General features: G+C 31.9%; 3 protein-coding genes and 1 long non-coding RNA gene across 4 annotated transcripts in view; 2 read left to right on the top strand and 2 right to left on the bottom strand.

Moving 5' to 3' along the window:
* Positions 1–9,870, bottom strand: part of LOC127714182 (uncharacterized) — a 10,329-nt gene extending 459 nt beyond the window's left edge. Inside the window, exons 1-3 of the long non-coding RNA XR_007987594.1 lie at positions 9,505–9,870; positions 726–831; positions 1–182 (exon numbers count right to left, since the gene is read on the bottom strand). The exon at positions 1–182 is cut by the window's left edge and continues 459 nt beyond it. This is a non-coding gene — a long non-coding RNA (uncharacterized LOC127714182). The remainder of the gene's footprint in view (positions 183–725; positions 832–9,504) is intronic.
* A 26,471-nt stretch (positions 9,871–36,341) lies between these two features.
* On the top strand, positions 36,342–47,792 carry LOC127714171 (uncharacterized). Its single transcript, XM_052220187.1, has 2 exons — positions 36,342–36,423; positions 43,551–47,792. The coding sequence occupies exon 2, from the start codon at positions 43,573–43,575 to the stop codon at positions 44,497–44,499; it is 927 nt and encodes a 308-aa protein (XP_052076147.1). The 5' UTR covers positions 36,342–36,423; positions 43,551–43,572; the 3' UTR covers positions 44,500–47,792.
* Positions 47,793–48,444: 652 nt separating this feature from the next.
* LOC127714169 (uncharacterized) lies at positions 48,445–57,479 on the top strand. The gene is made up of 6 exons (XM_052220185.1): positions 48,445–48,928; positions 49,553–49,692; positions 50,163–50,470; positions 51,141–51,263; positions 55,264–55,456; positions 55,985–57,479. Exons 1-6 carry the CDS (start codon positions 48,476–48,478, stop codon positions 56,508–56,510), a joined length of 1,743 nt encoding a protein of 580 aa, XP_052076145.1. The 5' UTR covers positions 48,445–48,475; the 3' UTR covers positions 56,511–57,479.
* Positions 57,480–58,276: 797 nt separating this feature from the next.
* On the bottom strand, positions 58,277–62,872 carry LOC127714179 (THAP domain-containing protein 5-like). Its single transcript, XM_052220197.1, has 3 exons — positions 62,511–62,872; positions 60,704–60,893; positions 58,277–59,191 (listed from the first exon to the last, which is right to left on the bottom strand). The coding sequence occupies exons 1-3, from the start codon at positions 62,820–62,822 to the stop codon at positions 59,007–59,009; spliced, it is 687 nt and encodes a 228-aa protein (XP_052076157.1). The 5' UTR covers positions 62,823–62,872; the 3' UTR covers positions 58,277–59,006.
* Positions 62,873–72,089: the final 9,217 nt, after the last annotated feature.

Here is a 72,089-nt window from a genome sequence, read left to right as displayed (position 1 = left end):
ATGATTGTACTCCATTTTGTTTACAGCCATTTTGTAGAAATTTCCTATTTTCTTTTTCCAGGTAAGCACACATTTCATTTCACATTAATCCAATTAGCACACAATGTAGAAAAGTATTAACCTTAAGTTTCCTCTTCTGTAATGATCTGTTGATGATCATGAAAACCAAGAAGTCTCTGCACCTATAAATACACAAAATATAAATTGAGAAATAAACAGCAATATGAAATAAGCTTATTTCATCATGTTTAATATGAACATTTTGAGAAACTTAAATTTGATATTCCTACTAATCATGATTATGAGGTCTGTTATTTCAGTGCTTTGTGTCCACGACTTAATATCAGTCGTTTTAGTGCCTTGCAGTGATAATGAGTTGAGCCACTTGCAACTGTTTTTACAGTTTGTTCATATGTTGTGCTATTTGAACCACTGTCCTAGATTATGGTTAGGTGGAGTGCTCACAGACATGATTTTTTTATTACTTGTTATTGGCTTTGAACTAATTTGGATTGTTTAAATCTTTTCATGTTGGGGTCTGTATTGGCTGACTTATAAGGTATGGTTTTTCTCATTATCGAAGGCCGTCATTGGTCTTTAATTGCTTGCATCCACTTCATTGAACTCTGGTGGATAGATAACTCATTTACCATACCACATCTTCTTATTTTTATAATAGTCATCATTCAAGGGCAATCACTTTTATTATATAGAAGTGGTCTTACCATTTAGGCCTTGTTGTCTTCTGTTTATCTTGTTTTGCCGATCATTTCTACTGTACAGTTGTAATTGTTTATATTTTTCTTTATCTTCTATATTTCTTGCCCTAAACTTAAAAAAGGTAAAAACTATAATTTAATGACAGTCACTATAACTATTATTATACATCAGTATGTGTTTTTCTATATACCATGATATAAAAAAGAATGAAATATTTGTGCTATTTCATTTCACAGACTATTTGCCAGTCAACAGTTTCAAAGACTTAACCACGGTCAATAGTTTAACAAACAAACATTCCCGTACTTTTTCATCGTGTTCATACTAATTTTTCAATGGACAACAATGACGTGATTAACTATTCTTCTATGATTTGTGTGCTTGACAACATTAAACTCTGAAATATTGTTAACAGTATAATCTGTATGTGTCTGTCGTCAAAATTTCAAATTAATATATTACTTACAGAAGCAATTAAAACAAGAGGCTCACAAAATGAATGTGGTCTAAGAACTTAAAAATTTCTAATTTACCTATTCAAACCGTATCATTATTATTTGCTTTTATATATAAATCAGAAATAACCAATTTAAAATAGAAAATTTTAAAGAAAACAAAAGGAAAAAAAGTAAAAAAAAAACCCACAAATTTTTTGAACCCCCTTATGATTCATCACCCCCAAACTCAATCCCAGCCTTCCCTATGTGGTACGGTACCTTGCAGTACAATTTCAGAGAGATCCATACACTTGAACACAAAGTTATTGTCTGGAAACAAGAAAATGCTTGTTTTTTGGCCCCTTTTTGGCCCCAAATTCCTAAACGTTTAGGTCAATTACTCCCAAACTCAATCCCAGCTTTGCCCCTGTGATATGGAACCTTGTAGTACAATTTCATAAAGATTCATACACTTACACATAAGTTATTGTCCTAAAACTAGCAAAATGCTTGTTTTTGCCCCTTTTTTGCCCCTAATTCCTAAAATTTTGAGGCAATTACCCCCAAAATCAATCCCAGCCTTCCCTTTGTAATATGGTACCTTGCAGTACAATTTCAGAGAGATCCATACACTTGAACACAAGTTATTGTCTGGAAACTAGAAAAATGCTTATTTTTGGCCCCTTATTCCTAAACATTTTGGGCAATTACCCCCAAAATCAATTCCAGCTTTCCCTTTGTGATATGGAACCTTGTAGTACAATTTCAGAAAGATCCATACACTTACACACAAGTTATTGTCATGACACTAGAAAAATACTTGTTTTTTACCCCTTTTTTTGGCCCCTAATTCCTAAAATTTTGAGGCAATTACCCCCAAAATCAATCCCAGCATTCCCTTTGTGATATGGAATCTTGTGGTACAATGTCAGAGAGATCCATACACTAACACACAAGTTATGTCCGGAAGTTACAAAAATGCTTATTTTTGGCCCCTAATTCCTTAACTGTTGGTACCATAACCCCCAAAATCAATCCCAACCTTCCTTTTGTGGTATTGAACCTTAAGGTAAAATTTTATCGAGATCCATTAACTTCAACTAAAGTTAGAGTGTGAAAACCAATGTGTCTTTGGACGACGATGACGCCGCCAACGTCATACCAATATTTTGACCACAAAATAAAAACTGCAGTTTCCTTAAAATTACCAATCTAGTGGCAGCAACCCAATAATTGATTGTTAGATTCATCTGAAAATTTAATGGCTGATAGAACTTGACATAATAAACAATTTTACCTCACATAAGATTTGCTCTAAATGCTTGTGTTTGAGATATAATCCAAAAACTGCATTTTACCCCTATGTTCTATTTTTAGACATGGCAGCCATGTTTATTGATGAAACAGAAAATAAAACACAAGCTTTATTCTAAATACCCTAAGGATCATTCAGCCTCAGTTTGGTTGGAATTGGTTCAGTAGTTTCAGAGGAGAAGATTTTTTAAAGTTAGAAAACATGATAAACAAATTGTGTAAAATTGTCGTTAAAGTGCAATAACTCCTTAAGAGGTCCATTGACAATTTTGGTTATAGAACCTTATCTGTAGATCTTACTTTGCTGAACATTTTTGCTGTTTACAGTTTATCTTTATCATTAATAATATTAAAGATAATAACCAAAAACTGCAAATATTTCTTGAAATTACCAATTAAGTGACAGCAACCCAACAATCATGACAATGGGTTATTACATTCATCAGAAAATTTCAGGGCTGATAGAACTTTGAATACCTAATGAACAATTAACTCTGTGTCAGATTTGCTCTAAATGCTTTGGGTTTTGAGATAAAAGCCAAAAACTGCATTTACCCCTATGTTCATATTTAGCCATGACAACCATGTAACAAAACACAAACTTTATTGTAAATACCCTAAAGATCATTCAGCTTAAGTTTGGTAGGAATTGGTTCAGTAGAGGAGAAGATGTATGAAATAGTTTACACCCGACGGACGCCAATGGTTGACGAAAAACAACGACAGACGACGATGGACGCCAAGTGATGGCAAAATCGCACTGTTCCTTCGGAACAATGAGCAAAAAGGCAAATTTAAAAAATTGTGCTGGCTCTATCCAAAAGAGATTTTAACAGTGTAGTGTACTACTTCGGGACAGGACATATTAACGTAATAGAAAAATCTATAAGCTATAACTCAAAATATGGACAATTTTATGTTTAAAGGGTTTTTAATTTAGTTTGACAACTTCACAGACATACTAATATTTGACCTTTTCAAACTATACCAAATCACTACTTAGGCCCCAAAAAATATATGTCTGTTTAAGGTTACATACTTTAAAAAAAAAAGGCTAGGTAGGTCAGTATTTCCATTTTATTTTATTTTTTCATTTTATTTTTTGCGACATGATTTTGAGTCATGCCGTTTCGTCTTTGTCGTGGTCTGAGTTGATCCTTGGCCAATTTTACCCGTTATTTTAATGATTGGATTATTTCCCTTGGTTATTGGTTGGGGAAAAAATGGCGGCAAAGTGTTTATTTCATCACATGAGTCACGAATTTCCTTATAACAGCTGTCATATTCACGATTGTGAACATTGGGATGTATCAGGCAATTGATTTATATTATTGGCAACACAAACTTCATTTTTGACACGAGTTCAGTTAATTTTTGCTTTTACGACGGAAATAAAATGACTTAGGGTCGGTGCTCAAAAGGACGGTCGGTCGGGTAACCGTAAACAGACATATATTTTTGTTTGGCCTTAAGGATGTTCGCTACTCCGTTTCAAAATAACAAGCTTTTTAAAAGAATATGAATAAAGGAACTAAAAAAACAGAAAAAATGAAGGGTCCGTGTGCTTGTTTTTAAGATATAAGCCATTAAAAATTTGGCAGGAAGTGATTCTCTCTAGATTTTTCATACACTTAACACTGGCACCTTTTTCTTTCAAAAGCTATGGAAAAATAACAAGGATTTTATAAGATTTTCAAATATGGCTTTTTAAACTATGTAATAAAAATATGAAAAGAAAAGTAGGGGTTTGCGGGCAAAATTTTTTAATGGCACTGCATGGATAAAACCAGAGGATTCCGAATATCTGGTAAAAATGTTATTCATCCGCAATAAATTTGGAAGGAGTATGAAAATAATTTGCAAGTTATACACTATATCCACACTAGAGACCTAATAGAGTAGAAATACTAATTTTAATCAAACTTGGCATGAACTTAAATATTAGAGAATTATAAGACAGTTTACCTAGTTTCATGGCAATAGCATATATACATTAAAGACTATAAGTTTGAACTTTGGGTGTTAATTTTTTGCTGTTTAAAGTTTAACGTTTAACTATCAAAATTTGGGCCTACATAATTTAAATATTGCAAAAAAATTGCTTTTTAAATGTCTTTATAACTATTTATATATAATTGTGTATGTCACATGTATGTACATAATGTATTTTAATGTAAAGCAGCTCAATACTCATTTGCTGTCTCAGATTTATTTCAATTCTTCAAAAGTCAAATTTATATGAGGCTATGCCTAAAATTAGAGATTTCAAAATTAAGGGGGGGGGAAGCGGCTAATATAAAAATTCTTCATGTATATTTAAAAAAATATTTGTATTTCAAAAGGAAAGAAAGTTACTTGTCTGCTTATAGCATACCACATGAGTAGAACAAGGTCCCATTAGGCCATGGAAGACTGAATAACATTTAAGGTCAATATAATTAGGCAGTAACACATTTTTACATGTATATGAAAAGGCATACACATAAGCTAGAGGAAATAAAAAAGTGTTTCTTTTTGGTAATTTGTAGGCTAAGGTGACATCATACAAGAAGTATGAGTGATTCTCAAACTAAAATAAAATAATTTCATCCCCCTACTTCATTGTACTTACTTTTTATGCATAAAAAAATATAAATAAATAAATTTTAAAGTAATACATGGTCCACACTAGGAAATCTTTTTGTAAAAAATGAAAATCAACGGATGATAACTGTGTACTTGGACTAACAATTAAGATTTCACATGCTGAAATGTCTCGTCAGCAGGTCAGTCCAATCTCAATCAGTGAAATAAACTATTGTTTGTTTTTTTTTAAAGTCATATGGAAGTAGTCCAAATAATTATGACGCATTGCAAGGCTTTTTTTTCTCTCTCTGACGCCGTAGGAAGGAGGAGTGAGTTGACATAACATGTACACTGTGTATCATCGCCACCGGAAATTGGGTACTAACGAAGCGGAGAGAAATGGAAAAAAACGTAAACAAGGTAAGAATTCATTCAATTTAAAGCATTTCTACTGATTTGACGAGGGTACCGCTTAAGAAATGATTTTCTGATATACAATTCTTTAAATTATAAGGCCGATAAGTACAAAATTAAGACAAGATTTTGTGTTATACTCAAGAACTTGCCACTTAGTACCTGACAATTTCGAGGTCGATCGTCCTCTGTCGCCCCATTGGCAAGATATTCAACTGTTTTTCATTATTTTTCCAGACACTTTTTTTAGATTATGATAGCGTGGCATCATATTTACTGAGATTTGTTGTCAAAATGAAAGTTTTTAAAGAATATAGACCATAAAGAATAAAGTCTAGGGTACGGCAACTTGCTCATGTTGACAAATTTACTGTATGGCAACTTGTTTTCAACTGTATGGCAACTTGCTAATTTCAAAATATTTATTTGCCGTCTTTTTAAAGAAAATAAAGTATTAGGTTCAAATATATCTAATTATGCATTTGATAAAAATACAATTCGCTTGACACCATTTAAGATGTATACACAATATAAGGCTTGAACACAGTCCTATTACATCTTTTACATACCTGATGTATACAATATGAATACGGCATATACAAAAGCTGGCAAATTTGTAACTTTCGGAAAGGCATGTCACTGTTTTACTGACCTGTTGTTCTGCCCTGACGTAGCGTTAAATGTTACCCATGTCCCTCCGACCCGTCTCTCCCGTCCGTCCAGAAAGTACCAATAATTGGTTTCCGTTCTATAACTTTAGTATGCCTTAACCAAATGTTTTAAAACTTACACGAAATGCTTATCACCACAAAACACAGATCAAGTTATAAATTGGGTAGCGTCACTGTTACCGTTCTTGAGTTATGCCCTTTTAAAAATGAAAAAAGCTAAAGCTGTCGTTTCTGTTCTCAAACTTTAGATTGCCTCAACCAAATGTTTTAACCATACAACATTAGTCAGCATTTGCATATAAGTGATGGACATTTCGGGGATGGGTTGTGGGTGGAGGGAAGGAAGGAGGTAATGGCAGGAGAATTTTTCCGCATTGAATATTTAGAACCATTAAGTGAATGAATTTTCTTTCAACTTTCAGATAAAATGAAATACAAATGAATTATCATTCTCTGCAAAAAATATGTATTGCTACACCACGGCACCATGTTAAGGGAGGTTTGAGTGCTCACAAACATGTTTAAGTCCGCCTCAATATATATGTGTCTGTGCCTGGTCAGGAACATGTAATATAGCGGCTGTCGTAAGTTGCTGCCTGACATATTTGTTTATGATTTTGTCATAAATCAGGCAATTTTGATACGGTATGGGTTTTGTTCACTGTGAAGTGTATATTAACCAATAGTTGGTCAAATCTATTTCATTTGGACTTTGTTTGAAAGTCCTCTCAGTGAAAACCATTCCACGTCTCCTTTTTCAATTAATGTTATTGTCTTATTTGTAAAAGGCAGATACAGCCAATATATTAGAATAAAGAACATTAATTCTCTAAAAAAAAAACTTCATCTCTATATAGTAAGAAATGAACAAGCTCGGTGGCTAACACTGTTTAAATTTAAAAAAATATTAACCTTACACTGTAAAAATGGTGTTTAGATCCTAAACACATTTCTAAGCACATCTTTAGTGCACTTTTTTTTTTACATGTTTAGATCTGAACGTGTCTCAGTACAATGTGTTTAGAATCGTGTTTAGCTTAGAAATAAGTGTTTAATTTCTAAACACTTTCATTTTTAAACACATTAAAAGTGTTTAAATTCAAGACATGTTTAAATATTATGTGCTTACTGAGAAATGTGTTTAGAAATTAAACACAATCCTAAACATGTAATACAAGTGTTTAATTTCTAAGCACGAATTTTACAGTGTAGATTAATCATTTTTGAAAAGAATGAAAGAAGAATCCGATACAAGGATACAAATCCGGCTGTGGCTACGGCATAAACTATTTATATAAACTTTCTACTTGAGAATAAAGATGACCTTGTATGAAGTTTTTTTTTTGTTTCCATGTTAATATTATATACTTATTAATACAATTCACAAAAGATAGCATCTTCGTCTTGTAAGTTTAAAGAATTATAATGAAATAACATCTAATAAGGACAGGTTGAAATATTTTTGAATCCTGATGGTGCATACTCATAAATTCTTTTGGAAAAATCCACGTAAAGTTAAATGTTGATTTGATAGCGTTCATTTATTTATTTGCCCTCGTAAACAGTTTTGTTAAAATACCGAAATCGGTAAATTCTTATCGTGAACGAATAAGTCGGGTACACCTTTTTACATTCAGGCGTGCTTAAGTTGCACTTTTTTCTTCTTATTAAGAAAAATGATTTTAATTTAAGCATCTATCTAAAGATTAGATTATTTACACACACACACAAATAGGGCTTACTGTTGATTTTGATACTATATGAATTCACATTTATATTCAACCAAACAGATAGGCCGAGATCCATACCTTTATAAGTTTCAAAACAGAGAAGGTGTGTTTGAAAACAAATAATCACGTACTGCTATATCTTTTAAGGCAAATGCAAGTCGGACGAATACACTCCTTTTCACTACCCCTCCATCTACTCATTTAAGTTTAGGCCAAACAGCCTTAGCAACAATCTTTTATTATTTTTTCCCTGTAAATAAAAAGATTGATTGAATTTACTTAAAACTAAAAAAGAAATACAATCTTATTTTCAATAAGATACAAGAAAATTAATTCGAAACACAATTCATGATTTATTTCTCCTAATTTTCAATGAAAACAAAGTATTTTCTTCACTCTTCTTTTAACAAATTATTCATTTCAGAAATTTAAGAAATAAACAATAAACAATGTTGAAGACCGTACCTTGACCTATAATGGTTTACTTTTATAAATTGTGACTTGGATGGAGAGTTGTCTCATTGGCACTCATACCACATCTTCCTATATCTATTTAACCCAGCACATTCTTTATGTGTCTGTCCGAAGCCACGAGCCTGTAGTTTGGTGGTTGTCGTTGGTTCATCTCTATCATATTTGTTATTTTTCGTAAATTGCTTTGTTATGAGTTAGGCCGTTAGTTTTCTTATTGAATCCTTCCACAATTTTCATGTCGGGGCTTTTTATAGCCGACTGTAAGGTACGATTTTTCGTTGTTGAAGGCCAAACGATAGCATATAAATGCTTACATACACTTTATTTGACCCTGGTGGATAGTTATCTGATTTGCAATCATACAACATCTCCACTGTTTATATTTAAACAAAAACAGCACCAACAAAAGCTGAATGGTCGTTTTTTTATTGAACTTACAAAATTTCACCCTGACAACAAATAAGACAACAATGGTTGAAAAAAACCTTTTTGTCTTTAAAAACACAAAGTCAAATAGAGGTACGCAACGACGACTTCTGAACGAAATTAACGGCATATATTTTATAATATTTGATAAGTAGTTTATTTTGTATATTTGTAAGCCGGTAAAGCCAAAATTTCGTCACTTGATATTATCTAAACAGTGAGTAATTTCATCTTTAAATTACAATATATTGCAAGACGCCGTACAGACAAAAGTTGTTATTTTGCAATTCGCCGTACAACGTTCTGCAATTCGCCGTACAATAAACAAACAATGTTTTGGTCCATATTCTTTAAAAACATCTTTATGACAACAGATTTCAATCAATATGATGTCACACTATCATAATCTAAAAACGTGTCTGGAAAAATAATGAAAAAAAAATGAATATCTTCCAATGGGGCGACAGAGGACAATCGACCTCGAAATTTCTAAGTGGCAAGCTTTGGAGTATAACACAAAATATTGTCTTAATTTTGTACTTATCGGCCTAATAATTTAAAGAATTATATATCAGAAAATCATTTCTTAAGCGGTACCCTCATCGAATCAGTAGAAATGCTTTAAATTGAATGAATTCTTACCTTGTTTACTTTTTTTTACCATTTCTCTCCGCTTCGTTAGTACCCAATTTCCGGTGGCGATGATACACAGTGATGTATGTTATCATGCAAAATCAACAGTAATGAGTATACCTTTGATTGTCATCGTCCCACTGCAAATTAATGGATCATTATTACTAGGGGGAATGGAACCAATAAATTGATCGGATCCGATATGAAGTTCCCAGTAACGGAGAACCTCTAACTTTGAGGTAATATTATTAGTGTCGGTGGTCTCACAAATGAATCAGGGTGAATTGCAGGTACATTAATTAGCAGAGAATAGACAATTATCAACTTGTTATTCATTATCTCGCAGTTATTTACGGTTAATTAGCTGTATATATCCCAAAACAGGTGCTCGGAGCTAGTACTAGTCTATGACTTTTAAGTAACAATTATATTTATATTCACAATCAGTGGCGGATCGAAGGGGGATGGGATCCGGGGGTTTGATTCCCCTTCTTGTGAACGATCATTGCATTTAATCAGAGACATATATTTCAGTGGCGGATCCAGAACTTTTTGTAAGGGGGGCGCTGACTGATCTAAGGGGGGCCCGCTCCAGTCATGCTTCAGTGATTCACTATATAATCAACCAAATTTTTCCCACCAAAGGGGGGGGGGCCCAGGCCCCCCCCTTGGATCTGCCTATGTATTAAGAGCCCCTTTATCCTGGCTAGAATCGCCCCTGATATTACATGTTAATCAAGTCCCGGGTTAATTACTGTTAGCATAATAGCATAACGGTAATCACAAAGAGTGTGGTAATTTTAAAAAAGGACGAGGCTTTATAAATACACAATTCTTGAAGAGGGGGAGAGTGCACTTCACGATGATCGAAAAAAAAGTGCCTTGCATGTTATATTTTCATCATCTTGTCTGAAACAGTCTGAATAATGAGCTTCAAGGCGAAGCGCGAAAATAAGTCATGTGAAATACTAACGTTGTACGGACAAACCCTTAAATCCCTCAATGTTATGTCAAATGAATTATAGCGAGGAAAAGTAAATTTAATTTAATATCAAAACTAAATATTTGTTATATTTCGCTCCTGATTTCTCAAGAAATCATAGAATCAATCAATGAATAAATTTCAATTATGCATGTCTGTGTGAGATTCATTTCATGAGACCAAGGATATCTATAAAATCCTTGATGGGACCCTTTATATATATATGTCTCTGATACAGTTTTCTATTTTCCCCGGAAAAAATTTAAAAAATATATAATCTTTTGGGAAATAATCCGATTTTGTTGAATTATTTCCTTTCATAATTATGATAAATCCTTTTAGTTCTTCAATTTTAAATTAAAATAAATATTTCATTTTGATCTAACGACAAACTTTTTAAATTGTAGTGGCATGGTCAGTCAACTGATTAGTTGCATGGCTGATTACCAGTTTACTGGTGACCCAGTAATTTTCCATATGACAGTGGCGTGTACCCTTGGGGTGTGTATAACTTATTTTGAATACCTTAATTTTCTGGGGAACATCCTGTCCACGTGTAATACTTAGTATATATTGCAACAGATGACATTAAACAAATTTTCTTTGTAGCATCGGTGTCCATTTCATGTTCAACCACTCAAAATTTTCACAAAAAAGATAATATAATAAAATCATTAAAAAAAAAGATTAAAAATACACTAGCAAATAAACTTCGCAATGAGTAAACGGGGATTTGTGTTTTAAAGGGCTTATTTCCAGTGAATATATTTTATACTAGATAACTAGACCTGAGATAACTTTTTTTTTTTGTAATATATATTTTATTATTTTCATATCATTCTCAAATCTCGATCATCTTAAATAAAGATGTATAAAAAATAATTTTGTTATAACTCATAAATATATGGTTAATCATAATTGTTACAAATTATAAAATGGTAAGTCAATGCCCGATGTGCCGCCGTCTGTTGCAAAACAACGATTTAATCTTTTAAATGAAAGACGTGCACTGCCTTCATCGGAATAGAGGAAAGTCCACCTAGTGTACATTAAAGAGTATCCGTTTGTTATGCTGAAAAAAAAGAGATCATCATAAACTTTTTAGCAGACCTTCTCGTGTAAAAAAAACAAACTTTTAACTGAATTAAACAAAAAATTATCAAACAAAACTCATTAGAAAACTCATAGTAACATTTTGTTTAGACCTGAGATAACTTATAGTAAGATTATTTATATAGAACAATAAAAAAAAATGTCCAATCTGATACACGTACCTATAATCTGGGACTATTATACTAACTATTTTTTTAGTATAATAGTCCCAGCTATAATGTACAAAATTTTGAACAGCTTCAAATATATGGCCTTATCCTTGGTAATATATCATATTTGTATCAGTTATTGCTGAACATGTAACCAAATCAAAATGAAGAAATAGGCTCGAAACCGCATTTTTTAAAGATATTTTTTTCAATCCCAAAATAGATAATAGATATGCAGATTAATTAAAGTCCCGATGAGAAGATTCACTTTCTTTTCTACCGAAGTAAATATATTAACAAAGATTTAGGATATCAATAAATTATTAAATTCATCAATTTATTAAATTTGAACATGTGAACCAAACAACGAAAAAAAATAAACGGGAAATTGGCTATACCTTTTTGGTATTAGCCATGAAGCCATGTATGTAGCAGCCATTTTAACTTATTGTTTTCTTAACCTTTAAAGAATACATTTTAAGATGAACTACTTTATTTATAGTAGTTCAAGAAAAATATATATATATATTAAAAAGTTTTAAATTTTGTCCATGCTGTGCATAAAATAGGAAAAAAAATAAGGCTGAAAATGCACCAAATATTTATATTCAATATGAATATTCACATTTTGTCTATTACAACAATTTTTGAACAACTTGTTGTTGTAATAGACAAAATGTGAATATTCACATTGAATATAAATATTTGGTGCATTTTCAGTCTTATTTTTGTTCCTATATATATTATATGGCCTTCCAAATACCGTTTCGATCTCTAAAATCACTGAAGAGACATTAAATGTCGAAATCCGGATATGGTGTACAAATTTTTGCACCTCATGTTTGCGGTATACCATCTTTTCCGTAAGTTTATTGTTTTCTGTTTGGTATTTAATTAATATGTAAGATCCATTTTTTACATCTGGTGATCAATTTATTTGGCAATAGCCAATGGCAGTCAGCAGGGTTTAAGAACATCAGTTTATTTGACAAATTAGTCAAATGCGTTTTGTTAAAATATACTTTTTCTCTTTTTGGTCTTTTGGAAAATGTTGTTTGTGCTGTATTTAGACCCCTCTACCAAGAAATTTGTTTTACATGCACACGTATAAAAATTGCGGTTTTTATCCAACGCAATCATAGGTTTGAACGTTGTTTTCAATTTAGACGTGTATATAATATATATATACATATATATTAGATAACTCTTTCCTTTATATTCAATGGAACAAGAAGCGAATTCGTTATTGAACTAGAGTAACTATAGAAATAGCGTCGTTACAGGTCTTCTTCTGACCGGCAATAAATCCTTAGCAGTAATGATAGTGGAACGTCCATTGGGTTGTCCTCAGACACGTCCGAATGGGGACGCTGAATCCTTGCAACAACTCTTCAAGTGGACTATAAGTAGCCTGGTATTAGGCCAATTTTCTGTCCATCCGTTTTCGTTGGCAGTCGAAATTTTCCGACCGTATCACGGGCGGTCTCAATTACAAGACCTACATGTACCTATCATATATTATTCGGTACGTCAGACACACCCGACATTAATCAACAAAAAACTCAATATTTTACAGTAGGGAATGAATATCTCCAGATGAAGATTACATTATGACGTATGGTTTTTTTTTAAAGACCAACAAATCGATTTTTATCACCAAATTTGTCTTTGCTGAGATTAACACTAAAAAAGTATAACAAAACGTAAGTTAAACGATTGAAAACTCACAGTTCAGTTTTTAAGATATTTTTTTCTTTGGAAACTAACAGACTAATTTTCAAAAAGTTTTTTTCTTGAACCATTATTTATGAAAACGAATTGTAAACAAAAGTTATTCTCAAATATTAATAATGATCAATAATTGTAAAGAAAAAAATCCATCATAGTAGTTTGTTAATTTACTGGCTCCATGCATGGTGTTAAACATGTCACCTTTCTTTTACAAATAACTGATTAAAAATATGAAGCCTTTACTGTAAAATAAATCATTCTAATAAAAATAAATTCATCCAGATTTTTCTCTCATAACCTTTCAACAGTTATTGTAAACTAATTTATTCGAACTATAATAGTCCTATGACTTGCTGTCCGTTTACAAATATTTATACTTTATAAAATGTTTTCATATTCATTGATCATTAATTTCATGTTTTGCGAATACTTATAAGGGGGTAATTATTATAGTCAGTAATAGCTAACAATTTATCTAAAGAAAACGAGATGCTATATTCAAATTCTGAGATATGAATCTAGTTCTTTAAAAAAAAATTCTCCACAACAAAAATTCTACACTTTCATTTATCTGGGTCTTTTTGTCTCCGCTTCGAAGCCGCCATCCCGTACCAGACATATTTATTCGTTTGGCAATATACAATCATGTAAGCAATATACAACAGGCAGTAGATCTGAATTTGTAGATTGTTATTTTGGATTTTACCTGATTAGGACGTGTCTCGTTGAATTTTCTAATAAACTTACACACACATAATCTGACTTTTAATCGTAATGTTATGAGATCTATAAGAACATAGAGCTACTGTATAGGCCTAGTTGCATGCAAGTCTTTACAAATTATATATTTTGGTATGCTATAGTTGTTTTTATAGACTATTTGTCATTTGGTCGTGTTTTTTTGTTGTTGTTTTTTTAGTTTTTGACATGGCGTTGACTCGAGTTTGATATATTATGCATCTTTTGTGCTGTATTTTAACAATTATTTACAAGCATGCTGCATGTTTACACATTCATCACTCACTATACCGCATCTAGATATAGCTTTATTGTAAAAAAAATAAGGAGATGTAGTATGATTGGTGATGAGACAACTATCAACCAGAATTTAAAATACCTTATATAAGCAATTGTGACTTAATTTCTTTACTCAGAGTGATCGTAAATTAATCAGATAAGCTGGAGGAGGGGTGGGGGCTTCATATAGACCCATATTAAATGAAAAGAAATTAGCAGATAAATATATAATAAACTCACAGTAACAGAAATAGCTCTTGAAAGCTCTGTCAGATCCCGGCACTTTTAACTGTTTTTTGACACGTGCTAAAAAATGCTAAAAACCTGGTTACATTAAGGGCTTATTTGACAAATTATCATCTTTCGTAATTTAAGCTATAAAATCTAAATTTTAAGTGATCTAAAATGTTCATGACTAACGAGTATTTTCACTTGTACGATTTTTCTGTGAAATGAGTCTAAGAGTATATACATGTATATCAGGATACTGACTGCATAGTAAAATATTTATGTACCATTAGTTGCGACTCATTTTGGTCTTTTAAGTAAGTTTCCTTCCCCTGCATTACTTGGTCGCTTTTGTAAAAAATAAACAGCACAACAACAACAGCACTCGACGTCAGTATTGTACCAAAAAATGAAAAAAATATTCAAAAAGAAGGCTCATAAAATTCAAATATTGGTAAGCACACACACTAACTTGTCACTACAGACATGATCTTTTTGTTAATGCGCCAAACTCGTTTCGTCCACAGGACGATGTCGATGGTGGGGAAAACCTAGTCCAAATAATTATGACGTCTTGCAAGGCTATTTAGGCGTCCCAGAAAAAAAAATAGCCTTGCCAGACGTCATAATTATTTGGACTAGGGAAAAACCAACAAATCATTAGTTCCCCAAATAAGTATCCTAGTTTAAAGGTTTTTTTTAATATATACATGATTTAGCTATTTCATATTGGAATGGCACATATTCATGAAAAATCAACAAATGATCTGAAAGTCGGAAAGATGAATATAGCCCTCTGACTTCACAAACTTGGAAACAGTTGTGATGTTGCTTCGCTGAGCTATAGATAACCGTACGACCATCAACAATGAGCAAAATTCACACCATATAGACATAGGTGCTTGAGGACAGGAGTCGAGATTCACGTTGATAGTAAACATGCATATTAAGATATTAAGAGTAAAAACAGGATCCTGTCCTCAAGCACCTATGCATATAGAAAGCTGTAAATATAATAAAAGGCCTCGAAATGACAAATGTAAAACAAATCAACAAGAAGCCTAACATTTATAATTGAATTTAAAATAGAATTGAAAATAGAAATGGGGAATGTGTCAGAGAGACAACAACCTGCCCAAAGAGCAGATAACAGTCGGTCACCAATGTGACTTCAATGCAGCGAGAAAATCCCACAGTCTGAGGCGTGCTTCAGCTGGCTCAACAAAAATGTATACTAGTTCAGTGATAATGGACGTCATTAACTAAACTCCGAAATATATAAAAAAAACTAAAATTAAAAATCATACAAAACTGACAAATGCCACATATAGGCTCCTGACTTGGGACAGGTGCAAAAATATGGTGGGGTTAAAAGCCTATATACTGTAAATTTCAGAAATTGTTGCATGCATTTATTAATATTGCCAATTAACATAATCATGATAATTTCCCTTTCAATTTAAAAAAAAAATTCTGATTTAAGTTTTTATTGTATATTGAGACTTTGGATAGTCTCAAGAATGCTTTCACCAATTTTTATGAAACTTTGGTGAATTGATTTTATATATTGACATAAACTCCCTTTACATTTTTATGACCCATAGTCATGTGATAGTGGGTCAACCCTTGACCGTCTGTCCGTCTGTCCCAAAGTCATTGGTTTTTGTTCTCTAATTTAGTTTGCCTCAACCAAATGTTATAAAACTTTTACAAAAGCTTATTACCACAATACTCAGATCAAGTGTGAATTTTGGTGGTGTCAGTGTTACCGTTCTAGAGTTATGCCCCTTTACAAATGGAAAAATTGCTGAATTTTTGGTTTCCGGCTCTCTATCTTTAACTTTAATTTGCCTCAACCAAATGTTATGAAACTTGCACACAATGCTTATTACCACAAAAAACAGTTTGAAATTTGGTGGTGTCACTTTTACTGACTCAGTCTGTTCTAGAGTTATGTCCTTTACAGATGGAAAAAATGATGAATTTTACGTTTCCGTCCTCTAAATTAAGTTTGCCTCAACCAAATTTTATTAAACTTTAACGCAATACTTTTTACCACAAAATCAGATCAAGTTATAATTTAAGTAGTATAAAATTTGCCGTTCTTCAGTTATCTTCCTTTATAACTTTATATGATATGCAAGCCGGAGTATCATCCCCTATTTATTTTTATATAAGATGCAGAGTTATGGAATTTTAGTTGTTGGAAAATTTTTTAAAATTGTCCATTTTCACACTTTGGAAGGTTTTAGAATTGTATTTGTTAAAAAATCACGGCCTTAAACTTACAAAATGTATATACACTTGCAATATCCCTTAAAATGGAGCCAAATTATTTTCATGTTTTGTTTCAATGAATACCACTCTGTGTGCATGTCCTTTTTTAGCTCATCTGGCTCGAAAGGCCAAGTGAGCTTTTCTCATCACTTGGCGTCCGTCGTCGTCCGTTGCCGTTGTTAACTTTTTACATTTTGAACTTCTAGAGAACCACTGAATTCCTTATGAGGTGCTGACCAAGAGTTGTTACTTTGTTGCCGATCTATCATCCAAGATGGCCGGCAGCGGGGGACTTAGTTTAAGATAGGACCCTATAGGAAATACATACAAATGTATTCTTTTAGAGAACCACTGAATGGAATGAAACCAAACATAGCATGAATGTTCCTTATGAGGTGTTGACCAAGTGTTGTTACTCTGTAGCTGATGCATCATCCAAGACGGCCGCCAGCGGAGTAGGACAATATTAAACCAAATATGGCCTCAATCATTATTAAAGTATCTGTTATGATTTTTATCTTTTTTATATGATTTCAAAAACCCAAATAGAGTCAGGTGAGCGACACAGGCTCTTTAGAGCCTGTAGTTTTGTTTTTTGTAGGTGGGGGGGGGGGGGGGGGGGGGGGAGTCTTAGTTGCGCAGTGCTCAGAGTTTTTCTATAATGTAGTTGATCATTAAAATTCATTTAAAGCATAAACCCAAGCTAAAAGGGCAACAAGCTTATCAAGCACTCATGGTACAGCTTTTTATTAAACACGTATTGATATATACATTAAACAGCAAAATAATTATTGATGCAAGATGTCATTAAATAATAATTTTTACTCTTTTTATATGTAGGACAAGAACTATAGAAGATGCAGAGAAATTATAAACAGCAGAAATGATAGACAATTTAAAATTTGCAGAAGTCAACAAAACCTAAATGGTAAGTAAACTCATCATAGATACCAGGATTAAATTTTGTATTTACGCCAGACGCGCGTTTCGTCTACAAAACACTCATCAGTGATGCTCGATAAGACTCATAAGGCCACTTTTATAAAAGTTATTGCCCTTGAAGATGATTATCATGATTATTATAAAAATAAAAAGATGTGGCATATTAAATATGAAAACTATTGATCATGGCTCTAAGAAAGCAATTATAGGCCAGTGACGGCCTTCAATGATGAGAAAGTCCATACCCTATTGTCAAAGTAGTCAGCTATAAAAGGCCCTCAGACGAAAAATTGAAATAATCCCAACTGTAGAACTAATTGCCTAGTTTATAACAAAACAAATTAAAAAAACATAAATATGACAGATATGAAACAACTACAACCACTAAATTTGAGTGTCAGAATAAACTACAGGCTCCGAACTTGGGACAGGCACAATCAGAATATGGCAAGGTTATATAAAAATAAGAAGATGTGGCATGATTGCCAATAAGACAACTCTTCACCAGACAACAAATGACATACTGGTAGATTTCCTGCAAAAAAATAAACAGTCCGGACTAAGCAGGAAATTTATACCTTTCTCTTAATCAAAAGACACAAAGATCTGTTAGTACTCACAGCTACTGACAGCTAGTTAAAAATCAATAAAAACTAATACATGTAATAAAAAAATCAGGTTTGTGAGCACTCAACCCTACCTTAACCTTGGACAGTGGTTTAACAGCTCAACATATAAAGAACAAACTGTAAAAATAACCATTGCAATTGCCTCAACTCGAAAGATTGATAAAATGCACAAAATCAACTACCGGGGTAATATAAAAACCCATAGACAAAAAGCACGGAATTAAGAGAACTCACAAGTCATGCAAGTAAGAAAGGAAATATTCTTAAAATGTTCATAAACATGACAAAATAAGCTTTTTTATTGCTGTTTCTCTCTCCATTTATAACATTTTATTTGTTTATTTTGTGTATTTATAGGTGATCAGACATTTTGGTTTTCATGATCAATAGGTCAATACTGAAGAGGAAACTGAAAGTTGATATCTATCTACATGGTGCGCTAATTGGATTAATGTGAAATAGAATGTGTGCTTTCCTGCAAAAAAGAAATAGGAAATTTCATCATAATCACATGATAATGGCTATAAACAAAATGGAGTTCTATCATAGATGCAGAAAAACACAATTGTATAAATGCAACAACATATTATATATATTTGTCGAAAGAAGGGAGAAATGAAGAAAAAAATAGTATTTTGTTGTTGAAAGGAACACCAGCTTTATCCACTCATTTACATCGCTCCCTCATATCAAATATACTGAAGAAGATCTTCGAAGAACAAATTGCAAAAATGTTTTCGATAAGAATTGAAGGAAATTGTTTAGTGAATGGAATAATTTATGTTATGAACTTTTACGTAGTGAATTGAATAACTGTACACAGCAGCTGAAACAGAGGAAAATTAAAATTTACAAGAAAAGTGTTTATTTTATTATTTAATTTGCAAATATGAACGCATTCTTAAGAACTCCACAAATGGTATGACATTCAAATTGGTTGCTTATTAATGTATACAATTGAAACAATAACAAAGAAAACAGAATACTTTGCTACAAAAAATATTTTAAAAATCAAAGTTAAAGTCATGTAAAGTATGTACAATACCTTGACCTAAACAGTCAGACTCACTATATTGTTTTTGTATGTCATGATAATTTTGAGTCAAAAATTTATTAAAGTTTAAATATTATTTGTATCATTTATTAAGTCTTGTAAACATTATGTTCATACTGTTTGTATAGTGAAGAAATTTACAATAAGTAAAAATAGGGGAAAGCATTTCCTACAGGGAAAGTTGATGTACAGAAATTTCCTTAGAGGAAATTTGGAGAACAATGTTTACCTTAGAGGAAATTTGCGGTATTGAATTTTCCCTCAAGGAAAAGTGTTTGTTAAATATTTCCTCAAAGGAAATTGAAGTTGACAAAATTTCCTCACAGGAAAAAGTATTTCCTCCAAGTAAAATTTGAAGCTGCAAATTTCCTCAGAGGAAAATTTGAAGCCTCAAATTTCCTCAGAGGAAATAAAATTTCCTCAAAGGAAAATTTGAAGCCACAAATTTCCTCAAAGGAAATATAAATGCAGCAAATTCCCTAAGGGAAATGTTTTTCCCTTGAGGAAAATACAATTTCCCTTAAGGAAAAATCTTTTTCCTTTAGGGAAATTTGATTTCCCTTGAGGAAAACTACTTTTCCTCTGAGGAAATTGTTGAAAAAAGGGGCATAACTTTTTCAACAGTGGTGCTAGAGCCAAAATTTTTTAGGACAAATATCAGGGAACCAATACCAACCAAGTTATCAACTTCATTTTGACTTTACTCCAAAAATTAAGGTGACAACTTTTGCACTCAGCGGAAGTGCAAACTTGTCCCGGAGACTGTTCTAGGCTTTTATTTCAGAAAATTATTTCAATTATTTTATTTCTTAATTTATTATAAAAAAAATGCGGGATAAAAAAAAACAATTATTAGATTGGATTGATTTATAGTTGGTTGCGTACTTGTATATCCCGAACAACCAAATGGATGCACCTCTTTGACATGGTTGTTCTTTACTGCCAGCCGGAAGAAGACCTGTAGTGACCATATTTCTATCCCCCTGTCACCCTTTGGACTATATTAGATTGGAAAGATTGGATTGATAACATTTCACTTGTTAATTAAATAATTAAAGCAAATAAGTTATCTTAATTATTATAATTTTTGTTTTATACTAATTGCGTAATTGTTTATGTCTTTTTGTAATTTTGAATCATTGTGTTAATAACATTTCAAATTCGATCATTATAAAATTTTAAAAAAAAACCTAAACAATACCCTTAGTTCAATGGAACGTGAACTATCTATTCTAAATAAAATGTATTCAGTCGCAAAAAAATAGTATTGGTTGTAAACGTTTTATCTTGATTGAGAAGCGTTTAGCAATGCAATAAACTTACTTTAAATGTACTATAACTTAATGTAGATAATTAGATTTCGAACTGTATACCATTTCTTACCGATAGAAAAAAAACTGTAACTAATATAATGACACTATGGAATACCCTGCTATATAAAACGAAGGGGAAACATTTCCTTCCATCACATTTTGACATGAGTAACACGAGACCAAATACCGCGAAAAATATTAGTCTCTCTCTCTCTCTCTCTCTCTTTCCTCTTTCTCCTCCTCCAAATATTTCTTTGATCCAAATATTTCCTTGACACAATATTATATATAATGTTCTATAAATGAGGCTTTATATGAGATACACGTTTTATATCTAAATGTATTAAAAAAGACAAGACATCCATGGTAGTATATGTTCCCCTCAATATCAGAGTCTGATTTAAACCGAAGATGGTCAGGGATTTATAAAAATTCTGCTGTCGGTGTTAAAACTGTTATTTTGACTGTAAAAAGTGCTTAAGTTCATGTATGAGTAAAATACAGAAGAAGAAAAAAAAAACTCTTCCTTTTTTTATTATTTCTTTATTTCAGAGGTAAGCTTCACAAATTTTCATGCATATCATCAAGATCGAATCACCTTAAATAACCAATCAAATGTATTTTAAAAGTTTTTGATTTGTTCTTTGTACGAACTTATGAAATATTTGTCACTGGACATTATGCATGCAATCAATGATCAAATACAAATCTACAGTACTTATAAGCATACTGCAATTGTATATATGAAAGAAACTATCAAAAATATTTTACACATATTTGAAGGATCAAAAGAATCAGTTCTACAAATGGTTGTTATTAATAAACTAATTAAATTTTACAAAAAATACATGCATCTGTAAAATTTCATATCGACGCACCAGACTATTTTCTTTTATCGTGCATAGCTCATTTTCCGATACACTTCAGGTTTTTGACGATCTTCTTACTTGTTCGTTACTTTCTAAGATTAAAATCCTACACAAATTGCCAAAACTTTTAATCCCATGCTAGACAGCGTAAAAGATAAATACACGTTTGTTAGTGTACAAACGGTGTTTTAAAGGCCGATATCCATTTGCACAGAAAAAGAATCAATTTTCGCCACAACTTAATTACGCCAATTATTCTTTTGCGTCACTATATTTTGAAAACTGCAGCATTCATTTGAGTCAATAAAACAAGTATACAATTGCGCAAATGTTATAGACTTATATACTTTTACTTTGATATTTACTGAAAAACTGGATTTCCTCCTCCTTTTTACGGGCTAGTTTCTGAGTGCTTAATTCATCTAAAACTATATGATCTTATTCACCATTCAAAATGATTGTGTACGAGTCATCGGTAAATAGCCTTGAAAAGCATGATTAAACAGCGTGCATTATATTTCCATTTATAATTTCTCCATTTTTTCCTATAAAAGCCTGGCGGAATTAATAATCTTCACAACCACGACAGCTTTCAGGCCCTATATCAGACTCTTATCTTTAAAAAAAAAAAAATCAGTCATCCTTTCAAGTGAGTATTATAATGTTACATGTGGTACAGGGACACAGTTATCGTCCTTTGGTTTTCATTGTCTACGAATATAGTCCCTAGTGTGAACAGTGTATCAGAGGCGGATTTAGGGGGAGGGCCCAGGGGGCCGGGCCCCCCTTTTCTGGGAAAAATTTGGTTGATTATATAGGGAATAACTGAAGCATGACCCTCTTAGGCAGTCAGTAGGCCCCCACTTATGAAAATTTCTGGATCCGCCACTGTGTATAACTTGTATTTTTATTTGATGCACTTTCCCAATTTATTTCTTGATATTTAATGCATGAAATATTAAGTAGGGGGATGAAATTACATGTTAAAAAAATTTAGGTGCTGAATCTTTATGTTAACTAGTGATTTGGTCCAGTTAAAAAAAGGTCAAATTTTATTATGTCTGAGGCTGTCAAACTGAACTTAAGACCCCCTTAACACAGAATTGTCAATATTTTGAGTTAGAGCTGGTAGAAGTTTCTATAATTTTTATATTATTTGTCCCACTAGTAGTACACTACACTGTAAAAATCTTTTTGATATAGAGCAGGTGCGATTTTTTAATTTGAATTTATTGTCTAAAAGAAATGCACTACGAAATAATTGTGTTCTCGGGCCATGTAGGTTAATCGTTTGGAGATAAATATGACACAATTAAGTTCCATTTATTGGTGCAACCCCCCCCCCCCCCCCCCCCGCTTGAAAATCTTAAATTAATTTTTGTATTTACCATTTCTTGTTTTAATGTTATCTTTACTATAAATTGAATATCCAGCACTGAATAGGGTGACACGTTGTCGCTACACTCTTTTAAATATACACATGTCATAATTACATTGGCTTGAGGGTAACTTGATAATTAGAGGATCAAAGGATTTAATTAAGACAATCAAAGGCAGCTATCCCTATATTTTATTACTTTGTATTTTCATGATTAAAACGACGTTTTTTGTTAGCTTGATTTGAAGAAAAATACTTTTTCACCCTATCATATACATAAGATTCTTTTTAGAAAATGACACCTGCTGAATCTAAGGACATTGCAAACTTTATTTCCACATCTGTACCTAGTGCTTAAATGTATAGCATTCTAAATTAAAATTGGAATCCACCTAGTTCTTTTCCTTTTCATAAACGTGAAATGTACGGATTAAAAAGATGCTTCTAATATGCGTGGCTGCACTATTTCCCATGCATTGTCTATTCAACTTCACAGGACGGAATTTATTGCAAATTTTGCGTTTTGTTCGCTACTGACGACAACCCCGGACAGTTTGTTAAAAAAACACGTTCAGAATTGGGAAAAGCAAATGGTGAATATTAATCTCACAAACAAACAAAAAAATACCACTAAACAGCCTTATTAAGATCACAAAACTTTATCAACACACATGATAAGACGCGGCTAGTGGAATAGATGCAAGGGGTGATACGGCAATTGCAAAACGGGTAGATACGATCTGTAATTAAATAATTAAACTAATCTAAAGAGTTTATTTAGAGTAACCATATGCCGGATGAACAAAAAGTGTGCCAATTATTGAAAAACATATTGTTTGGTATAACAAGAAAACTTCTCTAGTGTTCAAAAACATTTCTCACAACCCCCCCCCCCCCCCCCCCCCCCCCGCTTCAAGCTCTGGATCCGCGCCTGTATAAGAAAGGAAGAGATGGGCGCGATTAAAACATTTTCAATATGGTAGTTGGAACAAATAACACCTAACCGTTCTGACAAAGCGGTAATTTCTTCGCCCGGGTATATGAATTTGACATTAATTTTCCTTCAGTAACTTTACAATACCCAGCCGTGTCATTTCTGTATATTGTACATGTAGATAGTACGTGTGATACATGTATATGTTACAGGGAATTTGTGAAATCAGGGATTTTGTAAAATCACTGAAATTTCAGGGAATTTGTAAAATCACTGAACTGATTAGTAATTTTCTAAAATCCCTGATTTTAACTAGTGATTTTACAAAATCCCTGAAATAATTAAGATTTTTTTTACAGATTCACTGAATTAACTTCAGGGAATTGGTAAAATAAATTCATTCATTTTTATTAATACAATAGTAACACTCAATAAGTTTGAGGTTAACCTAGCCTTTATTTTAATACTAAGTGAGCAGTTTGCATGCACTATACAACTGACATACTGTAGAAAAAGGCTCAGGTACAGATGTCTTTAAATCAAGAGCAAAAATACAAACAAAAATTACTTCAAATAATTGAGGTAAAATAAAAGTGCAACATATGGAACCGGGGAAAATATGATGAAATTTTGGAAAATGTTGTCAATGAGCCACAGAAAGAAGACAAAACAAGCTCTTATCACTACCTTGTTTGAAAGAAAGTTACTGTTTATTATATTTTTTCTGTAATTACTGTTAAAAATAAAACCAATTATACCAAATTTTAAAAAATCAAATATAAAAACGGATCATTAGGTTGATTGCTGTCAAAAAAGAAGAAAAACACATATGTTAGGTATAAGAAATTGAGTGGGTTAGGGTATGTGATCCAGTGGCAAATATTACATGCATTTTCAGAGCAAGAGCATCTTATTGCTGCATGGAAATTGATATATAAAACGCAAATAAGTGTTGTATTATTAATTTGCTGCCTACAAAATAACATTTATATTCACAAAATAATAATAAAAAAAGACAACAGAAAATATAGGTAAGAATACTTTGTTTTGTACTTGCATGTTCATGAATAGGTTCTAACCAAGCAAAAAGAAAAAAAGTTTTACTTTGGTTGATTTGATACAGACATGCATCGAAAAGCAGGGCAATTATGTAACAATAGATGTCACCCAAACTTGCCATGCAAAAATAAGTAAATTTACAGTGGTCTAAATATCCGTTTATCATGCATTTTAGTCATTATCATTATACACTAGTTCTAGCTCATAGTGTTTATTAAACAACTATATTTCAAAATCATGAGTGATGATAACTCTATTTTTATATTAGGAAAAACACATTTCTAATAGCAAGTTATACTTAATTGTAATCAGGGATTTTACAAAATCCCTAGCTCTGTTTTCAGTGATTTTGTAAAATCCCTGTCAATTTCAGGGATTTTACAAAACCACTGAAACTGTTAGCGATTTTACAAAATCACTGATTAGTCCAGTGATTTTACAAAATCCCTGATTTTACAAATTCCCTGTAACATATATACACCAGAAATACCAATTCAAGTGAATTTTATCTTTAAGAGGACTCCATATCGGGTAACATTAAATATACATAAAAATAAAATTACAAATAAAATAAAATGATAATGATAAGTTCAAACGTTGATTTATTAAATGCACATAGTACGTATTTGTAAACTTATATTATTACTTTATTTAAAATTTTATTTTTCTCGTTGGGTTGTTGTCCATTTACGTTTACCCAATATTCTTTTTTTCGGTATTTGTATTTTTGTTAAAAGCCGCTCAACAATCAATTTCACTAGAAATTTAACAAGAAAAATACTCATAAGTCATGAACATTAAAGTATAACTTGCTATCAATTTTTGTCGAACAATTGTTTATGTGAACTCATGACTCGTATATGCACCTATGAAGAATGTAAATATTCGTTGAACGCTTTTTTTTTCAGTTGTTATTTTGGAAAATTTTGAAAATTAACTTCGAGAGGTATCTAATTTTTTTTATAAAATATTGAGGGCACGTGCCACTGATTACACAACTATTAATCCGTGAATTATCCAATCAACAAAATTGATTGGATTATCCTTATTGCTTATGAATATTATATCATTTTTATTAAAACAGTGTTTTGAGTAAAATTAAATTACACACATTATACGTTATTTTTCAGTTGTTGCGGAATTGTTTCATGTTTACTTTATGCGTTGTTTATTTGTACGATTATGAAGAAAAAAATGCATTTTTCTCGTATAATCTTTGTCTGTTACATGTATATATTTCTAGCATGTATATACATAGTTCTCGTATCACACTGCACGAACGGAGTGTGATAAGAAATTGATTCACGAAAAACTTAATTTTACTTATTAGAAAAATACCCAAATATGATAAATGACAGAAACTGAGAGGAAAACGGAGATTATCTAAATTCCTTCCAGGCTTTTAATACTGGGCCCATATGCATCATAAAGTTGAGAATGGAAATGGGGAATGTGTCAAAGAGACAACAACCCGACCACAGAGCTTCTTCAGTTAAAATTCGTTCATGTCCTACGATAAATGACGATACAAAACAAAATCTTGCTTCATGAAAATTAAGGAGAAATGTTGATGAGAAATTCAAATCTTATTTCCCTTTTCAAACTCTGGTCGTTCGAGGAATTCATTATTGGACAAGAACGAGTTATTGAAAATAGGGGAATAAATCTTACTTCATACAATTTGAAATTAAATCGTACTTTTTTTTTCACAAAAAAGGCTATCGTAATAGAGATAATTAAAAAAAAGATATTTCAGAATTTCACTCGTTCAAGAAATGTATTACTAGACAAGAAGTCTTCAACTTACCAGTTTATTGTGTCCCTGTTTAGCATATACCTAAATATCATTTGATCCCAAAATTGTCAACAACATTTGATTTGTCGTAGTAAATTACATTGAGCACAAAACAAATCCAAACCAGATTTGAATTATATGGATATTCATTTTTTGTCTTAAAGAAATATAAAGAAAAATAATAATTCACTTGTTTTACTTTGAAACACGGAGTTAATGTAATGTACTTTAAATTATATTTTGCACAAAATATCAATTTCATCCTAGAAATGAGAAACTCTTTCTTCATAGAAATGTATGAAATAGTTTACACTGGACATTAAACAACGGTTACCGACAATCAACCAGCTAAAATATATCCAAGGGATTATCATTATGCATGTATATGTATATAAATGCCGGATACCATAAAAATATATGAACAATCAACAAAATATAAGTGCTGTCAAAAGAAAAATAATTGATTATCATTAGGATATCAAAATAATTCGCGTACAAAGTTTATAAATCGATCTATTTAACACACTATATAGATGTATTTAGAAGTCACAGTAAGCATTAAACTAATGCATGGCGAAAAATAAATATACGAAAACAATAGGTACAATGTGCAAGTTATATTTAAAAAAATAACATTTAATTTATAAAACTTATGACTTTAATTTAATTATTTTTGATGGGATGTTGAAGTTTCCAGAACATAGAAAATACACAAGAAAACCTCTTATTATACTATCAAAATGTGCTTGTGGTACATTTAACTTTATATAATTGTTTAAGAATTTAGTTTATTCTTACTCATTCGGACATCTGTGTCCCTGGGTCTGAACAAGAAATTGCGTGGACGTTATGCTGATCAGTTTACCTATAAATTGATTTTTCAACAGAATTTTATGTTTTAAAATTTTTTTAAATTTTAGTTTTTTCTTTGTGAAAACAGAATGACCCTAAAGCTAAATGTCATCGTCAGATGTATAATGGAAGGCGCTAAACATTTTAGAATATATACTACCTGCTGGTTATTTTTTTACCTGGACACAAATGTTATTACGTAACAAGTACGAATGTAAAACTATCGATATGGTTTAGTCAGTAGAATATATACGGTATCTCTGGACTGGGGTTTTTAAGATATTTTGATCTGACAATGTATGTAAATTTATTTGTGCTTTATGTAAAAAAATTCTTTTAAAATGTGTTGACTTGGCGCATATATATATATATATATATTCAAAATCGGAGAACTGATTTCCAATTATAGACCAATCACATTATTATCAGCAGTAGGCAAAGTATTTAAAAAAATGTACTTAAAAACGTATTTAATCACTTAATTGGTTATAATATTTTAAATAGACAAGAAAGCGTCTTTTTATATTTGCCTTTTGAGAATACTAATGCAGGAGTGCACATGGCTCTGTATTAGGTCCCCTACTGTGATAATTCCTTATTCATGTATATGACATAGCTAGTAATTTGATAAGTCTAACTCGATTGTGTGCTGATGAATCATCCCTTTCTTATTCAAGTAATAGTCCTTACACGATAGAAGATGTCTTAAATAGCGACTTAGAACAAATCTCAGCATGGTCTAAAGATTGGCTTATTGATTTTAATCCTAACAAGACAAATGCTATGCTATTCTCCTGTAGTTCTTGCTCAGATGATATTAAAATAGAACTTCAAATTAGTTATTAATTTATCCTGACTTGTTTTAAATAAATTATCATCCTGACTTTGCTTTTTGGCAAGTTGCCCATCCTGCCTTTTTTTTTCAAAACTCCTGTCATGCCTTTTTCAAATTTCACTCTAGCCTCCCCCCCTAAAAATCAAATCTTAGCTCCCTTATTTTGAATCAGTTTTCCTCCGACAATAAAGTACAAACTAGCAGTAGTGGTAGTTTGAAATTCCGTCATAAAATGAGCTGCGTTTCGACTTACTTTTAGATATGCTTATTGTGATGTATAGTTAAAACTTATAAATTTCATTCTTCTGAAAACGTAGTTTCAAACATTAAAATGTTATGAAGACTAGTACACTGTGTGTGTCCATGTAGCCGTGAGATATGGGACTACGTATTTTCGAATGTAGGACAGAAAGTCACAGGACAAAAAGTCACAGACAAAAAGTAACGTACAAAAAGTCACAGGACAAAAAGTCACAATTCAGTTTTGAGATTATTTTTCTTTAAACAAGAAAACACTAATTTAGAAAATTAAATTTTTGTTTTTTCTAGAACTATTATATATGAAGCAACTTTGTAATTAAAATTTATTCAATAAATATCAATAATGGTCAAATAATTGTTATGAAAACAAAATGTCAAAGTGGCTTGGTACTTAAATGGCTTCATTGTGCCAAGAAATATATCCTTTGCATGATTAAAATTTAAGAAATTTTCATTTATCAAGGCTTATGAACAATTTCCTAAACTTAAAAATGAATATATGTGATAAAAAGAAAATATTTCAAGATATTTCTTTTATATATTCAAACAATTGTCAACAAATTATTTGTGACTTTTTGTCCTATCAAATTTGTGACTTTATGTCCTGTGACTTTTTGTCCTTTTACTTTCTGTCCGTTTACCGTATTTTCACGTCAGACAAACTTCTTCGTGCACGTGACTTTATATTCGATTAAGTAATTTGAAAAGGGAATTGAATGCCCATCGATTGATAAGTGGGTACAGTAGATAAAAATAAAATTAGTCCATTCGATCAATTCATTATTGTGCACTGTTCAATATAGTCAACAGGGAAATTCAATGCAACTTGCTGAAAGTCACATATGATAGCTGAAATATATCATGAAACAATTACCCTTATGATATTTCATTTGACTTCTCGGGTCTGCATGAAACAAAGAAGTAATTCGTATTAGAAATGTCTAAATTAATAAGTTCTACATTGCATTTAAAAAATCCATCGCAAGAATATTGTATAATTAGAAATCATCGCCCGCCGTTGGAAGTTCAGTTTCGCCATTTTTCGTGCTTGTCATGAGAAGATATTCAGGGGTTTCGATTATTTAACTCATTGAATCAAATAACGAACATATTCCATCTCAACCTGAGAAAGAGTGGCTCATTTACCTCTATCAATGTTTATCGTTTATAAGATGTTGTACGTTCAATGCTATTTATAAACGCAGAGTAAAATTTTAAATGTTTGGTATACAAATTTTATATTATTCATCTTAAGATAATGGGAAATATCAAAGAATCATGATGAAAATTTAAAGAAAAGAAGAAAACCCAACACATTTTTTATCAAAATTGAAAATCCAACTGATTAAAAGTCGTATTGACCTCTACAATTTTATACACATAAAACGAGTACTTATAGTATCTCAAAATGTACAAAAAGAGCCCGTTTTATAAACGCGCACTGGACATAATTGTTATATTTCTATTTAGACTTTCCACATTTCATCAACCGTTTGTGAACTATATTTGAAAATTACGAATCCGTGGCTTGATTGCACATTTAACGCAAAATACATTGAATTTTTTTTTGTTTTGTTAAGAAAATAAAATACGCAGTTACTTGTGTGTAAACTAATTTGAATGGAAGCTTTCTGAAGGTATTTGATAGGAGGTACGCCAATTCATGAGGGCGTGACAAATTGTCACGAATGTCCAGTCAGCTTTTATGTTGTACAAAGTTTGACGTGCGTTGATGTTTGAACAGTGTAAATGGCATTGTTTATTGTAAATTTAACGGACGCCATTACGAGTTGGTTGACCGTTATGGAATAATCGTTTCACAGATGATATCGAATATGTTCCTTATGTCGTAACTACAATACACTTCCCTTTTCACTACGAATGTGACCTACCAAATTAGACTATTTACCGGGTTTGTAATAACATGTGTAACACGACGAGTGCCAAATGTGGAGCAGGACCTGCTTACCCTTCCAGGGCACCTGAGATCACACCCAGTTTTCGGTGGGGTTCGTGTTGCTTAGTCTTTAGCTTTCTATGTTGTGCCTTTTGTATTATTATTTGTCTGTTTGTCTTTTTATTTATTAGCCCTGGCGTAGTCATTTTATTTTCGACTTAGGAGTTTGACTGCCCCTCTGTCATAGTATTATGACATTGTCTTTTAACATGAAATAAAATTGAAAATGGAAATGGGGAATGTGTCAAAGAGACAACAACCCGACCATAGAGCAAGCAACAGCCGAAGGCCACCGATGGGTCTCCAATGCAGCGAGCAACTCCCGCACCCGGAGGCGTCCTTCAGCTGGCCCCTAAACAAATAAGTATACTAGTTCAGTGATAGTGGACGTCATACTAAACTCCGAATTATACACAAGAAACTAAAATTAAAAATCATACAAGACTAACAAAGGCCATGCAGAGGCTCCTGACTTGGGACAGGCGCAAAATTGCGACGAGGTTAAACATGTTTTTTTGAGATCTCAACCCTCCCCTATACCTCTAGCCAATGTAGAAAAAACAAACGCACAACAGTACGCACAGTAAAACTCAGTTTAAGAGAAGTCCGAGTCCGATGTCAGAATAGGAAACAAAAGGAAATAAACAAAATGACAATAATACATAAATAACAACAGACTACTAGCAGTTACTGACATGCCAGCTCCAGACCTCAATTAAACTGATTGCAAGATAATATCTTCATCATATGAATATCAGGCACAATACCTCCTGTTAGGGGTTTAGTATTATACTATTATGAAATATATGAGAAGAACATAACCCGTGTCATGCCAACAACTGGTTTTAGAATAAATGTGTTTAATTCCGATACAAAGACCCTATAAGTGAATCAATACTAAAGCTAAAATATGCAATCTTTAATGACCTGACAAAGTATCGTACCTATATCCCTTCTTAATAATTAGGCTATTTACTGTATACTGTTGTGATTGTTATCCTGATTCAAAACTTAGTTGATTTTGAAAAAGTACTTTGCAACCGCTGAGAAGACGTTGGGTGTATTTTATATTTGTCATTTCGGAGCCTTTTATATCTTACTATGCTGTATAGATTTTGTTCATTGTTGAAGGCCGTACAGTGACCTTTAATTGGTCATTCTAAGTTATTCAGTCTCTAGTTAAATTCTCTCATTAGACTTTATCCCATCATAGATGATCATGTGTAATTAAAAAAAGACAACTACATTATCGTTTCTCGTATACATATCTATTAAATATAATAATTAAACTTTAGTAAGATTGAGTACAACAAAAGCTTTGCCTTATTAAATCCGTGTTGCTATCTCCTTCAGACTGTCAAACACCGTCACCATAACTGTTAACGTGGTATTATATGTGATAAATTGCTGTTAACAATAGTAAACTGAGTATTTATTCACAGTACGCAATTCAATTTAAGTTGTGGTGGTAGAAATCTTAATATCACTGATACACGTTTGAGACATATGTGCAGTTCTTAAAATTCAGATTTAAACCTTGTTAATATTAAACCCAATCCCGCATGCAGCTATATGGCCATCCTGTTGAGGATGATATTCACTATTATTTTAGTGCCCTTTTCACAACGAAGTAAGAGAAATATTGTTTTTCAAAATTAGAAAGATTTACTATATCCATTTTGCATCTATTGGCTGGTGACGGTGACCTTTCATTTCAGCAAAACAAAGAAATTGTTGACTCTGTACAATCATAAATCAGAAAATACACAAAGATTTAGAACTTTCAATTAAAATTCGGAATTCCTACTCTCCAACTCTTCACTCTAGTCCAGTTTTATATATTACTCTATATTATATTGTATTTTTTTTTGTTTTTGAGACAAGGCCATATTTTGTCAAAAGAGAAGCACAAATACTCCAAAGCGAATTGCGAGAAGTGGTTTCGTATTTCGTTATAGAAAAAAAAATACCAGAAGTTTATGTTAAGTAACGACTCTCGTACGTTGATATCTTTTTAATAAATTGGTGCAATTGGATGCAAAAAATAATGACCATACAATGTCAGGTTTGCGAGATCAGACAGTAACCCAACACCCAAACAATTGAAAATCTATAGGGATCAATATTTAACATTCGTCAGCAATACGAAATGTTCATAAATAAAACATGATTTATTCGAATACTGTTTAAAAAAAGAAAAGAAAATAACTGTTTGGTTGGTTTTTTGTTGGCAAATTAGTAAAATGACCGTTTGATTTAAAATCGTTTGAAATAGATTAACGAAAACAATTTATTTACATGTGAAAAGACTAGACTTTGTGTCGTATGGATGTGATTTAGTGGATTTGTTTACAATTATTTCCATTATTTCAATAGTGAAAATCTTCAATTGTTTCATTATGCTGTTTGATTAACACATTATAACAAAACTAAAAATATGACGGATGAATTTATAGTTAGCTGTTTAACGTCCAGTGGCAACTATTAGATGTATTATTAGGAGGACATTTAAAATGTTATAAATATGAACAAGGATATCTTTTGTTATGGAAACATGTGTATCACGGCACAAGCGATGACCTATAGACACTGTGTATCATATATTTAGGGTGGGGTTGCTCCGAATAAAGGAGGTATATATATATATATATATATAGATACAGGAAAATAAAGCAATCAAATATAAAATAAGAATAGAATATAACGGGCGAAATAAAGAATAGAGGACAATGGTCTTAGAAAATTAAAGAATAGAGGGAAATGGTCTAGTTTTTTGTTGTTTGAAAATACAAAAATGAAACGCTAAATTATAATTTCACTTATGAATGAGAATTTTTCATTTGCCGGACACGCTCTTTTTTGATGATTGTTTAAAGTGCATTTGTAGTAAAAATAATACACAATCGTTTGTACATTGGTAGGGATTTATGTTTAGGGTTGATAAAGTTAGTATAGAAAGTCCCTGGAGGCACATAACGGGTAATTGTTTCTATTTGAAATTTCTCGAATAAATTGTTTTTTTCGACTGATTTGATAGATGAATAAAAAACATATCTATAATCTAAAAAAAAAAATGGTTTAATTACGATATATACTTTTATTCAGTCGATGTTAAAATACATGCGATAGAAGAGAATACATAAAAATAATTGAACCTTTTGAACAATAGGTCAACCTTAAGACCCCGAATCAGGGACTTTCTATACTAAGTATAGAAAGTCCCTTCCCGAATATACTTTTGTAAGAACATTAGATTAATTCCAAATTCCATCTAAAATAAATTGTTCATTTAGGTAAAAAAAAAAATGTTAGTACCTAACTCGAATAATTCAGCGCCCTCTATCCACTACTTTTCTCGGAGTGATCGTAGTGATCGTAATATAACGACTGGATTAGTTAATACCTTAGACTATTTTCAAAAACTGTCTGAATACCCTACAGACTGTAGTTTACGCGCACATTCATCAACTACGTATTTCCACGGCTAACAAAATTCATAATCGTATCTTTTAATTTGTTTCAATTTATTTCAGTGTTTATTTTTCAAACTTTTTATGTAAATAATTTTGGATCAACATCGAGTCAGATTAAATTATGATTTACTAAATGATTAATTAAAACTGAAATATGCATCCAATCTAAATTTTACGCCTATTATCACCTATATAAAAAGATTTAACAGAACACAATTCATGTTTTATATTTAAAGAAAAACATGTACGCTAAACGAAACTATGCACGTCAAGAAACGATGTACGCTAAACGATACGATATACGCGAAACAAAACGATATACGCTAAACGATACGGTATACGCTAAACGAAACGATGTATGCAAAACCATACGATGTACGATAAAAGGGCGCTTATGTTATCGTTTATGGTATGGTTTATGGTACATGGTTTCGTTCGTACATCATTCGGTCAGCGTCCGTACAACGTTCGGTCAGCGTTTCGTTTGCATTCGTACACCGTTCGGGAAGCGTACGTACATCGTTCGGGCATCGTCCGTACATGATTCGGGCATCGTTCGTATTGTTAACTTTTACGTTACACGGACTGTATGAGGCAAAGTGGTTTAAAGGGTAGAAAAATATAAACTTTGAATAGAATAAGAATCACCAATATAAGCATGCAATTTATCAAGTACTTCCATCGAAATTTTGACACTCCAAAAGTAATTAATTCCACTATTTTGACAGACCTTATTTGAACAATTTATTACCAGGTTTTTTTGTTGTACCAAGTGTACTAGCAAGTAGAATAAAATTGAATTGGAATTTGATGCGACTGTCATACAAGTGAGAGGTTTAGGTTCAATCCACCATTTTCTACATTTGAAAATGCCTGTACCAAGTCAGGAATATGACAGTTGTCCATTCGTTTGATGTGTTTTATCATTTGATTTGACCTTTTGATTAGGGACTTTTCGTATTAAATTTTCCTCGGAGTTCAGTATTTTTGTGATTTCACTATTTAATGTAAAATTTACGTCAAACAATAATGATATTGTTAGCAGCCTTATAAGCCTTATCAGATTAATTGTCGAAATCCTGATATGATGTACAAATTTGTGCACCTTATGTTTGCGGTATACCATCTTTTCCGCAAGTTAATTCTTTTATGGTAGGTAATACATTAATAATAAGATCTACTTTGTTACATCTTGTGATCCGTTTATTTGGCAATCGCCAATGTCAGTCAGCAGGGTTTAAGAACATCAGTTGTTCAACCTGCTAGTCAAATACGTTTTGTTAAGATACACTCTTTCACTTTTTTGGTATTTTGGAAAATGTTGATTGTGCTGTATTTAGACCCCTTTTCCAAGAAATTTGGTTTGCATGCACGTGTAAAAAAATAATAATAAAATGAACAAATGTCAAATATTTCGGATTCGGTGTAAGGCGATTTGGTGCCACGATAACTCAGTAGCATGAGTTCGAATCCCGACCAGTGAAGAACAAAAAAATTGCTTTTGCAAATTTACAGATCTAACATTGTGGAGCTGTTATTTATACGAATTATATATACAGAATGTGTTTTCAGCCTTGTATCGCCATCACTGGTGATCCGATTGATAAACTCTGTCAGAAAGTTGTCACTGGTTCAGACGTATATATAACAAGTCTAAAAGGGTACATCACCAAAAAATAAAAATAAATGATTAAGTGGGTCACGTTCTGTTTATTGTTTCGATATACTGCGATATATACCATTACTTTCTAGTTTATAATACTGAAAAGCAAACAAGTTGTCTACCTGCTGAATAATACATTGTAATCAAACAATTTTTTACATAAAATAATATTTATCTTTCGTATTTTCAATACAAATAGATTTTCCCCTTACAAATTTTCTTAATTGACACCAATTATCCTTTCTTCAAATTAGGGCTAAGCTATACATATTTCTGGATTTTCGTAAGCTGCCTTGTTGCAATATTGCCAAGATAGCATGGACAGAATATAATAAATATAGGCGGGGAAATCTATGTGCGAGATTTTTTAATTTATACTACTATTGCGCATTTTGACACTTGAAAAGAGTATAAATATGATTGTAAGTAAAACAGAGCAAAGGCGTTGATCTTACCGTATTAATTGTTTGAATACGATCCAGTGTAAAATTATTAGTATAGATTTTGTTTTTAAAGTGCTTCATCAAGGTAAGTCAGAAACTCCTTACATAACTCTCAAGCTTGCTTATATTTCAAATTCTACATGTTCATATCGTAATCATACAACAATGCTTATGATTTACCTTTACTAATGTATGTATTAGAGATAAGCTTCGACGATTACATCTGATTAACGTAGAAGTAACAAATAATTTATTTATCTTGTTTTTACGCTCTATAAAGAGCAATACGTTCTGATAAATCAGGAAAATTTTCAATATTTCTATTTTACCACTTTAAACACTTTAACAAAAAATTTTTTAGTTATGTATTAGTATTTGGAATGAGATCTTAATAGCGTCTCTTTTACTGCCATTAAATTGATATCTTATCATGGCATTTGTATTGCAATATGTCTTTATTGTTCTTTTATTTGTCTTTGTTCTATTATTAATATTACTTTTACCGTTTGGTCTGTTTTAGTGATATCCATTTGACGTGGCTCGGTACTTATGCATCCCGCCAATGTGTTGTTTGTATTATCTTTCATTTTTGCTGGTGTACTTTGTACGTGTGAATTTTTTTGTTTCTTTGATACATACACGTGGCTCTGTACCTTTCAACATCCTGCCATTATATTATTGTTCCATTATAATGCCATTATGTTATAATTTTGAAAATACTTTGAACGACAAAATTATTTTATATCTCTATATGTGTGACGTTTACATTCTGACGTCAAACACACGATTTTGAATTTACCTCGGAGTTCAGTATTTTTTGTGATTTTATTTTTCTACACCAGAAATGATGTGAACCTTGCCATTCAGTCACAAGACTTCAAATATTTCAATCCTTTATTGGTTGATTTAAAATACAAATATAAGTAAGCAATGAACGTTGTTGTTAAATTTTATATATGCTTTTTTTGTGCTTCTTTGTTAATATTTTTTTGTTTTTGTTCTGATTGAGATTGTGAAACGGTGATGACTGCTGTACCCCTATTTTGGCAATTTTACCTTCTGTGTCTGTTTTGTTCACGCATCGTTATAAATATAATGGAATTTGATGCGACTGTCATACAAGTGAGAGGTTTAGCGCTATAAAACCAGGTTAAATCCACCATTACTTTTTGTATTCTTGTCCCTAGTTTTTTGATAAATGTGCTCAGGAGCCTGTAATTCAGTGGCTGTCTTTTGTTGATGTATTACATATTTGTTTTTCGTTCATTTTTTGTTCATAAAATAGGCCGTTAGTTTTTTCGTTTGAATTGTTTTACATTTGTCATTTCGAGGCCTTTTATAGCTGACTATGCGGTATGTGTTTTGCTTATTGTTGAAGGCCGTACGGTGACCTATGGTTGTTTATTTCTGTGTCATTTGGTCTATTGTAGATAGTTGTCTCATTGGCAATCATACCACATCTTCTTTTTATATTTGTCAATATATCTTTGTTTTTCTTTGTTGACATATTTGTTTGTTTTTATAGTGATAATTATGATAAAACAATGTTGACTGCTGTACCCCTATTTTTCAAATTTTGACATATTTTGTGTGTTTGTTCTGTTCACACAATGTTGTCAATATAATGGAATTTTATTCGACTGTAATACAAGTGTGCGGTTTTGCTAGCTTTAAAACCATGTTTAATCCGCATTTATCGACATAAGAAAATGTCTGTACCAAGTCAGGAATATGACATTTGACATCCTTCCGTTTGATGTTTTGATTTTGCCATTTGATTATGAACTTTCTGTTTAGAATTTTACTCGGAGCGCGGTATTTTTGTTATTTTACTTTTTTCCAATTTAGATGTATATGCATGTACTACATCGTGGATACTGTCGAGAAGACCGCGGGACCAGGAACGTCTCGGAAGTTACATTGTATCCATGGTCGACGTCACACCGGCGACGTCACCTTATCTTTTGTTAGTAGCAAGTAAACGTGAAACTGTAAAGCTGTTGTTTATTTCATAAGAGTTAGATAATAAGAAATCGTCCCCACAGATACTTGCATTTCGACATATGGAAATACCTTTCCTCTCTGTTTGGTCAAGATATCCACTGGTCAATAGACGTTTAGAGTTTTTCCATTGCCGTGTCCCTTGTATTATGGATTTTTTTATTAGGATATTTAATTTTAAATTTTGTCGACATAAGATTTATTTCATTTATAATTTTGTTCTACATTATTTTAATTTTATATTGATATATATATATAAATTTTCTATTCAAGCTTTTAACAATTCAATTTTTTCTATATATGTATATTCATATATCATCGTGTCAAATAAACGTTGCAATATTTACAAAAAAACAATAAAGTTTATAAGAATAAATATATTAAAAAAATCAAAATATGTGTTTATAAAATAAATTATCGTCACATAACATTAAATAAATGTTTTTAAAATGATATAGTTATGCTTAAAAAAATAAATATATGTTCATATAACAAAAATAGTTGTTCATAAAAAATAAATAGAAGTCCATAAAAAACAAAAACAAAAGGTTCATAAAAAGGAACAATCGTAAAATTTTTTTTATTCTCCCAAAAGAGTTAAAATATGTATTCATATGATACGATATATGTTCATGAAAAAAATACACAAGGATGCTTACATAAAAACAAATACATTCAATAATTTGTACATGGGATACCTAACGGTCTACGACTCAGGGAATATCATTTTATACCCTGTCTGAATAACATTTTTATTTTTCATTAACATATATCTTATTTCAAAAAAACAATTATTAATTGTTATGTGTTATGTGTTATGTAACTATTTTTAACGTGAAAATTGCAACAAATAGATCGAATATGACTATATATGAAATACTCTTAAGTGTGATTGCACGCTAAATAGTTATCAAAGGTACCAGGCTTATAATTTTGATACGCCAGACGCGCGTTTCGTCTACATAAGACTCATCAGTGAGCGCAAATCAAAATAGTTAAGAAGTCAAACAAGTATAAAGTTGTAGAGCATTGAGGACCCAAAATTCCAAAAAGTTGTGCCAAATACGTCTAAGGTAATCTATTCCTGGGATAAGAAAATCCTTAGTATTTCGAATAATTCTTACTTTTGCAAACAGTTAATTTATAAAAAAAAATGACCATATAATTGATATTCATGTCAACACCGAAGTGATAACTACTGGGCTGGTGATACCCTCGGGGACGAAACGTCCACCAGCAGTGGCATCGAACCAGTGGTGTTAAAAGTTATCAAAGGTACCAGGCTTATAATTTGAAAACGCGATGGTCTCTATAAAGAGTTATAGTCTACTCTAAAGTACAACGGTTTGGTTAAGCTAAAGGGTGATGGTCTGGGCTTTTCAATGAAACATGCGTAAGTGCAATGCCTCCTTACGCTAAAGTGCTTTTTTTGCTGCTTAAATAAGGACGTTTTGTGGCATAAGTTGTCGTTTGTACAAACAAAAATGGACATGTCAAAAAATTAAACCAGAATGTTTTTCCAGAGGAAGGGTTTTTACAAGACAGCGAAAAAGACAGAAAAGATATACCATTTAAAATTGTACAAGTGTTTACATCTATATGTATTTCTGTTTAGATAGCGAATCTGAAATGTATAATATCGAGATTACGTTATTTTTATTTCAAGTCTAAGTGCTTATTTTATTCGTTTTAAATATGTACTATAATCAGGAAACAGCATACTCAGCTTACATAAAGGGTAGTTTAGTTCTAACTGCTGATTTGTTAAAGAAAGAAAAAAACTTTTGCGAAGTAAAATTATCACCTACCCCTTTTGTATCTGAAATCTTAACCCGTCATCCATAATAACATTATTATAATTATTGTCAAATATGCTCTGAAATTTTATACGATTTCTTTTTATCGAAAATGAGAAAAATGAAAGGGAAAGATTTAAAGCTAGAGGTACTAGCTGTCAAGGTTTGTATTATTATTTTTTTTATAATGTTTAACATTTTCAATTATCAATTATCAGTATGTATGTTAGATTGTATGTGTTTTTAGTGTTGATATTGTATGAACTTTGTGATATGTGTTGATTTATATGCCTTATCTGGACGTTATAACGTTTTTATTTGATTTGATTTGATTTGTATTAATAAGACGGATGTCATTTAAATAATAGATCCTGGTGCTCGAGATGGGTAGCACTGTTACAATACATCTTAGTGCACAATATGGGTGGCATTGTTACAATAGATCCTGGTGCTCGAGATGGGTGGCATTGTTACAAATGATCCTAGTGCTCGAGATGGGTGGCATTGTGACAAGATTCTAGTGCTCGAAATGGGTGTTATTTTTACAAAAGATCCTGGTGCCTGAGATGGGTGACATTGTTATAATAGATCCTCGTGCACAAGATGGGTGGCATTGTTACAATAGATCATAGTGCTCGAGATGGGTGGCATTGTAACAATAGATCCTAGTGCTCGAAATGAGTGGCATTGTTACAATAGATTCTAGTGCGCGAAATGGTTGGTATTCTAACAAAAGATCCTGGTGCTCGAAATGGGTGACATTGTTACAATAGATCCTAGTGCTAAGGATTGGTGGCATTGTAACAATACATTCTGGTGCTAGGAATAGGCGGCATTTGTACAATAGATCCTGTTGCGCGAGACGATGACATTGTTACAATAAATACTTGTGCTCGAAATAGGTAGCATTTGTACAATAGATCCTGGTGCTCGAGATAGGTGGCATTGCTACATGTACAGGCGCGACAATTGGTAAAAACTGATATTATTTGTGTTTTTTTTCTTTAGAAAGATTAATGGATGCCTTCACAAACATAACAGAGGGTGAATGAAAGAATGAATATGCACCAGAAATGGTTGTAGGAGTTTTGAGACTACAAATAATTTTCACGAAAATATTAAGAATGAATTATAAGAAATTATTCGTATTCTTTATACATGTCACCTTTTGGCTGTATGAGCTTTTGTCATAACTTGATATCTGTTGTACTGTTTTTTTAAGATCTTGCTGATATCCTCTGTAGAGTCATGCGTCAATATCGTGTGTGGTTACTAAGTATTAAATATATAAGGAGATGTGGTTTGATTGCAAATAAGACAAATAACCACCAAAGTCCGATTGGCGTTGAGGTCACCAAACTGCCTTCAACAATAAGCAAACACCACACCGTATAGTCCGCGATAAAAGACCCGGACGCAACCACCTAAATTTGTAAGGACACACAAATAGGACAGATGAACCAATAACAAGCAATGAATTGCTTATTTCAACATGAAACAATGTTGTAGCAATATTAACATGATTAAGATGACGTTGTTTCAATGTAAAGTATCAACCTATATTCAATCAAAAATGAACATCGATACAATGTTTAAAATATAACGTTGTTTCAACGTCAGATATTCAACTTTATTCCAAATTTCAAAACCAACAGTTTTTTCAACGTTGAAATGCCTGCTGGGGGGAACTAATATAAAACGTATTTTTTCATTTCTATGTTTCTAAGTCTACTATTTTGAGGGCCCTTTATACGTTGCTGTTCCGTGTGAGTCAAGATTCCGTGTTGAGAACCGTACTTTGATCCATAATTGTTTACTTTTACAAATTGTGTCTTGGATGGAGAGTTGTCTCATTGGCACTCATACCACATCTTCTTATATTTATGTAAAATTTAAAATGGATATGGGGAATGTGTCAAAAAAATACCAACCCGACCAAAGAGCAGAAAACAGTCGAAGGCCATCAATGGGTGTTCAACACAGCGAAAAAATCCCGCAACTGGAGGCGTGGAACAGCTGTTCCGTAAACAGAAATGTGTACTCGTATAGTGATAATAGAGGTCATACTATACTTCAAAACATACAATTAAACTACAATAAAAAGTTAAACAAGACCAACAAAGGTCAGAGGCTCCAGACATTGGACAGGTGCAAAAATGCGGCGGGGTAAATTATGTACTGTGAGATGTCGATCCTCCCCCTATACCTCCATGTAGAAAAAACAAACACACAACAATACGCACAGTAAAACTCAGTTTAAAAGAAGTCAGAGTCCGATGTCAAAATAGGTAACAAAAGACACGAAGCAAAATGACAATGATACATAAACTAACAAAGGACTACTAGCAGTAACTGACATGCCAGTTCCAAACCTTAATCAAACCGATTGAATGATATCATCATATGAAAATCATGCACAATCCCTTCCGTTAGGGGTTAAGAATTATATCATCATAAAATATACGAGAAGAACATAACCCGTATCATGCCTACAACTGGTTTTAGAATAAATGTGTTATTTCCGATGCAAAGACCCTATGAGTGAATCAATGTAAATACCAAGATTACCCACCTTTAATTAAAATATTTATTGTCATATAAACTCTGAACAATAAGTTTGTGACAAATAATATAAACATATACAAAATACATTTCACAAACAAAACATATGTCATAAAACATAAAAAGAATTCGTAATTTCCTTTTGCAGAACCTAAATGTAAAATTTACGTTAAACAATAATGATATTATTAGCAGCTTTATCAGCCGGGAAAACACAAATTCCTTGGCTAGTTCTTTTAGTTTATGTTTGATACGAGAAATAGGGTTTTTATTAATAATAAAATTGAGAATGGAAATGGGGAATGTGTCAAAGAGACAACGACCCGACCATAGAGCAGACAATTAATTAGTCTGTTTAAAAGTTTGGTGAAGTTTTGTGTGTTTCATTCTAGTGCAACAGTAAATAAGTTTGCATTGTCATGGAAAGTTGTTTTTCAAGATTCAAATTGAAAGGTCATAACGGCTCTTTATGTTCGCTAAACAAGATTATGTCTCTTAGACTGATTGCTTTGTTGCACTTTACCGAATATGACTATTAATAAGTCTGTATAAAGGATTGATAAAGTTTTGTGTGTTTCATTCTAGTGCAACAGTAAATAATTTTGCTTTGTCGTGGAAAGTTTCTTTTTCAAGATTCAAATTGAAAGGTCATAACGGATCTTTATGTTTGCTAAACAAGATTGTGTCTCTTAGACTGATTGCGTTGTTGCACTTTACCGAATATGACTATTAACAGTGTGATAATGCGGCTATCTGCAGGATCTGCTTGCCCTTCGAATATATCTTTGTACTGATTCTGATTTTATAGTTGCTATATTTTAATAACATATTATTATCTTTTTCTTTGATCCAGGAGTCTCTCTGGTTGTCATCTTATGAAAATGAAAACTGTACTCCAAAGAACAATGGTTTTAATAATATTATGTTATGTTATTCAAGAACATACCACAACTGCTGTAACTGATACCGATTGTAAAGGTGGAGGAATTTTCGAAAAGTCTCTAAGAGTTCATCAACTGCTGAAGCAAGTACACACTGATGGTGATGTAGTTGCTAGAACATTTTACACGGAATATGTTAACAAAAATGATAAAAGCAAAGAATTGGAACAGAAAATATTTGATTCTTTAAAATTTGAATTTGATGTCGCATCTTGTATATTTAAGGGGGTTGCAACAGTTGGAGGAATAGAAAATGCTGTAATATATGTTCATACGACAAAATATGTATTCATGTCTCTTCGGTATACTCTAGATTTATTCTCAAAAATGAATGGCTTAGGGAAAATGGAGAAGGATTTATCCCTTTTTGCGACAGTTTTAAATTCTGTCCTTTTATACGGAAAGAAAGATCCAAAACATTCTGAAACATATTCAGGCGAAACATTTATGTGCGGAGATTTAAAAAAACTTCCCGTCAAAGAACATGTTGTTTTCCATACGTTTATGCCATCATCGGAAAAGAGAGAAATAGCTATTCAATATGCTGTAAAAAAGGGTCATACTTCATGCGTGTATATTTTTAAAAATGATCAGCATTCTTCAAAATACAGTCCAAGATCTATCTCCGCATTGTCTTATGATCCTAAGGATAAGGAAGTTGTATTTCCTATCGGTGCTACTTTTCAGAAGATTGAATGTACATCAGCAGACACACAACCATTCAATAGTGTAACACATTCCGGAATTGTGTGCTTGGATTTAATTTCAGATAAAAACAGAAAAGAATTAATGTCTAAACAATATAAACCAGCTGAAATCTCCACAGAACAAAACAATTGTATTCAGTCAGATAAACCATAACCACGACATTTTGACTTTGGCAGATATAGACATAACCCCTTTAGCATTAAATACAGCGGGCATATAAAAGACAGTTGCAGACCAGATCTCTGGAGAATTTTACAATCGACAAAAAAAAGCAAATTAAACTATACATCTATCCTCACTAGTGAAATAATCTTAGTTTTAAACGGTCATTTTAAAATTGACCTCATCTGAATAGTCTCAGTATTAAAATGTTTAGTCTTGTTATATATATAATACTCCCAAACGTGTCCGATTCCCCAAAACGTGTGTTATCTCCCCAAACGTGTCCTTAATATTCAATATTGCCCAAACGTGTCCGCTCTCATAACCCCCAAACGTGTCCGATAATTGTTTTTCTCCAAAACGTGTCCACTATTAAAAGCCAGAACGTCTCACGTATTTTCGCGCTTATACATGAATGTCCTAAAAGAAATCAATAACGTTAACGGCAATTCTATAATGGGGACACAGTTGATAAAGTGGTTATTCATTGTTATTAATTTGTTCAATGCCGGTTGTTAACGATTATCATAATTACAAATTTAACCTGTAACATATGAATTAGCTTTTGACTGAAATTGCTTATTGTCCAGTTGCAAGTATTTCAAGCAAGTACAAACAAATAATTCTAGTACAGTTGAATTAATCGTTTATTATGTACTCCGATGATGCCTTTTATATCAATCCGAATATTGCACGGCGGGTTTTATCAAAATTTACCTTTCTTTTTTTTTTAACAGTTTTGATATTTTAAAAGCTCTTCAAATCATAAACTGTTTTTCAGGTTTCGAGCATCAAGAGACATAGCGTCCATGGCCATTGCCAAATATTTCATGCATTATTTGAACGACATCATGTTAACAATAAATACTGTACATACGTTTTATTATCATACCGGGAATTTAGGATTGGACCTAAATTTTTACGGTTATTCGGGATGAATACTAGTTGAGATATTAATCTAAAAATTTAAGAGCGAGTAAACACCGATTTTATATGACTTCAGTACGATTTACCTCAATCTCGCTTTTATGTAAAAGAGGCCGTTTTAAATATTTACTGCCACTAGAAAAAAAATAAAAGGGAAAAAATGTTGCCTTCCAAAATACAACTAGTGGCACTATGAAAGAGTTGTTAAAACAAATTTAATCTGCAGAGAAAGAGACATTCTCCCTACACGAGGACCACAATTTAATTGAGCACGGCTGCTTACATTTACACCCGACATAGCCGAACAGACGCCCACTTTAACCGAGGTTATACTGCTGGTTAAAAAAAATACCTAAACTACTTTATTTCTATTTTATAATGAAATATTAAAATGAGTATACGTTAATGAAAAAGCAATAACCAAATCACCAACGTATTTATATTATGGACACGAATGATAGTTTCATTAAAAAGAGAAAAAAAGCTTGATATGGATACGTTTGGGAGATTGGACACATTTTGGTGTTTATTGAAAAATGGACACGTTTGGGCGTTAGTAATGAAAGCTTGGTGCCCTTTTACAACTAAATATGTTTTGCAGTTCAGTGACGTCGATGTAGACACGTTTGGGGGAATAGGACACGCTTGAGGGGAAGGACACGTTTCTGAGTGTTACATATATTTAGATTGTTGTAAATTCAGTACTGCTCAGAAATTTGGATTGCACTGAAGCCAGTTCTGTTCAGCAGGCAAAAGAAATTGTATTGTTTTATAATTCCCTCCCTTTTATCATGTTAATTTCAAGCAATCCATCCTAAGGTATAACTAAAAAATTCTAATGCAACATTATTTGTAGCGTTCATTTTGATTGGATAACGTCATAAATTCTCATGGCATCAAATCACAATTGATGCTATGAAAATGTACACGAAAGCGCAGACGACGTATTACAGATTTTAAATGTATGATTTGACGTTGTTTTCTGTCAGTTTCATTAGAATGGAGATAAAAATATTGCATTTAAAGCTCCGATTGCATCAGTTGGTGATTTGATGGTCGCAAATACCCGTTTACTAGCTCCGCTAAGGCGTCGACAGTAAACTTAATTTTCGATCATAAAATCACCAATTGATGCCGTCGGAGCTTAAAATACAATGCAGTTATCTCCTTGTCTATCCCGCCTGTACAATTGTACAAGCTTTAATGATAAAAAGAGATTATTTTTATCATTGTTTATCGTTATACATGTTATACATATAATCAACCGTAGACTTAATGAGCTCATTTATTTGTGTCAATTGTCATTCATTATGTACCAAAAGAACAGGATTTAAATGCTGTCACATGATATGCTTACAAATTTTGAAATACGGACACCTTATATTGATGCCATTCAAAACTTTATAATTTCTTCACTGTTAGATGTAACAATCCATTCCGAGATACAAACAGTACTGAATTATCAGGCCAGTACAAGAATATTATAAAAAAAAAAAAAAATATTGTCACTTTTTATCATGTTAATGTAAAAAAATCCATCCTTAGTATAAATAGAGAATTGTAATGCAACATTATTTGTAACGTTCATTTTGATTGGATAACGTCACAAATTCTAATGGCATCAATTCACAATTGATGCTATGAAAATGTACACGCAAGCGCAGAAGATATATTACAGATTTTGAATGCATAATTTGACGTTGTTTTCTGTCAGTGTCATTAGAATGGAGATAAAAAATATTGTAAGCTCCAACCGCATTAATTGGTAATTTGATGGTCGCAAAATTATTAAAAAAAGAAATATTGTCACTTTTTATTGTTATCGACATGAATATTAGTAACTGTAGACTTAGAGAGCTCTCCATTTGTGTAAAACTACGGAACAAAAAGAACATGTTTTTAATGCCATTGTATAATATTCTAACAAAATGTAAAAAAAATGGCACTTTCTTTTATCAACAACAAATTTTGCAATTGTAAAACACAAATTTCTTTATTTCTATGTTTAAAAATCCATCCTGAGGTATAAAAAGTAATCATCATCAGGCAAGTACAAGAACATTCAGAAACAAAATAAATATTGACGTAGACTTATAGAGCTCTCAATTTATGTAAAACTATTCATCCTAAGGGACTAAAAGAACAGAGTTTTAATGCCGTTATATAATATTCTTACAAGATGGAAAATGTTGGCACCCTTTTAAACTTAAATTTTTTTACTGTTATGTCTAACAATCCGTCCTGAGGTATAAAAAGTATTCATTTATCAGGCAAGTACAAGAATATTAAGAAAAACAATAATATTATCACTTTTTATTTTTATTGACATACATATTAAAATATTATTATTAACTGTAGACTTAGAGATCTCTCAATTTTTGTAAAATATTCATCCTAAGGGACAAAAAGAACTATTTAATTATTATAGTTCAAATTAAAGATAAATCATATGATTGAAAATAAGTCATTAGCAATTTTCATGTTGGTCATGTCATTGTTCTATCTTTATCCTGGCATTGGTCCAGTTATTAGGGTAACATACCATACAGATGCGTTTACTTTTTAACCAAAAAAAAGAACAGTTTTTGTTGTTGCACTTCAGTGTTCTTGTTGTTCCGATGTTTTCCTCTCATAGTTGTTGTTTTTCACTCAGTTTTAGTTTGTAACCCGGATTTGGTTTTTCTTATCGATTAATGACTTTTGAGCACCTGTATACTTCTGTTGTCTTTATTTATGTCTTATGGACGTAAAACCGTCAACATCATTAGCTACTACAAGATAACAGTCACTGGCATTTTAAACTTTAAGAAATAGCTCATTTACTACATGTATACTACATTTACCTGTAATAAACTAATCAATCAATTGATGAACATTTATAGAAAAATGTTTACTCAAACAACAGTATTTAGAACTCACAAAACAATCTCATTTAATGATCTACAAAGGGTGATGATAAGAATTTATTGATGTCTGTAACCATTTTCTAATGGTCGACACAGCTTTTAACGAATAAGCCCCTTCACGATAAATCCCGAGCATGCGCATAAACGCTTCCGGACGGCAACTTGTTGACATAGATACCAACATGGCGACCCGGGAAAGTTTAAATAAGTTAAATCTCAGTTCTTTAAAGATTCTTGCAGCGGAGCATAATATTGAAGTGGAAAAGAAGAAAAAAGAGAGGATAATTTCGGATATACTCACAGAACAAGTTCCTTCATCTACTCTAACACCGATCATCAAGCAGGCAGTTCAAGTGGGCGATGTGACGATTCCCAGTGAAGAAAATGAAAACCTCCCACCCTTCAATAGAGTGACTTACACCATCAGTGACCAGACCAAATTTCCGATAATCAAATTTGGACAGATTTACGATTTTATGGTGACAAGACCTACGTATTCAGGGACAACAACTCAAAATTTCAAGGGCCTTGACAAGGCAGTCAAACACTATGATGCTGGTGACATCCAAGATGTAGGGATGGCACAGGTAATAAAACCCAAAATATTTAAGATAACAGGCTTGAATTTGACAGGCACACTAAATTAAAATGATATACAGATGTAGTACTAGATAATTAAATGAAAATAAAGACACAAAAATATTATAATTTATATGTATGCCCATGATCATTAAAAAATATAATTTGATAAGAAACTTTATAATTATAGAAACTGTCATTTTTTTTATGTGTGAATTTTTTGTAATAATTACATTGACTAGATTTTCACTTTGCACAGCTCAATATTATATAGGATTATGTGATTTTTTTTTTTGTATTTCTGGTTAGGAAACTTACATCATTTTTAAATGTGGTAGGCAAATAAGGGAGATCATTTTGCAAAAATAATCAAATCAAATAACCACAGCAATTCCTTTGATTTCTATAAAATCTTAAACTTAGAAATTGTTGTGGTTGCCATTTAAAAGCAACCAGATGAGTATTTTTGGCAGAAAGTAACAGTTTAACACAAAACAATTTTACTTTGTATATACAATTGTACAGACAAACCTGACTTTTTAAAGGAAAATTAATTCTATTTTTGAAGAAAGAAAATACTATTTATGAACAAATAATTTATACAAAACTTAAATCTTTCTTTGTGATTTCAGATCAATGAACAGACAACTTATATCCGAGCAATGTGTCAAGCATCCATGAAGAAACAAAGATACCAGGTGTATATATGTACTTTGAAAACAGATAGTGGGGATTTTATGGTGCAATATGGATACTGTCAGTGTCCTATAGGGTAAATATTAGTAAAAAATATTATAATTATTTTAAAAAAAAATATTTATCTTAAAATAATTCCACCAATAATTTTGTACTTATGAACAAATAAAAGTTAACCCTTGTTCCACTAACAATTTTTTTAAGAAAAGGGGCTGCCTTATATTTTAGATCTAGGAGTATCATGTTGACAAATTTTGATTTTCTTTGAATTTTGCCCTCCCCCCATATTTTCTTTATTAGGGCTTTAGAGAAAACTAAATTTAAATCAGATACCAGATTTTACCTTATACACTTTCATTGCAATTTTCTTCTTAGATCTGATATCATTTAGACATCAGGATTTAACCCCTAAATATATAAAAAATAGACTAATGAATAATAGTATAGTAGAAATCAATGCTCTATTTATTTGTTATGGAATTTGTAACTATAAATGTTTATTTTTATCAACAATACAGTCTTCTTATATTATTTTTTTATTTTTAGGTTAGCACAGTCATGTAGCCATATTGGCAGTCTTTTATTTGCATTGAGCAGAGCTAAAGTTGGAATAACAGAAGCAGAGAGCTGTACCTCTAAATCCTGTACATGGAATGTTCCGAGGAAAGATGTACAACCAAGACCGTTATGTTACATGGCATCAAAGAAACCAAAGTTGGCTTCTTCATCTGAGGAAGGGAATGCAGGTACATCAGAGACTGGTTATACCACATTCCAGTCTTTTGACCGTACTGTAAATCTGGACATAACCCTACAACACTTAATGGAACTGAAGAATGATTTTCCTAATACAGGTATAGTAACAAGCATTAAATAAAACAAAACACAGTTTTAAAACAAATAACTTTATAACAAAATAAAAAAGTAATTGTATGTAAAAATATTGAAACACAATGCTTTAATCATTTTTAAAAAAGGTGGCATATCATACCACAATATTGGTTTTAAAAACACTATATACATATGCATGTATAAGAAAATGAACCCCTAATTCTAACTGAATTGCTCAATTTTCCACATTATCCAAAATTTACCCATAAGTAAGCTTTCTTTCTTTTCTTAAATTTAACACATTTTCTCTTTAATAAAAATCAAAAGTATTATGAATCGGTTTACTTTGTTGATTATGGGTTTTTGTATTCAAGTAAAGGGGAGATAATTTGAATTAAAGGAAATATACATATCATTATATGGAAACTGCACCATTTGAAATTTCTCTGCAATCAACTTATTTTCAATGACATCAAGATATTATTTAATTTTAAATAACCATCTATTTATCTTATAGGTAAAGTATGAAAAAAACATTATTATTATTTTGTTTTAAACATTGAACTACATTGAAGTCTATAATTTCAAAAGGAATGTAACTTATTACAAAGCAAATATTAAGTGTACAATGTTTTACAAAGTTTGCTTTGTCTTATAAACAAATAATTATTTTTTTAAATTTCATTTAAAAAGGCATGTCTCATTTATGGAATATTCCTGAATCTACTCCTGATGTACACCAAGAAGTGGAGATGGATACTTGGGTTGACCCAATGGAAAGAAAGATGAAAGAAATGCTATATACAGAAAACAGCTGTAATTATATTAACACCTCTTAATTTATTTTGTGAAACATATAAATGGCTATTAACATGATTTCAAATAGATTTATACAAGATAAATTCAATTTAGTGAGGAATTTTTTTTATAATAAATATAATTACTATCCAAAAAAATGTATATCATTTAGAAATGTCTGTGATAAGGCACGACTTTACTGCATTTGTATCTTGATCCAATGCCTGTTTGCACATCCATGGGCAATCATTTTGAACACAATTATATACTCACAAATACATGTATATATTCATCAGTGGTGGACCCAGAAGGGGGGGGGCTGTCCAAACAATGCATTTGAATTGAGACATATTGTAAGAACCCCTCCTTTATCCTGGGTTGGGACCCCCCTTTTAAAATGACTATATCCCCCCTTCTGTTATGCACGCTGGACTGCAATGATTTTTTTGCTTCAAAAATATATAAGTGTGTGCATATAGATTTCACCACTGCAACAAGTGTGTTACGATATTTCTCCACTCGATACAGTTAAATTTTAATATTTAAAGCGCGAGGCTTGCTGAGCTTTTTATACGACCGCAAAAAAATTTTGCGATCCTATATTGGTATGACGTCGTCGTTGTCCGAAGACACATCGGTTTTCGCACTCTAACTTTAGTTTAAGTGAATGGATCTCTATGAAATTTTACCATAAGGTTTAATACCACAAAAGGAAGGTTGGGATTGATTTTGGGGGTTATGGTACCAACAGTTAAGGAATTAGGGGCCAAAAATAAGCATTTTATATGGATCTCTCTGACATTGTACCACAAGGTTCCATATCACAAAGGGAATGCTGGGATTGATTTGGGGGTAATTGCCTCAAAATTTTAGGAATTAGGGGCCAAAAAAGGGGCAAAAAACAAGCATTTTTACATGGACAAATACTTTAGTACAAAACATAATTTAAAGCAGTGTAAGGGAGATAAATCAAATACATCATTTGAATTACCTCCCTTACACTGCTTTTAAATTATGTATAAAGTAATGGTTTATGAACAATTAAGACAATTTAAAACAGTGTAAGGGAGGTAATCCACATACAACGTTTTGATTTCTTCCCTTCAACTGCTTTTAAATTATGTTTAAAGAAATGCATATTTATAAAGGAAGACCAGTAAAAATATCTGCAAATGTTGCATCTATTTTTTTTTACAAAAAAATCCATATGAAAGATTTGACACCATATTTTAAATTCTATTATAAAATAGATTAAGTTAGCACTATGGTAAATTTAAATGGGTAATTATGGTTGCAAATTCATTGAAAATTTGAATTGAGATTATGACCATATCTTGAGGGAAAGAATTTTTGGGGGGAAAAGGGGGGGGGGGGGGGGGGGGGGGGGGGGGGGGGGAGAAGAAATTGTGGGGGTCAATTTTTTCTCATTTCAGATTTCAGAAATTAAAAAGAATTATTCTTCAAATATTTTTTTTTTTTCAAATTTCAAAGATTGAAACATTTCAAGAAGTAATCTTTAATTGTACAGTATGGCGCATTAGATTTGTAAAATCTTTGACCACATTTATTTATTTGTTATGCCAAATCTGAACGTGTATTTAGATTTTTAATTTTGGGTCCAGTTTTCAAATTGGTCTACATTAAGGTCCAAAGGGTCCAAAATTAAACTTAGTTTGATTTTAAAAAAAATTGAATATATGGGGTTCTTTGATATGCTGAATCTAAACATGTATTTAGATTTTTGATTTCGGGCCCAGTTTTCAAGTTGGTCCAAATTGGGGTCCAAAATTAAACTTTGTTTGATTTCAGCAAAAATTGAATATATGGGGTTCTTTGATATGCTGAATCTAACCATGTATTTAGTTTTTATATTTGTGGGCCCCGCTATCAAATTGGTTCATATTGAGGTCAAAAGGGTCCAAAATTAAACTTTGTTTTATTTTATCAAAAATTGAATTATTGGGGTTCTTTGATATGCCAAATCTAACCGTGTATTTAGATTTTTAATTTTGGGTCCAGTTTTCAAATTGGTCTACATTAAGGTCCAAAGGGTCCAAAATTGAACTTAGTTTGATTTTAACAAAAATTGAATATATGGGGTTCTTTGATATACTGAATCTAAACATGTATTTCGATTTTTGATTTGGGCCCAGTTTTCAAGTTGGTCCAAATTGGGGTCCAAAATTAAACTTTGTTTGATTTCAGCAAAAATTAAATATATGGGGTTCTTTGATATGCTGAATCTAACCATGTATTTAGTTTTTATATTTGTGGGCCCCGCTATCAAATTGGTTCATATTGAGGTCAAAAGGGTCCAAAATTAAACTTCGTTTTATTTCATCAAAAATTGAATTATTGGGGTTCTTTGATATGCCAAATCTAACCGTGTATTTAGATTTTTTATTTTGGGTCCTGTTTTTTAAATTGGTCTACATTAAGGTCCAAAGGGTCCAAAATTAAACTTAGTTTGATTTTAACAAAAATTGAATTCTTGGGGTTCTTTGATATGCTGAATCTAAACATGTGTTAAGATTTTTGATTATGGGCCCAGTTTTCAAGTTGGTCCAAGTTGGGGTCCAAAATTAAACTTTGTTTGATTTCAACAAAAATTGAATATATGGGGTTCTTTGATATGCTGAATCTAACCATGTATTTTGATTTTTGGGTCCCGTTATCAAATTGGTCCACATTGAGGTCAAAAGGGTCCAAAATTAAAGGAGTAGGTCCGGTAAGGGCTGATTTTGGCCTCAAAATTCAGGTTCATCTGATGAAAGATGTTGGACACTTTTTAAACACGTAAGTGTCTACTTCAGTCGATTCAATTAGTTGATGTGAAAGATTTGAACTGATTTAGTCATTAAATACGCTCAAATTCAATCTTAAATATGAAAAATCTATCACATATGCCATAATATGTCACTTTTCAGATGGTTTTTGTCAAAAATGAAAGTGGCGGCATCCGTGTTCATTCTCAACCTTTATAAATGTTATATATTATCATCAAATACAACTAAAATTTAAATATTAAGAACGAACACAAATGCAGCCACTTCCATTTCAGACAGAAACCGTCTAAAAATTAACCAAAATGCTAACATTTCGAAGATATCAGTAATTTAGCATGACTTAATGATGCTAGTACCCGATACATGTGCATTGTATTGTCAAAAACAGTCCATATTTATGTAACAGAAGTATTCTTCTTTCCAATAAATAGCTTAAACTTTTCATTTTAACAATTTTGTAAAACTGCTATATTTTGGGGCCAAAAAGGGGTCTTACTGGGCCTACTATGTTTGATTTCATCAAAAATTGAATTCTTTGGATTCTTTGATATGCTGAATCTAACCATGTATTTAGATTTTGGATATTGGACAAAAATTAAGTTCTTAGATCACATTCATTCTGTGTCAGAAACCTATGCTGTGTCAAATATTTAATCACAATCCAAATTCAGAGCTGTATCAAGCTTGAATGTTGTGTCCATACTTGCCCCAACTGTTCAGGGTTCGACCTCTGCGGTCGTATCAAGCTGCGCCCAGCGGAGCATTTTATTAAATACTTTAAATTTAACTGTTGAGAGTGGAGAAATATCGTAATACACGAGTTATAGTGGTGGAATCTGTTTCTCTAATGATTCTTATCCTTCCTTTTCAAAGATTTGCAGAAAGTTGTGTTCTTTATATGTGACGTCATCAGGCATGGTCGCCTTTTTTCTTGACGTCACAATAGGAAAATTCAGAAGAAACCAAGAAAATTTGACATCATAATTAAATTTCCGACCAATCATTTGCCAAGAACAAATTTTTCACTAGTGAGGAGAAATATTTTTCTCACACCGGTCAAGAAATGTGAAAATAGCACAAAAATTAGAGAAACTTTTTTTTACAATTTGAAATGTAACTCTCCTTTCAGTATGCTCACAAGCTAAATAAACTTGATGTGAAAAAAAATCTGCTATTTTATAAATGTTTGAGCAAATACCCTAGCTTATACCTTATATAATACTTTAAAACAGTACCTCCACCATCAATAGAAAGAGAGCTGGTTGACTATATAGAGAGCAATACCAGGTTGCAGAGAGGGAGTACAGTGTGGAGAGATCTACATACAGGAAGGATAACCAGTTCCATATTTGGTGATGTAATTGCAGCAGGAAGGAGTCCGAATTCTCTCATAAGACAAATAACTGAGGGATCCTCCCTTGATAGGTATTCCAATTTAAATGACAGAAATTTCTACATAAAAAATAAGCAAGATGTATGATTGCCAATGAGACAACTCTCTATCAGGAAATAATTAACAACAGATTTTTTTTTAATTTGATCTAAACAAAAGTACTATTTATAGTGATTAATGTAATTTAAATAGTACAAACTACTTATAAGTACAGACTATTTTAATTTTCAACAGCATGTCTTGGTAAACTTTATGACCATTTAAACTAGTTGATAAATCATATGCAAAAAAATACAGGATTTTTATTTTAAGTTAGTGTGACATTCAAACATTCTTATTTCTGTAATAGTTATTCATGTTTGAACATCACAATAACCACATAGTTGACAGAAAATCAATACTATCAGTCAATTCATTTGGATTACTAATTTGGACATAGGCTTGTTGACCAGTCAAGAAAGAAATTATTATTGTTTTGTTCAACATCTTCAATGAAAGTCCATGATTATCTTTGCAAAGTTGTAGTGATGAACATTTTTATGTACATTTTTGTTTTGCAGGTATTCATCACTTCCAGAGGTTATTCAGTGGGGAATAGACAATGAGGACAGGGCAAGAGCCCAGTATATAGAACTGAAGCAATGTATGCATGATGATTTCAAAGTCGAGACCGCAGGGTTAACTTTAAACAACATCTACTCTTTTCTAGGAGCAACTAGTGATGGCATAGTGATTGAAGGAGATAGTGTTGGTCTCCTAGAAATTAAATGTCCATTTTCCCTGAAGGGAGTGAGGGTCAACACATTGGAAATTGACATGATTCTTGGGATGAATGACCCTAGTTTTTGTTTGATTTATACACCTGATGGCCCAACATTGAACCCCAGTCACAAATATTATGCACAAGTCCAAGGTGAAATGGCAATAAAAGAACTTCCTTGGTGTGACTTTGTTCTGTGGACAGCAGCAAAAGAAAACAACATTTGCATTGACAGGGTGTACTTTAATGCTGAATTTGTACAAAACATGCTACAAAAACTTGTGAAATTCTATATGGATAAAATTTTTCCATTCTTTTATCAGTAAACACAGTAAACAATTTAAAGAATAAGTATAATAGTTAAGGCAATTTGAGGGTATAACTGCATAACATCACCATATTGATTTTTTGTCAAAAATGTCATCAAGATAATTATTGTTGTGTTTGTGTAACTATTTTTTCTAATCTTTAAAATGCAGAAATTCTTTAAAATAAAACTTGTATGTGGCAATTCAGTATATTTGAGATTATATCAAAGGGAGATAATATATAATTTGCATATACAACATGAACTACCAAATTTTAATGAGCTATATGACCATTAATTTTTTCTTTTTAATTCTAAGTTTAATTCTAAAAATGACAAAATTAATGAATCTGTATAATTTCTTTCATTCAAAAACTTATCCATCGTGAAACCAATGATTTGATGTTTGCGTTTACCCTCAAAGTACTCCTTAAAATTATTTTAAAGTGACAAAAGAATGTCTGGAAATTGCACTGTAATAAAAAAAACATTGAATAAGAATCATTTTCTATAATGTACAATATTATTGAGCATAGCATGAAAATATTATGAGTTAATTCCTACAGTGCATGTATTACAACTTTGACAGACAAAATGCTACTTTAAACATATCTTCAATAGTCCATTTGCCAATTTGTCATCAGTTTGAAAAAAAGAAGCAAGTATTGGCATCAAACGTTTTTAGCTTAATAAAAGATTAAATGGAATGACAATATTTTTAAAACTTTATAAGATCTCATACATAACATGAAGATAAATATTTCTGATATCTCATTGTCAATAAAATATTATGTCTTAAGGGAAGCAACTCAAGGAAATTAATCTCTTATTACAGAAATGGCAAATAGGCTGAGAAGAGTAATCAAGTCTTATAATTATTGAAATACAGAATCAGGAATGCAATCAGGAAATAACTGACCATCATCATTGATTCTTTTTATTTGTTGAAAACTTTTTGAAAATAGACCTTTAAATTCTTATATTCAGTGAACTTAAAATTTGTGTAACATTTTATTTATCAAAGACTAAGACTTACAGCCTATTACTTGACTAGGGGTTCATCAAAATTTGTTAACCAACAACACACTTTAAAAATTTGTGTAGATTGTGGTGCAATAGATAAAGGCATAACACCATCAAAAATATGAAAATTTTTCACTCTTCCAATACTCCTTTCCACATGAATTCTTAACTTAGCAATTTCTTGTGTTTCAAAAACCTGTTCAGTTGTAAACTGAGCAGAAATACCTTTAAAGGGTGGCATATTTAGAGTACAATTCTTTTTTTCTAATAAATCTTTTATAGTAAAGCCTTTGTCAGCCATTACAGAGTCATTCTCATCCAATAAATCTAGTATACCAGATTCAAGAGTTATCTGCCTGTCAGAAACTCTACCACCCCAACCTTCTGAAACAAAAGATATAACGCCAGATGGAGTGATTCCAACTAAAAATTTTACAGTATTATGATTTTTATAATTGGAATATGTAAGGCTTTGATTAACAAGACTAGCAGAACGTTGTAAAAAAATTTCTGTACAGTCTATAATAACCCTTGTTTTGGGATATCTGGACTTAAAAGCATCTGGCATGGTACGGTCAACTATTTCTCTGCTTGGAAATGGGTTAATGACTTTTAGCTCTTCATACAATAATAATAGCCATGAAGAAAAATATTTAGAAAATGTTGATTCCGAAATTTTGAACCTTTCTGCTATATCTCGAACAAAAAGTCCTAATCTAAGTCTCATTAAGACTGCGAAAAACTGATCGATTAAATCAATGCAGCTGGTTGATGCTCGTTGTCTATCTTGCTTCTGACAGGTCTCTGAACCAGTCCAGTACTGCATCCTTTCTGCCTTCGGTTTCAGATAACTGAAATAGTAATTGACCATATCTTACTGCATTTAAGGAAAATTCTGTTCGAAAGATAGTATCTTACAATTTTTCTATGAGTATGAGTACTACTACTAATTGAGTAAAAGGATTTAACATGAAGGAAAAACAAATACTTGAGCAACAAACAGTGACTTGTACACATTGATTTTGTTTGTGGAAATATTAAAACTTAACTTAATACATTTTGCTATATATGTTGATATATAAAAAAAATAGCACCTCAGTTTGTGATCATTCATCCTGTTGGTACTTTATACTTGTACATGTATGATTGATCTCCAACTGTTAATTAACTATATACAATTTATTGGTTTCATGTGTACTGATTGATACTTAGTGTGGGAGAATATGATCAAAGTGATGTAACTGTATTTTAGTACATGTATTAGTTCTCTTATTTCAGTGCTTTGTGTCATTTTTTTTCGTTAAGCCAATTGCAAGTTTTCATGGTCAGAAGACATTTACTCAATGTTAACTTCATGTGATACTTGTATTAATTAAACGTTAATATTACAGAGTTTCAACAAAATTATTAGTGATAAGTAAAACAAGGACACATTTGAGTGAGTGCAATTTTGTGTTTAGATTATTGTGAAAAAATTTAAATAATTAAGATCTTACTTGAAGAGCCACATGAACACTACAAACTTAGGTAGACCTGTGTAGAACCTGGTCTTTTGGTCATTGTCTGCTATTTTCTGTATAGTCCATTTGTGGTGTTGCAGTGCAGCTCTCAATTCTTTGTTTTCTTTCCTCAGCAACATATTTTCCTCTAATAAGGGATCTGTATCACACTGAGACCCTGAATTTCAAAATTGGCATTTCAGCAACTTTTAAACAATAATATAGATACAGTTTTCAATTTATAAGAATATCATACTGAAAGCAGAAAGTAATTCAAGAGAATAAAGATGAAAAAATTGTATCTCAATATTCAATGTGTGTGTATATATATATATATATATATATAAGTAAAAAAAATATATATACCAAATATTTTACAGTTACTAGGTCAAAAGAACAACTTTTTATCATCCACTATAGAAACGAAGACTGTATTCAGATCTCTCAAAAATTAATGTTGTCTCAATTAAGAAAGAATTTATCCGAATTATTGATACACATATATTGCTTTGGTCTCTATTAATCTTTTTTGACAAAGTTCCAATTAATTATACTTTCATAAATGTAATTAATTTTATTGAAAGAAAGCAATTTCTTCGTCCATGTTTTAAGGACAAGCGAAAGAATCTCTGAGGTTATTAGGTTACATCAAGACAATAAAAAAGGAGAAAAAAAATTATAATTTAAGGTATATTCATGGTATACCAACATCTTTGATTTTGCAATCGCAGTACACATTCTGTCTGGTTCTTTGCCTTAATCTGCAAATTATGAGAAAGTTTTGCGGATTTACTGCTTGACTGGTATCATTTGTTTTAGGAAAAATAAGTGATTTATTGCATTATTAGAACTGTTTAAACAAATATCATGACTTTTATCTTGAAAATATCACAGTGACTCATACTTTTCATTATATTTATGAAAAAGCATACTCAAATCTTTATTTTGGCAAAGTATTAGAAAATTCTTTCTGAAGAAATATATACTTATGTTCCACCTTAATATTTATTCTTACTTTTGACTAAATAACAGATAATTTTATTCATTATAAGAGTTTATTTGAAATGCCACCTTACTTAAATTTCTTTTCGTTTAGACTTGGGGTTTTCCCTGTGTTATAGTTACACTATTTATAAGTTCAAAACTGGTTAGTGAGAGTACCGGTAGTTGTATAACAGGGTCTTGTTTTGGTTATAAATATATATGAGTTATATATGCACGTGAAATACTTTTGCGCTTTAAAAGGTGGGGTTCTGTTACAATATATAAAGAAAATTTGTGGGTGTCATTTCATCGAAAGTGCTCACAGTAACTACGACAGTCAGTTTGCACTTTATTGTCACATAATAATTTATGATTAAAATATCAAGTTTGATTTCAGTCCATTTAAATGTATTGGACAATTGTGTTTGTACTTTAAATATTGTTGTTATAATATGTTGGTTTATAATGTTATTAAACCTTGCTAACTAGAAAAGAGAAAAGTTACTGCGAGCAACTAAACCTATACCTAGAGTTTTGTTTTATTTATTATATCAAGGATCTAAGTAAAGAAATGTTTTAAATTGGGAGGAGCATGGAGAGGGAGAATTTAATTGGACTTTAAGTGGGTAGCAGCATAGAGATCTAGTTTTTTTCTTTTTAAATTTATGCTTTGTTTAATTTCAATGAAGCTCGTGTTATTGCTTACCAACATTGGATGTAAGTAACATGCTTGTATCTGACAAACTCTTGTCAAGCTGATCATAGACTTGAGGTTCATGTAACTCTTCCATCTCTACATCTGGTCCAGTAATGGCATATGATGAATGCATCATGACTGAGCTGGTTAGGCATGCTGTCTCTGTTTCCTGGACCTTTAACTTCTGTTCTTTAACAGTCTAGATTTATCATGAGAAAAAAAATATGTGTACATGTCATCCTTCCAGTATGGTTCATTTGTCTTAAAAAAAATTTACCAAAAAATTTATGAAATATGGTCTTGAAGAAAAGCCAGTAATACCCCTATTAGGTCTTATAACATTTCTACATACAATTGGCCTTGTTAAAATATGCTCAGAGGATAGAGAATACAAAGGATAATGTATTATAGGAAGCAGTTATTTGAAATAAACTGTTTCAAGCATTGATTTTTAGCTAAGTGAAAAAGCTAAACTAACTGAAAACTGGGCCAATTATTTTATAATATGTATAATTTTTCAAAATTGTTAGAAACTTTTATGCGAAAATACTCTTAAATTAGAAAAAGAAAACTTTTTGACTTATTTTCTATAGATGTCTTTTTGTTTAAATTGATGTGTGTGTGTGTTTAATAAAAAATCACTAAATTGTTTCTAAATTTGTATATGAGGGAGGATAGACAGTGCAAGATTTTTTAGGATAAATTTATCCTTTAATGAAACTGTTTCGTCCTTGCCAGAGGAACTCTTCAGGTGGCTTATGGCTACCACGACAGTTTGTCTTTGAAGTTATAATTCATAAAAATTGAGGTACTACATGTATATAGTAATCAGCTTTACAATACATGTACTTAGTAAAATTACCTTCAGTTAATATTATTCAACTCTAACAATATTATTTTATGTCAAGTATAATAGTGATAAAAAAAAATGTACAAACAACATTGAGGAATGAATAAAAAAAATGATGAACAGGTTATAGGAATAATTATTAATTACTTTGTAAGTAGATCTCTAGCAATAAGAAAGTACAGTATATGTTTTGGGAAATTATGACTATAACACTTAGTCCAAATAATTATGACATCTTGAAAGGCTATTATATTTTTTTCTTTGACGCCTTACATCGTTGCAGGAAGGCGTCAAAGCAAAAAGGAGTAGGTCCGGTAAGGGCCGATTTTGGCCCCAAACTTCAGGTTCATCTGATGAAAGATTTTGGACACTTTTTAAACACTTAAGTGTCTACTTCAGTCGATTCAATTAGTTTTTGTGAAAGATTTGAACAGATTTAGTCATTTAAAACGCTCAAATTCAAGTTAAAATATGAAAAATCTATTAAATATGCCATAACATATCACTTTTCAGATGGTTTTTGTCAAAAATGAAAGTGGCCGCATTTGTGTTCATTCTCAACCTTTATATATGTTATGTATTATCATCAAATACAACTTACATTCAAATATTTAGAATGAACACAAATGCGGCCACTTCCATTTAAGACGGAAACTGTCTACAATTTAACTCAAATGCTAAAATTGTGAAGATTTCAGTAATTTAGCATGACTTAATGACGATAGTACACGATACATGTGTATAGTATTGTCAAAAACAGACCATATTTATGTAACCGAAGTATTCTACTTTCCATTAAATAGATAAAAGTTTACATTCGAACAATTTTGTGAAACTGCAATATTTTGGGGCCAAAAAGGGGTCTAACTGGACCTACTCCTTTAAAATAGCCTTCCCAGACGTCATAATTATTTGGACTACTATAACACTGTGACAAGGAGGTATTTAAAAACAACATTAAATCACCTGCAACAAATTTCTACTGGCAAGTCTGACATTTCGATCTTGCTCAGACACAGAGGGGTCTTTTTCTTTGTAGGAAAATATTGTTGGCCTGTAATTCACATCACTGGGGTCGTCGCTGTGCCACCCGTCAACAAAATGTGCAGAACAAATCCTACTGTACTCGTTTGGAGCCCAGTCTGCCCTGTTTACAGCTTTTATCCATGCTTTCCTCTTCCTTGCATCCTTTGGGAAACGAAAAAAGCTACAACGATTCTCCTTATCTGACGTACTTTGCCGGTTAAAACACTTAAACACGACACAATTGAAAACCATAACGAACGTAACTAATGTAAACAGGAATGCAAATATGGTTGCCGTCCGGAAGCGTTTCTGCGCATGTATGTATAGTAGGACCGCAGTTAACGTGAAATACTTTATTTGTTTTTATTTGGAAATATTATCTTGTCATCGTTTTCTGGGACGAGTCGATTTCTCAACTTAGCTTAACCGTTTAAGCCTTGGAAATGTGTTTTTGTTCATAGCCTACCTACGTTCTGCGGAATTTTACTATTAAACGGGAACATTCGAAACGTAATTTAATTTTGATTAATTTTGATTAACATTCAATTTCTTAGGAGGTGCTCTTTAGAATTGTAAATATATTTTTTTCTTGAAGGCAACATCATTCTAACAGGAAATTGATTAGCTCAGTATAATTTTAGTAATCGATACTCGAGTACTCGAGTACTCGTTGACAGCTGTAGTATTTTGAATTATATAGAAATATAGTTGGTATCTGATTGTTTATCTTAACGTGAACTAGATCACCAGTTTAAACTAACTGGGTACGACCCATACCTACACAGTAAATAGTTATCTGATGTTGATGAAATTTTGTATAACTAACTAAAAAGGGTGTTTTAAAACTATGAATAGCTTTTCATTTCGAACATTTTATTTACAATTTATTTTCGAAACGATTTATTGGTGTTTATAAAGCAAAATATTTTTTTTTGTTAATGACACATAAATATGATATTCAGAATACTTAACATACTGATGATGAGTAAAGGTGCCTAGTATATTTAACTAAAACGTTTTTTTACATTTTTGATTTGCATAACTGTTGTGACAATTGTAAGTCATAATTGCCCTTTTAAGCAAAAGGGTACCAAACGAAAACAAAACCTGACATAGAATCTGTATTCTGTACCATTGACATATATCACGCCATTGGACATATTATAGGAAACGGCCACGCATCATTGATATGTGGAGTTAGATACCAGAACAGAATAATGTTAAAAAAAAGAATAAAATTACAAAAATACTAACTCCGATGAAAATTCAAAACAGAAGTCCCTAATCAAATGCCAATATCAAAAGCTCAAACACTTCAAATGACTGGACAACAACTGTCATATTCCTGACTTGGTACAGGCATTTTCTTATGTAGAAAATGGTGTACTAAACCTGGTTTTATAGCTAGCTAAAGCTGTCTCTATGACAGTCGCTTAAAATTCCATTATATTGACAACGATGTGTGAACAAAACAAACAGACATAATAGGTAGAAATGTCAAAAAGGGGTACAGCAGTCAACATCTTAATCACTATAAAAACAAATATATAAACATTTAACATGACACACTTACACAATGACGATATGTAAAGTACAGAGCCACGTCATATGTAACACAGAAACACAAAAAAGGCATAAACATGATAAAGACAAAGCATATTAGCAAAAATGAAAGGCAAGAATACAAAAATTATCATAGAACAATAACACAATGACGGGATGTATAAGTACAGAGCCACGTCAAATGAATACCATAAAAAACGACTAAATAGTAAAAGTTATAATCATAAAAACAAAGAAAAAATACTTTAGCACGGTATTAAGATGATAAAGAACGTCAGTACCCAGAATCTTTACTGCAAGACTATCGTGTATAATTTCTCAACAGGGTCTAGGTACCTTCCGATGAACATTTTTAGAAAAAGGACGATACGTTCTTTGACATACCCCTGGTTCATAAACTGTCTGCTCAGACACTGGTGACGTTTTACAAAGTCTGAGTAGTTGCTGCATGCTCTTGTATACCGAATAAGTTGGGAAACGTATATCCCATATGCAGGTGAAGTTGGTATATTGCAACTAAGAAACTCCAACATACTGACCACTTGTTCCTCTGTGTAGCATGTTTTACCTTTTTGTTCACTATTAACAAAATATTACCAACCAATAATGTTGTCTTCTACGGGGATATAAAAATAAGAAGATGTGTAAGATTGACAATGAGAAACTCTTCAAGAGGGACCAAATGACAAACAAATTAACAACTATAGGTCAGCGTACAACCTTCAAGAATGAATAAACCCATACTACAAAGTGAGCTATAAAAGGACCAAAATGACAAAATTAATGTAAAACAATTCAAACAAGAAAACTAACTGGCTGAGTTATATTCGGGAATGCGTCACGTTCGGTACTTAGCAGATAGACGACATATATTTTAAACCACAATCAAAGGCGTGGAAAATATGTCATTGGTTAGTTTTAGACACAGATACATCCTATAGATCAACCAATTTGTTATGGTGTTCATAAAATTTACGGAGCGTCATTTTTAATCTTTCCTCCTCATAACTCTATTGGAGCAGTTTCTGGATAAGGAGCATACTCCTGTATATAAAGTCAGTCTAGTGTGAACATGCACAATCATGACATATCAATTGAGATATATTAACAAAATACGACGGAGCAGAGGGTATGTTACTGCTGAGAAATGGGAAATTGATAACTGGGAAATCATCCCGACCGTTTGTCATAAATTTTAGTGTGAAGTCGTCCATCTGTGTCAACATTGAAGAAACGATCAAGGTATGAGTTAGTCGTTCTTGTATCAGTAGTATCCTTTATCTAAAGTTCACTGGGATATATGAGATACAAGTTCAGACTAAATATGGGTTATTCGGTGATAGAACATAATCAATATGTCTTAAAGTAAATTTAAAGAATTTTGCAAGGTGCTTTTTCTTTTTGTCTTTAGAAGGTTCTGAATGAATTATGTTTCATACGAGTTCGAAAACAAGTTGACCAGAAGGGATGCACAATCAGTACATATTTGAATACCGACTATCTGTTGAAATATCAATCCTCCAAACTCAACAAATATACTGTCGATTAAAAAGTACAGCATTTTGATAATATCATCTTTACTGTTTTCTATCATAGAATCAGTGCGGTTCTTCACAAAATAAGAATTATTATAACCCTAAACAAGAAATACATATCTACGATTCCCATTTTTATAGAAAAAGCCCTGTTTAATGAGATGGTGAAGTCTATCAGTTTCATGGAGAATAGTAGTGTAAAAGAGGGACGAAATATAACAGAGGAACAGTCAAACTCATAGATCGGAAATAAACTGACAACGCCATGTCTAAAAAAGAAAAAGACAAACAGACTAATAATAGTACCCTGTTAGATCTTCGTAAATTCATGCAATTTTGCTGCTGGGCGGATGATTTCCTCGGGGACATTATGTTTAGTATAAAGCGTAGAAAAAGGTCTTAATGTTTCTACAAAATTGCAGATATTGTGATCTGAGATTTTTAGAATTTTTGAGAATCCACATCTGATTGACACCACTGGTGGAATATATCTAACATATGATAACAGCTATGTATTTCGTATGAATGGAATTTGTTGTTATGTCATGATGTGTGTCTTTATTGTTATATGGTCGATTTGAATAGCTCAGTAGAGATTGTGTAATATGTCTCTGTTTACTAAATATTGACTTCAAACAAAACTAAATTGAACTAACAAGCCAAATATCTCAGTCATGGCCTGCTCAAGTGTTTCTTGCAAACAATACAGTTAGCATTCTCCAGGTCAAATTTCAAGGTCACACGAAGGTCATAATTGTACGGGGTACACCACCTCATGATTATACATCCACATGTCAAAGATGTAAGGCTTAGGTCAAAAGACAAAAAAGTTATGACCTGGTGGTGTTTTCTGTGAAAAAATACATTAAGTTGACCTTGAAGTCAAATGTGAAGTTCACATGAAGTTCATAATGATACAAGACGTTTAACCACATGCCAAATATCTAAGGCCTAGGTAAAAAAACAGGAAGGATAATATTTGAAATTCACAAAACCGCCAAAAGTATAACACGGTATATTTGAATTGACCTTATTCAAATATCCTGGTCAGCTCTAACTCAACTCATGAAAAACATCAAACTTATTGTATACATTCACCACGTGTTTCACGTATAAACACATATACGTTGTATTATGATGATTACATACCAGTGTACATAACTTAATAAATATGTATGTTTTAATGTTTAACTTTTTCTGACGTAACCCTATGAGGACTACACATATCTTGCATGAACAAATTTAGTCTAGTAATTTTAGTTCAAATATGTTTTAGATAATGCACAGAGGAGTGTCCGGATTGATCAAATCAATGACCGACCGCAGGTGTGTTCTACGACAAGAAAAACCCAAAAATATGGAGTTATTTTCTTTCAAAACGATAGGTCATTCTTTGGTAGAAAGTTTTCGGATGATAACCATCTGTCCATGAATCGGTTGAATTAACAGCATGCTAAAGTATTTATATTGAATAACTAATCGAAATAGCACTTTACCCAGCAGGCACCCGATGTTGTACAGACGTTGATATTTGGTTGAAAATAGGTCGCAACGTCGGCGACCTAAATTCAACGTCGGTTCAACGTCGACTGGCAAACGTCTGTCGGACGTTATAGAATGACGTCTATGTAACCTTGTTTTTTGGTCACGACCTTATACAACGTTGACACAACGTCGGATTCCAAATGTCGGTCGGACGTCTATATTAATCGAAATAACACGTACCTGGAAATATATACCCAGCAGGCACGCAACCTTTTATTTATATTGGTTTACTTGTGTTTTTGAATCAATTCAACGATTACTGTTGCTAATATATCTAATTGATATGATTAAAGTGAATGAATAAACTGTTTTAAAATTTTCGCCGTAAAATATTTCAATTACACAAGACTGATTTTATTTCAATTGGCGCATGCGTATGAGGCCGACATTTCGAATTTATGTGCGCCAATTTGATTACAACAACAATTTCTACGACGGATGCTGTAAGAAGTGCAAAGTAAGTGTAATTTTCATTTATTGTTTGCTTTAATAGTAGATATATGTTTAGTGTAAACCGTATTGTAGCTGTAATTAGTCGCTGTTCCCGCAAGTATGAGTGAACAGTGATCTGTGCAGATCAGATTTCGGATCAGATATTATTTATAATTGAAGCCTCAGCGAACAACTATATTTGACTTGTAAATTGAAAATTGGGTGAAGGAACTTGTGTTAAAAAAAGTATGAACAATGATTTTGTAAAAACTTAAGCGTGTGGCAAAGTATTCTTATATTATTTTAAACATATTTTATTGTTCAAAATGGACAAATGGGTATTAGATACAAGTTTTCAACTTAGTAACGCTTTCTCCAAAATTCTTTCATTGCAGATACAGAGAGGATGGATTCATAATATATCATTGAACATCGGATGAAATTAAAGAATTTATTCGTCTGGCAAGTATTGAAATAATTATTTATAACCCCTTATTGAAGTTAAATTCACCTATGTAAATTTAAACGATAACGTTTCGTTCTTATTTATATATGTTGATGCAATTACAAGTCAAAGATTTACAACACATGATATTTTTGACCTTGAAATACATTTAAAACAAACAAATGCTGTTCTACTCTACACTCACAGCGTGTATTCCAACATGTTATCGGTGAAGTAATATACAGATAAGAAACACGTGTGACCATAGCAAATTAATACACAGTCTGACCAATTTCAAAGTGGTTTATATGATAACGTCGAAATAGATGATGTATTTAATACCATGAATACTGATGCTTTATCCGTACTTAATTATTACAGCACATAAAATTCAAGGAAAAAGCAAATATTCCTATAGTTTTGGTATCTAAACATAACCCAGATACATGTAAAATAAAAAAAAAGTATCACAAAAGACTGGTGAGGAAGAATGTAAACAAAGTTTCAATGTTTAACTACTTCTTGCGTATAGCAGAAATATGCCAAAAAATATCTATTGATGAAGAATTAAACTATACAAAATAAAATATATCAATATAATTAATTATACATGAAAAATTTTGAATTATAGTAAAATTATAGGGGTCTATCTGGCGATGTAGGATACATTTTTTATGGGTGTGTTTTATTATACAAAATGAGTGTTTGTCAAGATCTCGGTGCTTGTGGTGCATTAATTGTTTCTCAAGATAAGTGACCGTCAAGATCTCGGTACTTGCAATGCATCAATTATTGTTTCCCAAGATGAGTGACTGTACAGATCTCGGTGCTTGTAAAACATGATTGTATCTCAAGAGTGACTGTCAAGAGCTTGGTGCTTGCGGTGCATTATTGTTTCCCCAAGATGAGTGACTGTAAAGATCTCGGTGCTTATGGTGCATTATTGTTTCTCAAGATGAGTGACTGTCAAGATCTCGGTGCTTGTGATGCATTATTGTTTCCCAAGATGAGTGACTGTCAAGATCTCGGTGCTTGTGGGGCATTATTGTTTCCCAAGATGAGTGACTGTCAAGATCTCGGTGCTTGTAGGGCATTATTGTATCTCAAGATGAGTGACTGTCAAGATCTCGGTGCTTGCGGTGCATTATTGTTTCCCAAGATGAGTGACTGTAAAGATCTCGGTGCTTGCGGTGCATTATTGTTTCTCAAGATGAGTGACTGTCAAGATCTCGGTGATATTTCAAGATAATTTGAAAAAAAATACTTTGTATTTTCCATCATTGATCTGTGTTTGCAGTGTATGATCCCTTGCTTTATAAAAAAAATATAAAGAATATTTTTACTATACCTAGAACAATTTGTTATTGAAGTCAGGGGTTTAACTGTTTGCCTCAAAATTTGCTTAAAACATCGATAATGCAGCACTAAAGACATTATGATGTTAACACTAAACTGTTTGGTTTTCACATAAATTATACATTTTTTATTTTAGAAACGGTACATGACATGCAGGTAACAGTAGCTTACCTGAAGTACCCATCTAGCAGAATAGGACGAGTGGTCGGAAGAAGAAAGCTAAGACATCAACTGATGAAGCAGCAGACATCAATAAAATGGAGCAGAAATTTGACATTGATGTTTTCAAAAATACCACATTAAAATATGTTGATTCATTCAATTATTTATTGTTTTGTTTCAACACATATTTCAAGTGTTCAAAGCTCATAGTTCTGCTTTTTAGAACTTAGCTAATTGATATTTGTTGGTTTCTCCCAAATTTACTTGGCAAAACCTTATATGTCCACTTCAGGCTCTGCATATCAAGTCAAAAATATAATTTACTGGTCAAGCCCGGACAATGCGACTATTTTTGAACCCCTGGTCAACAGCAGATTGATGTGCAAAGTAGTTGTGGAGACATGAATTATAGGGTTACCAACCTTTGTTGGAAGGAATGATTTTCTGAGGTTTTAAAGATGTTGAAGCACTTATTCAGGACGTCAGCTTATATGAATTATTGTTTCATTACCTTAAGTTGTCCAATTTAAGAACGTTAATAAGGATTTACGTTGGTCTTTAATTAGCTCTGAAGACATCTGAGGATATTTAAAGAGGTTAAATAGTGGTTGTTATGACGTTGATTAGACGTTGTATAGATATCTGAGGATATTTAAAGAGGTTTAATGGTGGTTGATAGGATGTTGATTAGACGCTGTGCAGACATCTGAGGATATTTAAAGAGGTTTAATGGTGGTTGTTAGGATGTTGATTAGACGCTGTGCAGACATCTGAGGATATTTAAAGAGGTTTAATGGTGGTTGTTAGGACGTTGATTAGACTTTGTACAGGCATCTGAGGATATTTAAAGAGGTTTAATGGTGGTTGTTATGACGTTGATTAGACGTTGTACAGACGTGGAACATCCTTATTCGAGTTCATCCTGTTGGTTGATCTGATGTTGTACTAACATTGTACTGATGTTGTAACTACGTTGTACAGACGTTGAACGGACGTATGTCAAGACGTTGGGTAAACGTCAGTTTTTTGACGTCTAAAAAATATCATATACAACCAAAATCTAACGTAGGCGCAACGTTAGGGTCTGACGTCGAACGGATGTTTATACAACGTCAAATGTCTGCTGGGTAAGTTTTATGCGTACGAAGTGCTTTTCAGAATTTGCCTTCATTAGTGATGACCGATTTCGAATATGTGAACGCCATGCATGTACTATTGTGTTTGTATTTATATTGTATGTTTCTCTGTAAATTTGTATTTAGTTTTTAGAGAATAAAGTATCTATCTATCTATCTATTATCCTGGTTCCCGGTACTAAGTTCCAGGTATTATATTGGTATATGTGTAACATACTGAATATTGCGATCGGGAACCAGTCTATCTATCTATAAGACCCGAAACACTTGAAGGTCTGTATGACTAACATTGACCTTCAGGTAAAACCCTTATGTCTTAGTATTATCTGAATTTTCAATGGACAATTTCAGAAATGCTACTTATAAATTGAAATTGTTATAAATAAACACATTATAAAGTCATGCTTTCGAAGCATTTTCATGGGTGTACCTTCACCCGCAGTTAACAGTGAAGGTAAAACAATATGATATTGTCTTTATCGGTAATATCATTTATTTCCATTAGTTTAAGGTAACACGATACCGAATGTCATATCTCCCGTTTTCTAACCATTTTGGCACACTTGTACTTCAAATTGTGTTAAATCGGAATATGTATTTAAAATTAGGGGTCACCAATTTTGTTTACTTGTACTTTTCATATGAAAACGTCAATTTTGGCGACAAATTTACATAGGTATATCATGTATATAGAGAAAATATCTTTTTTTCGATTTATCTTTTTTGATTTTTCAATGGATGCCTATGTTCTTACATACGAAGAAACACGTAAAACTAACATACTATCCAGGATTGTATACTGAATCAATACATGTATAGAAACTCATATGTCACCATCCTTGTTTTATAGATGAATGGCTTCAAAGTGGATCGATACGCTTGGAATATGACCGAAAACGTGTGAACTTACTGAATACAGAATAACGTTATTCTTTCTCAGAGGTATTGAAAACATATGTGTGGGAATATTAATGGTGTTATTTCATTTTCATTTTCCTGTCGGGTTTCATAAATTTCCTGATAATTCAATATACAATTCTACTGATTTAATTTATATTTGTCCTACACATGGAAATTTTGCTCTCACGCATTGAAATTCACGCGAATCTCGTGACATTTTCACCTCAAACGAGCTTATACGTGATACTTATGAAGTATGTATAAATAACATGAATTTTGTACACGTTAAATTCATGTGAATTTTCAATATACAACTACTCAAATAATATCTCAATTTTCAAATTAAATTAAAGTTATGAAAAATACATTCTTTGTAAAGTTCACGTGAAAATTACATGAACAGTTTTACGTGAGATTCATTAAAATAACTAAATCTTCAACTTAA

The sequence above is a fragment of the Mytilus californianus genome, unplaced genomic scaffold, assembly GCF_021869535.1.
Source record: "Mytilus californianus isolate M0D057914Y unplaced genomic scaffold, xbMytCali1.0.p SCAF_9, whole genome shotgun sequence".
Taxonomy (NCBI): domain Eukaryota; kingdom Metazoa; phylum Mollusca; class Bivalvia; order Mytilida; family Mytilidae; genus Mytilus; species Mytilus californianus.
This window is presented reverse-complemented; position numbering and strand designations above follow the sequence as displayed.

Bases quoted from the DNA above. Each gene is read 5' to 3' on its own strand.
- LOC127714171 (XM_052220187.1), top strand. From the start codon at position 43,573: ATGAAAATGAAAACTGTACTCCAAAGAACAATGGTTTTAATAATATTA.
- LOC127714169 (XM_052220185.1), top strand. From the start codon at position 48,476: ATGCGCATAAACGCTTCCGGACGGCAACTTGTTGACATAGATACCAAC. The intron at 49,693-50,162 runs GTAAATATTAGT...TTTTATTTTTAG, and splicing joins TACTGTCAGTGTCCTATAGG to GTTAGCACAGTCATGTAGCC. The intron at 55,457-55,984 runs GTATTCCAATTT...TTTGTTTTGCAG, and splicing joins GAGGGATCCTCCCTTGATAG to GTATTCATCACTTCCAGAGG.
- LOC127714179 (XM_052220197.1), bottom strand. From the start codon at position 62,822: ATGGTTTTCAATTGTGTCGTGTTTAAGTGTTTTAACCGGCAAAGTACG. The intron at 60,894-62,510 runs GTGATTTAATGT...TGATAAATCTAG, and splicing joins CCAGTAGAAATTTGTTGCAG to ACTGTTAAAGAACAGAAGTT. The intron at 59,192-60,703 runs GTAAGCAATAAC...TTTGAAATTCAG, and splicing joins GTTACTTACATCCAATGTTG to GGTCTCAGTGTGATACAGAT.